The sequence below is a fragment of the Sorex araneus genome, chromosome 1, assembly GCF_027595985.1.
Source record: "Sorex araneus isolate mSorAra2 chromosome 1, mSorAra2.pri, whole genome shotgun sequence".
NCBI classification, from domain to species: Eukaryota; Metazoa; Chordata; class Mammalia; order Eulipotyphla; family Soricidae; genus Sorex; species Sorex araneus.
This window is the reverse complement of record NC_073302.1, coordinates 333,919,235-333,991,323: the sequence shown is the minus strand read 5'-3', so window position 1 is coordinate 333,991,323 and position 72,089 is coordinate 333,919,235. Positions and strand designations below refer to the sequence as shown.

The 72,089-nt window shown below is 41.1% G+C and overlaps 2 protein-coding genes across 3 annotated transcripts in view; one reads left to right on the top strand and one right to left on the bottom strand.

Annotated features, from left to right (window-relative positions):
- Positions 1-30,163: 30,163 nt before the first annotated feature.
- CHRNB3 (cholinergic receptor nicotinic beta 3 subunit) lies at positions 30,164-61,503 on the top strand. The gene is made up of 6 exons (XM_055124135.1): positions 30,164-30,337; positions 36,955-37,106; positions 38,054-38,098; positions 50,974-51,083; positions 51,536-52,409; positions 54,844-61,503. Exons 1-6 carry the CDS (start codon positions 30,283-30,285, stop codon positions 55,000-55,002), a joined length of 1,395 nt encoding a protein of 464 aa, XP_054980110.1. The 5' UTR covers positions 30,164-30,282; the 3' UTR covers positions 55,003-61,503.
- An 8,488-nt stretch (positions 61,504-69,991) lies between these two features.
- Positions 69,992-72,089, bottom strand: part of CHRNA6 (cholinergic receptor nicotinic alpha 6 subunit) — a 13,267-nt gene continuing 11,169 nt past the window's right edge. The window contains exons 6-7 of one of the 2 annotated variants that reach the window (XM_012932362.2): positions 71,618-72,089; positions 69,992-70,305 (exon numbers count right to left, since the gene is read on the bottom strand). The exon at positions 71,618-72,089 is cut by the window's right edge and continues 507 nt beyond it. In XM_012932362.2, coding sequence (XP_012787816.1) covers positions 70,174-70,305; positions 71,618-72,089 — 604 coding nt within the window. In that variant the 3' untranslated portion in view covers positions 69,992-70,173. Of the gene's footprint in view, positions 70,306-71,558 lie in introns of both variants that reach the window. The other variant, XM_055143799.1, reaches the window with a different exon arrangement.

Sequence of the window (72,089 nt, the reverse complement as noted above, 5' to 3'; positions counted from 1 at the left end):
ACCTTATGAAAATAAAATACAAAAAAAAGTGAGAACAAAAGTATGGTTTTGTTTTGTCTTGTTTTATACCCAGAAATGCTCTGAGGGCCACCAGTGACCAGGTGGGTGTGAATCTGGCAGTTGAACTCTGGCCTTCTGCATCCCTGGCATGACCTCCAGCCCTTTGAGTCACATTGTTAGCCCAGAAGAAATATGTTTTGATATTTGGATTTTGTTTTGTTTTGCTTTAGCCACCACAATTTACAGTTGGCAATACAGTCAATGGTAGAGTCCATGCATGCACTATTCCAGCACTAGGCCTTCCACATATTACCTGTTTCCTCCCCCCAGCTTGTACCCCTCCACTTGCCTCACCATTGAAAATGGAAAAACTGTAACTTGAGTGGTGGATTGAATGAAGAATGCGGAATAAAAAGAAATAGGATATAATAGGTACTATTAGATATTTGATAAATATCTAATTAAATAGATTAATCGATATCTAGTCAGGGCCCTGAGAGATAGCCTAGGGATTAAGGTATTTTCTTTATATCCCACTAACCCTTGTTCAAATCCTTAGTATTACATATGGACCCCCAAGCACTATTAGGTATCATCCCTGAGCACAGAGCCAGAAATAGCCTTTAAGCACTGTGGGGTGTGGCCCAAGCTCCTCTTCAAAATGGAAACTTATTTGATGAATGAGTCTTTTAAAACTGCTCTGAGTCTAGTTTTTCTTTGTTTTCTAGAGTCAGAAAGAAATAAAATGTGTGCAGTTATTGTGCAAAATCTTTTACTATCAGGTTGGATAATAGAAAATAGGCTTGGGTGAATAATATATAATCTTTGAATATTTGTGCAAGCTATTATTGGGACTGAGGAAAGGTGACCAAAAATGTTGTTAGGCATATTGAAATTTTATTTTATTTTATTTTATTTTATTTTTTTTTGCTTTTTGGGTCACACCTGGCGATGCACAAGGGTCACTCCTGGCTCTGCACTCAGGAATTACCCCTGGCGGTGCTCAGGGGACCATATGGGATGCTGGGAATCGAACCCGGGTCGGCCGCGTGCAAGGCAAACGCCCTACCCGCTGTGCTATCACTCCAGCCCAGGCATATTGAAATTTTAAATTAAATTTAAGTTATTTTAGAAACTGGAAAGGTAGTAGAGAAGTTAAGGCACTTGTCTTTCATATGGCTGACCTATTCAATCCCTGACAACACATTTGTTCCTCCACAGACTCCCCAGAGGCACTCCTGAGCACAGAGCCAGGAACAGAATTTTTTTTTATTGAATCACCGTGAGACACAGATACAAAAATTTCATGTTTGAATGTTTGATTTTCAGTCATACAATGATCGAACACCCATCCCTCCACCAGTGCACATTTCTACTACCAATGTCTCCAGTATCCCCCACCCCACCCAACCCTCCCCCTGCCTCAATGGCAGGCAATTTCCGCCATACTCTCTATCTCTATTTTTGGGTATTACAGTTTGCAATACAGATACTGAGAGGCTATCACGTTTGGTCCTTTATCTACTTTCAGCACACATCTCCCATCCAGAACAAACCCTCCCACCATAATTGACTTCGTGATCCTTTCTCTATCCCAGCTGCCTTCTCCCCCAGTTCATGAGACAGGTTTCCAACTATGGAGCAATATTCCTGTCTACTGTCCTTAAGTGTCAGTCTCATGTTATTTTATATTATACAAATGAGTGCAGTCATTCTGCATCTGTCTCTCTCTTTCTGACTCATTTCACTCAGCATGATACTCTCCATGACCATCCACTTATAAACAAATTTCACAACTTCATTTTTCCTAACAGCTTCGTAGTATCTCATTGTGTAGATATACCAAAGTTTCTTTACTAGTCGTTCGTTCTTAGGCACTTGGGTTTTTTCCCAAATTCTGACTATTGTGAACAATGCTGCAATGAACACACAGGTGTAGATGTCATTTCTATTGTGCTTTTTTGTACCCTCAGGAAATATTCCCAGAAGTAGTATTTCGAGGTCATATGGAAGCTCAATTTCTAGTTTTTGAGGAATGCCCATATTGTTTTCCAAAAAGGCTGGACCAGTCTGCATTCCCACAAACAAGGAAAGAGGGTCCCTTTCTCCCCACATACATGACAGCACTGGTTGTTCTTGTTCTTTGTGATGTATGCCAGTCTCTTTGGTGTGAGATGATATCTTACTGTGGTTTTGATTTGCATCCCCCTGATGATTAGCGATACGGAGCATTTTTTCATGTGCCTTTTGGCCTTTGTATTTCTTATTGAGGGAACTTCTGTTCATTTCTTCTCCCCATTTTTGATAGGGTTTAAGGTTTTTCCTTGTACAATTCTATTAGTGTCTTGCATATCCTGGATAGTAACCGCTTATCAGATGGGTATTGGGTAAATATCCTTTCCCATTCCGTAGGCTCTCTCTGTATTTTGGTCACTGTTTCTTTGAAGATGCAGAAGCTTCTTAGTTTAATATAGTCTCATTTTTTATGTTTGTTTCCACTTGCTTGGTGAGTGGTGTTTCATCCTTAAAGATGCTTTTAGCTTCAATGTCATGGAGGGTTCTGCCTACATTTTCCTCCATGTACCTTGTGGATTCAGGTCTGGTATTGAGGTCTATAATAATCCACTTTGATCTGACTTTTGTGCCTGGTGTTAGATAGAGGTCTGAGTCCATTTTTTTTTGCAGGTAGCTGTCCAGTTTTCCCAGCGCCACTTGTTGAAGAGGCTTTGCTTTTTCCACTTCACTTTTCTTGTTCCTTTGTCAAAGATTTAGTGGTCATATATATGGGCACCTGTGACAGAATATTCAACTCTTTTCCATTAGTCTATGGGTCTGTTTCTAGTCCAATATCATGCTGTTTTAATTACTACTGTTTTGTAGTATAGTTTGAAGTTGGGGAAGGTGATGCCACCCATCTTCTTTTTCCCAAAGTTTGCTTTAGCTATTCGTGGGTGTTTATTGTTCAGGAGTGTTTTGTCTATTTCTTTGAAGAATGTCATGGGTATCCTGATATGGGCTACATTAAATCTGTATAGTGCTTTGGGGAGTATTGCCATTTTGATAAAGTTAATCCTCCCTATCCATGAGCAGGGGATGTGCCTCTGTTTCCTAGTGTTCTGCTTTATTTCTTGAAGTAGTGTTTTGTAATTTTCTTTGTATAGGTCCTTCACCTCTTTAGTTAAGCTGATTCCAAAGTACTTGATTTTCTGAGATACTATTGTGAATGAAATTGCCATCTTTTTAAATTTATTTATTTATTTATTTTTTGGTACATATTTTTTATTAGTTTATTTTTAATTAGAGAGTCATCGTGAGGGTACAGTTACAGATCCATACATCTTTGTGCTCATGTTTCCCCCATACAAAGTTCGATAACCCATCCCTTCACCAGTGCCCATTCTCCACCACCAGTAAACCCAACATCCCTCCCCCCCTCCCCAGTCCCGTCTCCCCCCCCACCCCACCCTGCCACTATGGCAGGGTATTCCCTTTTGTTCTCTCTCTCTGATTAGGTGTTGTGTCTCCCCAGTCCCTCCCCAGTCCCGTCTCCCCCCACCCCACCCTGCCACTATGGCAGGGTATTCCCTTTTGTTCTCTCTCTCTGATTAGGTGTTGTGGTTTGCTGAAATTGCCATTTTTAAAATATCTCTTTCTTCTCTTTCATTAATTGTATATAGAAAGCCATGGACTTTTGGGTGTTGATTTTGTAGGTTGCCATTTTACTATGCAAACCTATTGTTTCTAGGAGCTTTTTGATAGAGTCTTTAGGATTTTCTAAGTATAGTAACATTTCACCTGCAAATAGTGATAGCTTGATCTCTTCCTTTCCTGTCTGTATGCCCTTGATATCTTTTGCTTGCCTATAAGAACTTTCAGTAGTATATTGAATAGGGGCAAGAGCAGGCAACCTTGTCTTGTCCCCGATCTTAGAGGGAAGACTTTTAGTTTCTCCCCATTGAGAATGATGCTTGCTGTGGGCTTTTGGTAGATGGCTTTGACAATATTAAGGAAAGTTCCTTCAATGCCTATTTTGCTTAGAGTTTTCAGCATAAACATGTGCTGGATCTTGTCAAAGGTTTTATCTGCAACTATTGATGTGATCATATGGTTTTTATCTTTTCTTTTATTGATATATGGATTATGTTGATTGACTTGCGAATGTTGAACCATCCTTGCATCCCTGGGATGAATCCTACTTGGTCATGGTGTATGATCTTTTTGATGAGTCGTTGGATTCTATTTGCTAGGATTTTGTTGAGGGTCTTTAGGTCTGTGTTCATCAGAGATATTGGTCTGTTTTCTCTTTCTTTGTGGTATCTTTCTCTGTCTGCTGTTAGTGATATTTGGTGATATTTTGGTGATATTTGCTTCATAGAAACTGTTTGGAAGTGTTTCTGGTTCAATTTCCTGGAAAAGCTTGAAAAGGATTGGGAGTAAGTCCTCTTTAAAGATTTGGAAGAATTCACTAGTGAATCCATCTGGGCCAGGACTTTTATGTTTGAAGAGACTTTTTAATTACCATTTCAATGTCCTCGATGGTGATAGGTCTGTTCAGGTACTCCAGGTCCTCTTGGTTCAGCCTTGGGAGACTATAGGAATCCAGGAATTGGATTGTTTTTTGGGTTTCCATCTTGTTAATTTCTGCCCTAAGTTTTATTATTTCCTTCCTCCTGCCTAGATTGGGCTTGGGCTCTTTTTGTTGGTTATTCTCCAAGTTCTTAAACTATGAGGCTAGGTTACTTATGTAGGCTTGCTCTTACTTACTGAGGAATGCTTGCAGAGCTATAAACTTTCCTCTTAACACAGCTTTTGCTGTGTCCCATAAGTTCTGGTAACTCATGTCTTCATTTTTGTTTGTTTCCAGAAATCTTTTTATTTTCTCTTTGATTTCCTTTCTAAGCTACTCGTTGTTCAGTAGTGAGCTGTTTAATTTCCAGGTGTTTGATTTGATTTTCTCTTTTCATGTGTGATTCACTTCTATTTTCAGCGCATCATGGTCTGAGAAGATCATTTATACAATTTCTATCTTCTTAATTTTATGGAGGTATGTTTTATGGCCCAGCATGTGGTCTATCTTGGAAAAAGGAACAGAAATTTTTTTTTTGTTGAGGTGCATCTAACGCCTTGGAAAAAAATATTTTCAACTCTTCTCTTTTCTAAGAAAATAAATAAGTCTCCTAGGTGCCCTCCATGTAGCTGGAGGGAGAGAGATGTCCTCACTTGCAGACACAGGGAATTCCCTGCAGACGCTGTTTGTACGAGGTCACATAGCTTGGGGTTCAACACTGAATGCCTGACTCATAGGCCACTGTTCTCACACCCCAATGCTTTTATACACAATAATTATTCACTAGTTACCTGCAATCAACACCTTCCACGGTGCTATTAATTAAGGCTCTTCCCCCAAACACTGTCTGGCCCTCAATAAAATGAATGTTGCTGCTTTTGCTCAGGGCTGAAATCAGGACTTTTCTTGCTCTCTTCCAACCTTTGTCCCCTGGCCTTGGCACTCTCCTGAGGAATTCATATTCTGCCCCTAGTCCTTGCTTGGCCAAAAGCAAACTTTACAAATGTAAATGTCTAACTAATTGGCTTTTTTAAAAGAGTTCATCCACTGGGGGAAATTTCTGCCAGAAAGCACAGCAGCCTGCAGCACACCTGACACTATCCAACAGAGTAATGGTCCAGCTGCACATCTCATCTTAGAAAAGAATGTGCAGCTGACAACTGGACAACCACATGCAAAAAAATGGGTTTAGACCTTGACCTGACACCATGCACAAAAGTCAGATCAAAATGGATTAAAGACCTCAACATTAGACCACAAACCATAAGGTACATTGAAGACAAGGTCGGCAAAACCCTCCACGATATTGAAGATAAACGTATCTTCAAAGGTGACACGGAACTAAGCAAACTAGTAAAAACAGAGATCAACAAATGGGACTACATTAAACTAAAAAGCTTCTGCACCGCAAGAGACACAGTGACCAGAATACAAAGACTATCCACAGAATGGGAAAGGATATTTACACAATACCCATCAGATAAGGGGTTGATATCAATGGTATATAAAGCACTGGTTGAACTCTACAAGAAGAAAACATCCAACCCCATCAAAAAATGGGGCGAAGAAATGAACAGAAACTTTACCAAGGAAGAAATACGAATGGCCAAAAGGCACATGAAAAAGTGCTCTGCATCACTAATCATCAGAGAGATGCAGATCAAAACAACCATGAGATACCACCTCACACCCAGAGATTAGCACACATCCAAAAGAACAAAAGCAACCGCTGTTGGAGAGGATGTGGGGAGAAAGGGACCCCTCTTCACTGCTGGTGGGAATGCCGACTGGTTCAGCCCTTCTGGAAAACAATTTGGACGATTCTCAAAAAATTAGATATTGAATTCCCATTTGACCCAGCAATACCACTGCTGGGAATATATCCCAGAGAGGCAAAAAAGTACAATCGAAACAACATCTGCACATGTATTTTCATCGCAGCACTGTTTACAATAGCCAGAATCTGGAAAAAACCCGAATGCCCCAAAACGGATGACTGGTTGAGGAAACTTTGGTACATCTATACAATGGAATACTATGCAGCTGTTAGAAAAAAGGAAGTCAAGAATTTTGTAGTTAAGTGGATGGGCATGAAAAGTTTCATGCTGAGTGAAATGAGTCAGAAAGAGAAAGACAGACATAGAAAGACTGCACTCATCTATGGTATATAGAATATCAGAGTGGGAGACTAATACCCAAGAACTGTAGAAATAAGTACCAGGAGGTTGACCCCATGGCTTCGAGGCTGGCCTCACGTTCCGGGGAAAGGGCAACTCAGAGAAGCGATCACCAACTACATTGTAGTCGAAGGCCATGTGGGGGAAGGGAGTTGCGGGCTGAATGAGGGCTAGAGACTGAGCACAGCGGCCACTCAACACCTTTATTGCAAACCACAACAGCTAATTAGAGAGAGAGAACAGAAGGGAATGCCCTGCCACAGTGGCAGGGTGGGTTGAGGGGGAGATGGGATTGGGGAGGGTGGGAGGGACGCTGGGTTTACGGGTGGTGGAGAATGGGCACTGGTGAAGGAATGGGTTCCCGAACTTTGTATGAGGGAAGTATAAGCACAAAAGTGTATAAATCTGTAACTGTACCCTCACGGTGATTCTCTAATTAAAAATAAATAAATTATTAAAAAAAAATAAAAATTAAAATTTAAAAAAAAAAAGAATGTGCAGCTGAATCTCTCCAGGTGGGACCAGTCTACAGGCTGAAAACTCTGGGGTATTCTTGGAATGGGGGTGAGCCAAATCCCCATACACACCCCCTACCACCACTGGAAAGCCCTCTAGCCCCACCATCTTGCCAGCAGAGAAAGAGCCCAGATCCAAAAGTAATCTCCAAAAGAACACAATGCAACCGAATCTTCCCTGGTCATCTGGTCCAGGCTGAAGGCTCTAGAGCCTTCTCAGAATGAGGGCTGGAAGAGTCCCACTTTTGCTTGAAGGCACAGCAGCCCGCAGCTACATTGACACCCCCCAACATATAAACAGTTCAACTGTACAAATGAACCTCATAAAACTGCCAAGCCACCCAATTGTTCCAGGTTGATAGCTCCTAACTACAGGACACCTTCAAATTCAGCCCAGTAGGATCACAGCAAATCTGATGGAAAACTATGTAGAGGACTACCATGCCACTGAGCCTAACATTAATGCAAAAAGTTCAACTGGCACTATAGCAGCCCAGCAGATTCTGAGATGATGATTTCAGTACATTATTGTGAGATATAGTTATCTCAAATATACTCTTATTGATCTAAGAGTCGATAATTCCATTTACCCTTCTGTTGTAACCAACAATCTGAAAGAAGTAAATCAGTGTCTACAAGGAAGCAGTCTGGGGTGCAGTTACAGAGTTTCGTGCCTGTGTTACAGTTATACAAGACTCAAGTACCCATCCCTCCACCAGTGCCCATTCTCCTCCATCGATGGCCCCAGGGTCCCTCCCTCCCCGCCTTGTGCTGTTCCCTCCCCGCTGGCTCCCCCCACCCCCGCCCGTGACAGGGAATTCCTTATTGTTCTCTTTCTCCTTTTGAGTGTTATGGTTTGAATGGAGATACTGGGTAGCTATCATGTTCAATCTATAGTCTGTTTTCAACCCGCCTCTCCCATCTGAGTGGATCCTCCTCTGCACTTTAGTTGGTGTTCCCTTCTCTATCTGAGCTGCCTTCTCCCCCAGCATGTGAGGTCAGCTTCCAAGCCGTGGAGCAGGCCTCCTGGTACTTATTGCTACTATTCTTGGGTGTTAGTCTCCCATTCTGTTGTTTTATATTCGACAAATGAGTGCAATTTTTCTGTGTCTGTCTCTTTTTTTCTGACTCATTTCACTTAGCATGATACTTTCCATCTTGATCCACTTATATGCAAAGTTCATGACTTCATCCTTTCTGACAGTTGCATAGTATTCCATTGTGTAGATGTACCAAAGTTTCTTTAACCAGTCATCTGTTCTCGGGCATTCGGGTTTTTTCCAGATTCTGGCTATTGTAAACAGTGCTGCGATGAACATACAGGTGCAGATGTCGTTTTAACTATACTTTTTTGCCTCTTCAGGATATATTCCCAGAAATGGTATTGCTGGGTCAAATGGGAGCTCAATTTCTAATTTTTTGAGAAGTGACCATATTGTTTTCCAAAAGGGCTGAACCAGTCAGCATTCCCACTAGCAGTGTAGGAGGGTTCCTTTCTCCCCACATCCACGCCAACAGTGGTTGCTTTTGTTTTTTTTTTTGGATGAGCCAGTCTCTGTGGTGTGAGGTGGTATCTCATAGTTGTTTTGATCTGCATCTCCCTGATGATTAGTGATGAAGAGCATTTTTTCATGTGCCTTTTAGCCATTCGTATTTCTTTCTTGAGAAAGTTTCTGTTCATTTCTTTGCCCCATTTTTTTAAGGGGTTGGATATTTTCTTTTTTGTAGAGGTCAACCAGTGCCTTGTATACCCTTGATATCAAGCCCTTATCAGATAGGTATTGGATGAATATACTTTCCCATTCTATAGATTGCCTTTGTATTCTGGCCACTGTATCTTTTGTGGTGCAGAAGCTTCTTAGTTTAATATAGTCCCATTTGTTTATCTCTGTTTCCACTTGGTTGGTCAGTTGTGTGTCATCTTTGAAGATACCGCTAGCTTCAGTATCATGGAGGGTTTTGCTGACCTTGTCTTCTATGTATCTTATGGATTGTGGTCTGATGTTGAGGTCTTTACTCCATTTTGATCTGACTTTTTTGCATGGTGTTAGGTCACGATCTAAGCCCATTTTTTTGTATGTGATTGTCCAGTTATGCCAGCACCATTTGTTGAAGAGGCTTTCCTTGCTCCACTTCACATTTATTAATAAATTAAAAGAAAAATTAAAGCTTATATGGGCAATATGATGTGAAATAAAGTTTCAGCAAAAGAAAATATTTCAGGAAAATGTCTCCTTTCTCAGAGAGCAGATTGATTGGTTTAAGATTGCACTTCCAGGAGAGGTTGGCAGTCCGAGTCAGTTTGGCACTAGGCACCCGGTCCCAGGTGTTCTCTCCAGTAAAAATGGCTCCATCTATTTTTTTCCATTTTTTAATGACAGGGTTGCCTTTGCCCCTATTTACAGATGTGATGTCAGCACTTTCTCCTCTCCTCAGTACATGGGCTGGGAGCACTGTGGTCACTCCCAAAGTCCAGGAACCAGCTCAGCAGCTGCCGCTTGGGTCAGCACCCACAACTCCAGAGTCTATTCTGCAGAACAAGCAAAATCCAGCACAATCTGTCACATTCTCTTATGTTTTTACCTTGGGTAAGACTGGCACTCTGACCACATGCTCCAAGCACCAAAGAAGCTCGTGACTGAAGAGGTGCAGTCGAATAACTGACCCAGGGAGGTTGAGTTAAAACCCTAAGGCCACCTCCATGTGCCAAGAGCCACACAGCCTCAACACTTTGGTCCCACAAGTGACCCTGTTACACCACCGCAGTTGCACCTGAGCAACTAAAGCATACAGCCTTCAGTAAGCACTAGAGTCAGGATGTGGGTGAGCATAGATTAAGAAGGGTTACCCCAGTGAGCACCTCCACAAGGTATGTGTCACCCCCAACCCCACCCCGCCCCGGTTGTCCTTAGGCCATCCACAGAGGAGAGGCATGGAAGGGGTTTCCCATTCTTCTACTTCCATTCTCTAAAGAACAGTGGGAAGCCCCTCTCAACCAGGGATCTCCAGGTGGGAATTGGCGCCCTCCCCAGCCCACCCCCAGACTCCAGATGTTTTCTAGAGCCTTCTGGGCTATGCGACCTTGGGACCATGGTGCCTTTGCTGGCCCTCCTCCTTGCTTTCAGTGGTTTCATGCGGTTTGTTCTTCTGTCATTGAGTATTTTCTTCTTGGTCTGTGGAAGCTTCACTTGCAAGAGGATACCAGTCCGTGGTCTGCAGTCTGTGGTCTGCGGTCTGTAAGCCTGACTCCTCTTCAAAACCACACAGTCCCCATTCCTGACCCACTGACCCCAAATCCCTAGGGAAAGCATCCAGAAAGTTGAGTTTCTCAGAGCTCCCAGAGGATCGTCCCACAGATCGGTTTGGAAACTGCCATGTGGGGCAAGTCTGGAGTCTTCTGTTGAGACCTCCTTTGGGAGGCAGCCTGGCCCAGTGGGCTTCCAGCTCTCTGACCACGGAGCTTCAGGGCAGTTGCGCGCACCGACTTTCTCACCTAGTAGGTTCTGAAGCACGTGCACCTGGCTTGCTCTCGTTTGCTTGACGGTTGTTTGGAATATTGTAACTGCAAGGTAATATTTTACTGCAAGAAAGCTGGAGGAGCCTCATTAACAAGTCAGCAGGCAGACTCACGTACAAGGAAACCACCCCGGCTTCGAGTTAGGGAGCGATTCTATAGGAAAGTTATGGGGGCGGTTCTGTAGTTACTGAACGATTCTATAGGAAAGTTATGGAGGGATTCCTCAGTAATGGAGCAATTCTATAGTTGCAGAGTGATTCTATAGGAAAGGAACCGGGAGGGCCAGAGACCCAGCACAGCAGCTAGGGGATTTGTCTTGAATGCGCCCCACCTGGGTTCAGTCCTCTGCACCCCATATGGTCCCTTGAACACCACCAGAAGCAATTCCTGAGCACAGAGCCAGACGGAAGACCTGAGCACCGAGGAGTCTGACCACCATCCCCAAACAAAACCAAAACAGCCTGAAGAATATTTTCAGGCAGGGCAGGCTGCAGATTGTTGTGATCTTATTCTCTGAGACATGAGCTGATGCATCTGTGACTCTAAGATTTATGATTATGGGCCTGCCGACATGCTGCCTTTCTTGTATAGAAATTTGGGGAAGGAACACGATAAGGGAAAACGGAATATATTCTTTACGTTCAAATTTAATAGCTCATGCCCAGAGAAGTTGGCTGGTTTTAGTTTTGAACCCAGTTCTTAATTTCTTTCGGGCTCATTTCAAAATATATGAACTGTTAGCCCAACAACACTTGGCCATCTGTCACTTAATTTATCCAAGCTGGGTTTGTCGTTTTCTAATTTAAAATTTAGCGAAGAATGTTGACAAAAATCTGTAGTATGGCTTACTGTCAGCAGGGGGCGCCCAAGTCCAATGTCCTGCCTTACTCGGTGCTCAGTCCTATTCTCTGCTACTGCTCATCATTGATTCACAGTGCTTTTCCAGGAGCACTTGGCTTTCTGGGTCTAAAGTCATGATTTTCAAATCTTGGCAAATAATAAGAATATTACTGTTGCAAGAATGTCTTACATGTGAACAATTCCTAGGAAAGGAAGAGTTTAGACTCTGGATTAGAGTGCCATCCCAGTTCACGGTGCTTGTCTCAATGGTGTGAGGAGGCATCTCAATGCTGTTCTAATTTTTATTGCCCTGATGATAAGTGATGCAGATACTTTTTTTTTCATATGCCTATTGGCCATCTGTATGTCTTCTTTAAGGAAGTCTCAGTTCATCTTTTCTCTCCAATTTTTGGATGGGGCTGCTTGCTTTTTTGTTGTTAAATTTCACAAGTGCTTAATTTTTAAAAAAAAAATTTAATTGAATCACTGTGAGATACAGTTACAAAGCTTGCATGATTTTCAGTCATAAAATTATCAAACCCCCATCTTTCCACCAGTGCCCATTTTCCACCACATTTTCCACCAGTATCCTTCCCCCCCACATCACACTCCCTGCCTCTGTGGCAGGCACCTTCCTTCTTTCTCTCTACTTTTGGACATTATGGTTTGCAATACAGATACCAAGAAGCCATCATGTTTGGTCTTTAGTCTACTTTCAGCACACATCTCCCATCCCGAGCAATCCCTCCAACCATAATTGACTTAGTGGTCCCTTTGCAAATGCTTTATATGTCTTAGATATAAACCCTTTGTCTTATGAGTAGTGAGAAAATACTCTTTCACAGTCAGTTAGGTGTCCTTTTATGTCATCATTTATATGTCATAATTTCTTTAGCAGTTCAGAGCTTCTTCATTTTGATGTAATTTCTTTTGATTATCTTTGCCTTTGTTTGCTTGACCAATGGCATGTCTCTAGATTTAAAGTCATGACAAATTTCACTTGTGTTTTCCTCAATATAATTTATGGATTCAGTTTGATACCTGGTCTTTAATCCATGTTGAACTAGAACTTATTTTGCACATGATATAAAATGGTGGTCTGAGTTAATTTTTTTTAAATGTCAATTTTCCCAGCACCTTATCGATGAGGCTCTCCTTGCGCCATTGCAGGGTCGAGAAAACACCAGCAAAGCAGAGCTAGTACTCTTGGCCGCCATTCAGTTCTGAGTAATTGAGTATCATATCTTTTAAATAAAGGAATTAATTAAATGAATACCTTGACATGATTGAATTCATCTAACTTTGTAAAAATATTTGTGTAGGAATAAAATCATAAGAGGGTGAGATCCCTTCAATATTTCTACCTTTGGGCTTGGAGGTCACTCTAGTGACTTCCTTTTGGAGTTATTGTGTAATTTGATTCTGCCAGGCATAGTGAGTGATAGTCGTACTGTTTGTGGTGGGAAGGACCTTGGAAATCAGGCCAATCCTCTTGTTTTATGTTACTTGAAAATTTGGTAAGCTTATCTTCCAGGCTTTGAAAGGGAGAAAAACATGTTCAATGTGTCCAAGCCACACTCCCCTGAGGGAGAGCAACACTAAAACCCTCTTGTTGATGTCTACTCACTGAAAAACTTGCTCAGCTAGTTCTGAGCCCACCTGATTGTACATCAAGTCTCCCACCATTATAAAATAATTTCTCAAAATTTCTTGTCTCAAAGTTGATGCTGAAACTCTCTTCCATATGGTACTGTTCTATGTTGTAAAAGAAGTCTTAGGATTGCATATATACTAGCCATACAATTACACGTATGTGTCTCTGAGTGTCTATGTATGAAAGTATAGGTAGTGTGTACTCTGGAAATGTTAAATATATATATACATATACATACATATATATCCAAAATGGAGTCATTCATACCAAGCTTCTCCAAGACTCAAAACTTAAGCTAGTTGTATTTTCAGCTGTCCCCCAAAGTGGAAATTTATTTATTTATTTGTGTGTTTATTGGAGGGCTTTGAGGCATGCCTCACAGCACTCATCACTTCAAGTCCTGAGATTATTTGGGGTGTGGCCACAGCACGCCAAATGCCTTAGGCCTGCAAGCCTCTCCAGCCTCTAAGTGGAAATTTGAACTAACCACACTGGAGTTTGTTTCTTTTTAATTTAATTCAATTTTTAGAAAGTAGTTAACAATATTTGATTACATTTAATATTCGAACACCAATCCCACCACCATAGTTTGGGTGTTTCCATCCCAAACCCAAAAAGAACCAAAATAATTTATTTTGCATTGTTTGTTATGAATAATCCACTGAAAATGATCCAAAAAAAAGTTTCTTAGAGTAAAGTGTGTGAGCCACTAAGCCCTCCTATAAGAGATCACTAACATGTTTTGAAGGTTGAGACTTGTGTGCATATATACATATATCTGTAAAAAAATGTTTCCCCCTAAGACTGGCTGTCTTCTACTTTAAACCTCATCATATATGGTACACTACTCTTGGAATATTCACAGTGGAGTATTTTGACTAGTAAACTAATCTAAGTCTCTCTCTCTCTCTCTCTCTCTCTCTCTCTCTCTCATGTGCTCTCTCTCTTTTTCTCATTCCTGCCTTTGCTTAATAAAAGATTGCTTTGTTTGAAACACTATTTTCCTAGTAATCTGACTTTCGCCACTGCTTCATCTCCTGGCCACAGTGAACTAGATCTCTAAATTGAACTAAATTGGATTTGCATTATTTATAGACAAAATCTTATGACTGTTAGATTGGAAATGTAGATTTTAAATGTTCTCTTTCTTAAAATATTTTTTAATGAAATCACCATGAGATACAGTTACAGACTTACAAATTTTTGTGATTACTTTTCAGTGATACAATGATCGAGTACCTATCCCTCCACCAGTGCCCATTCTCCACCACAAATGTTCTCAGTATCCCTCCCACCACCCACCCCCTGCTTCTGTGGCAGGAACATTCCCTTTAACTCTCTCTCTCTCTCTCTCTCTCTCTCTCTCTCTCTCTCTCTCTCCCCTCTCTTTCTCTCTCCCCTCACCTTTGGGTATTATGATTGCAATACAGGTAGTAAGTATACCTGTATTAAATTGCATTGGGTTACGGGCTGGAGCAATAGTATATCAGGTAGGGCATTTACCTTGCATGTAGCTGACCCAGCTTCAATCTCTGACACTCCATATTGTCACCTAAGCACTGCCAGGAGTGATCCCTGAGTGCAAAGTCAGGAGTAAGTCTGGAACACCTCTGAGTGTGGCCAAAAAAAAAAAACTACAACAAAATTTACTGGGTTACGATTATACTACTTTCACCAATTAAAAAGATAGTAATTGTAACTTTAAAAATCCCTATCAGATTTTTAAATCTTGTCTCACTCACATTCAGTCTCTTCCTCTTGCTCCCTAGAATTAGCTCAAGAATTACTGTGCTCTCAGTAGCATTTGGTAGCCAGCTCTCCTTCTTCCCCGGAGCACAGTTGGTCAGTAAATTTCGGGCAGGGATTGGCTCCAGCTGTAAACTCATCACCAGGGAACCCTCAATCTGGTGTGCCAGGTGTGCTGCCCTGCTAATATTCAAAAGTAGCCGTGACCAAGTGAGCAGTATACATGTACCAGCTCAGAAAGGGGAATTTCTTGAGAGAAGAATGGGGAGGGAGAAGGTGCGTATATTTCTTTCTACACTTTTCCAAAATAGGAGGTCTAAATAGGTCAAGATAGTAGCACAGAAACAGCTTAAATACCATCTGTTCTCCTGTTTGTTTGAAATCTGCACCAAAACGCTAGAGATCCTGAGATTACCTCCGGTTTCTAGAGCAGGATGCAGATTGAGTGGGGTTTTGTTTTGTTTTGTTTTGTTTTGTTTTGTTTTGTTTTGTTTTGTTTTGTTTTGTTTTGTTTTTGAGGCAGGAAGTTCTGTGTCTGGAGAGAGGTGAGAATCTCAGAGCCTCATTAAAGGACTGAGCTCCCACTGTTCACTGTTCACTCCAGCAGCCTGGACCCCACAGGTGTGCCTGGCAAAGTGGGTTGGGACCGTGTGAGGCTCAGATAGGTGGGCCTGTCAGCCAGATTGCCAGTCTTGGCAGAGTCCTAGACATCTAACAGGCGGGTGGTGAGGACAGCTATCTTCAGGGACAATATACTGTGTCCTTCACTTTGATCAATATGAACTGGAACTTCGAGGTTCTGTCTATGTTGGGCATCACAAAAGTCTGTCCCATCCTATTCTTCCCTGGTCAAGAGGACTGAGCTGTGGCAAATGACTAACTGAAATATTTGCTTGTTCAGTGGATTTGCTTTCATGCTTCATTTTCTTTGATTTGTTGAAAATGAAGAAAGGAGATACTTCCTGCCTGCTGGGGTTACTGGGTGATTTATTCCCGAGACAGAGTAAATTCTCAGCATGCCAGGAGCACAGTTCATGATGAGAGACAATCCAACTGATCTCTTCCTCCATTCCAGGAACATTCCATTTTTTAAATTGAGACATAATTAACATCTAATATTATATGGTTTCAAGTACACGACATAATGATTGTCTCTGTGTATGTATATTTATTGTGAAATCATAGCAAGTCTAGTCAACATCCATAACAAGAGTTATAATTTATTTCTTATGAGGGGAACTTTTAAAATCTCTCTCTAAGTCACTTTTTAATTCTAGGTTATATATATTTTTTACTTTTAAAATTAAGTTTCTGTGATTTCTAATATTGTTAATGAAGTTTTCCCATGTACATAATTCCAACATCACACCTTCACCAGTGTCCCCGTGTCCCTCAGCCAAGGACCCTTTTAACTCTCCCACTAACAAACTTGGTTGCATGGATCAGTTCTCTCATTGCATTGCCTTTAGCCTTTCAAACACATAATAGTGTATTATCAATTATAGTTACCATGATTAAAATATAAAAGCTCCAGGGCTTACTTATTTTCAGCAACTTTTGTTGGCAATGTTGTCTTTCAGTGTTCAATAAATGCTAGCTTATTTCTACCTGGTAACAATTTAATGTAGAGGTGCTTGGGTTAAAATTTTTGGATTTTACCATAAGGTACATAGAGGAAAATATAGGCAGAATCCTCCATGACATTGAAGCTAAAAGCATCTTTAAGGATGAAACACCACTGACCAAGCAAGTGGAAACAGACATAAACAAATGGGACTATATCAAACTAAGAAGCTTCTGCACTTCAAAAGAAACAGTGACCAAAATACAGAGAGAGCCCACAGAATGGGAAAGAATATTTACCCAATACCCATCTGATAAGGGATTAATATACGGTATATACAAGACACTAGTAGAATTATATAAGGAAAAAATCCTCCAAAAGGAGGGGAGAGGATAGCTGGAATAGAGAAGGGATCACTAAGAAAATGATGGTTGTAGGAATAAGTCGGGATGGGAGATGTGTGCCGAAAGTAGACAAAGGACCAAAACTCTCAGTATCTGCACTGCAAACCATAATGCCCAAAAGTAGAAAGAGAGTATGGGGAATATTGTCTTCCATGGAAGCAGGGGGAAGGTAGTAAAGGGGGGTATGCCGGATATTTTGGTGGTGGGGAATGTACACTGGTGGAGGGATGGGTGTTTGATCATTGTGAGATTGTAACCCAAACATGAAAGCTTATAACTATCTCACAGTGATTCAATCAAATTTTTTAAAAAGTAGAGTCATAGAGATATCTAAGTTGATAAATGAGTCTCTCACTAAAGGAACTAGCTGAAGCGATAGCACAGCGTGTAGGGCTTTTGCCTTGCATGCGGTCTACCCGGGTTTGATTCCTCCACTCCTCTCGGAGAGCCTGGCAAGCTACCGAGAGTATCCTGCCTGCATGGCAGAGCTTGGCAAGCTACCCGTGCATATTTATTATGCCAAAAACAGTAACAACAAGTCTCATAATGTAAAAGTTACTGGTGCCTACTTGAGCAAATTGATGAACAACCGGACAACAGTGCTACTAAAGGAACTAGGCTACGTAAACATAACCACATGCTCTAGTTGTTAGGTGCTCCCTAAGTTTTGAGCATCAGTTCTGCTGATTTTCCTGCTCTCAGACTTCCCCATGTTACACTGGATGTGATGGTTCAGTCACTCTTGTGACACAATGGTGATGCATTTCCTTGAAGCTGATCCAGCACCAGAGTTGGTCCTTCAATGCAAAACGTCTCCTGGGCTCTTTCATGGCAAAGGGATTTTTGTTCTGTTGCCAACTCATGGTAGGGTTTTACCCTTCTTCCCCAGCACCTCACAAGTTGTTTTCCCGTTGAAGTATGAGCATACCCTCACCCCCATGTTACTAATTGTTAACTCCCCTGTTCCTTGCAAGGTATCTTCCAGGAAGGATTTAAAATGAACCTTGGTCTTTGGTGAATATTAAGTAAACTGTGCATGTTTGTCTTCAGGTAGAAGTCCTGTTTTGCATTTTCTACCAGTGTGGAAACAAAGAACTTTAAAGTTCTGGGGCTTTCTGCTAGCCTCTATATGGTCTCTTGCAGTCTATTCAAAGTTATTGCAGAAGGAAGAAGCCTGAGAGTCCAATTCATGGCACCATAACCTCCACAAGACTCATGACCCTTTTTTGAGGACCATTGGTAATGACCCTCTCCTTCCTTTCCTGCTCCTCTTATCCTTCAACATCAGGGCATGAGCTGTAAGGGTCTGTCCCTGGAAGTTTCAGAGTATTCATGCCCATAGATGATCTTATATTCTCTGGATCTCCTCAATTTTATCCTAAACTGGTCCCTCTATTAGCACCAAAGCCATTGAACTTCTCCCTTTGGGGCATGTCTTTCTTTCAAAATATACCCAGCTCTCTAACAGATTTTTAAAATCAAAACTGCCATGATCTGGAAGCCAAGGGCAATGCTATTGTATAGATGATAGTAATTTTAGTAAACTTTAGTCTGAATACTGACACTGGCAATAGTGCCAAGAGTGTGAAGGATTTTAATATTGTTTTCTTTTGCTTCCAGCTCAATGAATTTCCCGTTTCTTGCCACTCTTTAAGTTCCTTATTCTGAGGTTATGAATCCTACGATAAAACGTTTCACTTTCTTACTGTGAGATGATTTTTGTGATTTGGCTAATCTTAAACTTTGTACTTTTCAGTGGCTTTGTAAGTCATTTCTCTGTGATGTCTTTTTATTCTCTGGTCACATTGGGGGTCAACGTTTTTGTGGCAGTTTACCACAATAAAGCCAACTGGGTTGGCATTTTTAACCTCTGTCCAGCAAAGTCAGTCACAAAAAAGAGACAGACGGACACTGTGGTGTGTCCAGCTTGTAGCTAGTATGGACATCTCTACACAAGGGCATTAGATGGCTGCTTATTGCACAATTGGTTTCCCCTCCCTGGCTCTCTGGTTCCAGACACATGGGCCACTGTTTCCAGTAACAGCTGGGATCTTCACATGGCTGTGCCCATACACAATCAGCTAGACCTTAAAAGTATATAGTACTAAGATATAAGCTCATTTACCAGCCTTATTCCAGAGACTCATAAATAAATCTCAAAAGAGATCAACCAGCTGCAATGATTTCCCAAACATCACTCCTGGCTAAGTCCTCCACAGTGATCTCAGAGGGGCAGGCTAGCTCCCACCCAAACAAAGCCCAGCAGCTGCTCCCACACCCCAAGGCCACCACCATGCCCTGGCCCAACTGCCTAATTAAGTGTCTGGATTGTCCAGACATCTCTAAACTCTACAAAGCTGACATCCCAGTGGAAACACACCAGCTCAGATGGGAACTAACACAAAATCCAATCAATCTCAACTAACAGAAACATTAACACAGAAGGCTTAGCTTGAAACAACAGCTTAGAAAACCCTCAGACAAAAACTTAATGTCCCCATGGTAAGATACAACAATTTTCACAAATTTTATTCTATAGAAATATTTTTTGATCATTCCATGAGCCATTTTGTGGTACCAAGCAGTATAACATAAATTATTGTGTGCCTGCTATGGGAGCAGGCTTGAGGGGTAGTTGGAAAACTGGAGACAATGGTGGGGGGAAGGTGACAGTGGTGGTGGCATTTCTGTTGGAATATTGAATGCCTGTAACAGATCACAAACAACTTTGCAAACCACATTGTTTAATCAAGTTGGGAGTGGGAGAAGAATATTGAAGTCATGGTAATTTCTTATTCTAGACTTCCTTGGGCATCTGTTTGCTGCCCTGATAGCTAAACCAGATGACATTGTTTTACCCAGGGAACAATTCTGCCTCTGAGGGTTTTGTTAGGGAGATAGTTTCCCACAAGAAGCGAGGTTGAACACTGTTTCCTGTGTCTGTGGGCCCTCTATGTCTTCTTTGGAAAGCGTCTATTCACCTCTTTCACTTGTTTCTCCTTCCATTGCCTCGTTGCAGTAGCTTCCCTCAGCAGGCGGAGGTGCTGCTCATGTTCACTGAGAGGCTCACACATGCTCACTGGAAATCACACTCCTGGTGTTAAGCCCGCGATTCTGGGTTCCCAAAGGGCGAGACGGACAGAAACACAAACTCGATAATGCAAAAGCAGTAGGAGTTTTATTCAGTATACTGGGTTCAACTATCTCACCCACAGAGGGGTCTCTTGATAGTGACCCTGACTTCAGGCAACAAGCAGTTCTTTATAGGGTTTGATACATGAGCAGGACATGCCTTATTATTACTTAACTACCAAACAAAGGTGCTTCGGCAAGTGTCCAGGGTAACAGTAGTCAGGCAATAGTTAAACAGTAGTTTCCACTAGCAGTTTATGGTTATATATGCTACTCATTCTTTTAGGGTTAATAAAAGGCAATTTCTGGGACACTGTGAGAATTGATTAATTGAGTCCACTTGCTGAGCTCAAGAACTTTCCCATTGGGTTCAGATTGGCTAGTTACACATTGTTTTATTGCTGGGAAACTGAATCTTGCTTCAGTTCCAGGAACTAAACCTGAGGCCTACTTGATTTTTCTCATTTCTGCCACCTGTCATGGCATCACTTTGTCCCTTACACTGGCCTTACTTACTCTTAGCATATCTGAAAATTGCCATGTTCAATGGGGGGGAGGGCAGGGCGGTGAACTTTTTTTTGAACTGTCACAATCACCTGAGTACTCTGTAAATCTCACACGCTGTACCCAGATACACAGGTACATAATGACCCCTGGGAGTGACCTTGTGTCACAGATGGCAAGATTGCCTTTCCTGAAGGGATACACCTAGTGTATGGGGAAAGGTGGAGATTTGATTGGGCAGGAATAAAGATGGTGTGAGGCCCAGAGCCTCATGGGAAAGCCTCGAGCCGTAGGTGGAGAGACAATGCAGCTTGACTAAACACTGGGAACATTTAGTCATTTCCCATCTAAGCACTAAACAGGCCTGGTCCTGTTTAGCTCCTTAGAGCAAATGAGATTGGGTGGGTGTTTGGGGTTGTAGGCCTGAGTCACTTGCTCCAGGACCACCCCTGTAACTCTGGCCCCAAACTCTCGCCCTAAGCACACCTCTGGGTTGGCTTCCCCAAGGTCCCTGTGGCTTGCGGCTTTGAGACCCAATTGGGGCCCTCCCTCCGCTCAGTTGTTCTTTGCCTCACTCTGCATGTGCATTGTCAGAGTGCCCAGAACTTGCAGCACACAACACAAGCTGGTCTCAGAGCAAGCACATAGCAATACAAGAACTCACCAGGAAACAAGATAAGGCCCAAGTAAATGACCTAAAATATCTTAATATATTTGTAAAAAGAACAATTGAAACTCAAAGGAAGTAGAAGGAAGGGAAAAACAAAACTTAGAGTGGAAATCAATGATACAGAAACCAAAAATGTGTTTTTTCAAAAAACACAACCAGTGAAATCAAGAGCTAGATTTTTTTTGGTTTTGGTTTGGTTTTGTGTTTTTTTTTCTTTTTGGGTCACACCTGGCAATTCACAGGGGTTCCTCCTGGCTCATGCACTCACGAATTACTCCTGGCAATGCTAGGGGACCATATGGGATGCTGGAAATCAAACCAGGGTCAGCCACATGCAAGGCTATGCTATCACTCCAGCCCTACAGAGAGCTAGGTTTTTAAAGATAAAAAAGATTCACAAAGAAAAAGAGAGAAAAAATGGTGATGACTCATATCAAAGAGAGAGAAAATTAAAACAGATTTAGAAATTGAAAAGATGGTACAAGATTACTAAGAACGTCCCCATGCCATGAAATTGGAGCACCTTGAAGAAATGGATACATTTAGAGAATCATAAAACCTCTCAAAACTGAATTTGGAGGAAGTGGAACACCTCAGCAGATCAATTACTAGCGTGAAACCAAAACTATAATAAAAGGTTTCCCCATAAACAAAAGTTAAGGCCCAGATAGTTTCACATCTAGTGAGTTGTTCCAAGCCTTCAAAGAATTTCTGTCTTTCTCAGTCTCTTCCAAAAAACTGAAGAAATAGAAATTTTCCTGAACAATTTTTATGAAGCCAATATTACCCTGATACTAAAGGAGACAGTAATATCACTAAAAAAAGAAAATGACAGATAAATATTCCTGATAAATAAAGATGCAAAGATCCTTAATAAAATGTGGACCAAACTCAACAGTATGTCAAAAGTGTTATACCCCATGATCATGTGGAATTTATACCAGGACAAAAGGATGGTTCAATATATGCAAGCTAATTAAAGTGATAAATGTTAATTCCAGAAAATATAAAAATCATATGATCTTATGAATACATGTAGATAAAATATTTAGCAAGATTCAGTACCTAATTTTGATAAAAAATAAAATCTGTCCACAAAATAAAGATAAAAAGAACTTTCCCCTTCCCCCCAAAAAAGAACTTTCCTCAATATAGTAAAAGCCATACACAAAAAACCCATAGTAACTTCATACTCAGTGGTGAAAACATAAAGACTTTTCTGCTAAAATCAGACACAAGACAAAGATGTCTATTTTCACTCTATTATTCAACATAGTATTGGAAATCCTTGCCTTATCAATTAGGTAAGAAAGTGAAATTGAATGGATTCAAATTGGAAAAGAAGTCAACCTATCACCATTTGCAGATGAAATGCATAGAAAACCTAAAGACTCAAAAAAAAAGCTTATAGAAACAAGTAACCTACAAGTGGTGCATTACAAAAAGAATACACAGAAACTGCTTTTTATTTGCATATCCTACATTGTGACTACTAAAACCTCCAATTGAGTAGAGTTCCACAAACCAAACTTGTGTGTGAGCATCTTTCTATGATTCAAGATGGTGGCATCAATGCTGTGCTTTTCTGCCCTTACCCCAATACCTACTTAATTGTCCTTATTCTCCTCTAAGCTGGAAAGCACAATTTAGCTCGAGCTATTTTTCTTTACTAATGCAATTATAAGTGGGATCATTTTCTTAATTTCCCTTTCCTCTAATTCACTGTCTATATATAGAAATTCAATAAGTTGTGTATAATGACTTTGTACACTGCCACTTTATTGAACTCATTAATTATTGCTAGAAATTTTATATACAAAAATCCAGTATATTTATAAAAACATGACAAAGAAGCAAGATGCATGACAAGTTTACTCTCTGTGTAGTCACTTTAATTGTGTGGTTTTATGAGTTTTACATTAGTATGAGTGAGAAGTAATTTAAAATACAAATTTAAGTTATTGATTATGTGAGATTATGTGAGGTTTTGAATTTGAAATCTTAGCATAACTGCCATGTGAAGATTTTTAATACTCAGGCTTTGGCCAGGTTAGTAGCACCAGACGTGGTTGCCTTCAGTTCTGGAAAAATTACTGAAAATCCAATTTCTCACATTCAATCTGTTTCTATAATGGGGCAGAAAATGCTCAGACTGAAACTCATCTTGTTGCTGGGGAGTTGCATATTTCCTGTGCTGCTGTTTCAGTCTCCCTCCTCACAGCCCCATCAGTTGCGGTTATGCCAGTCTTACTGGTCAAGGATAAAGTGACTCTGTCTACTGGAAGCATTGACATTAAAAGGACGTTTATGTTGGAGTGTCTGGAATATTGGGAATTTTATCAAGAACTACTGACTTTGTTGATTTAGGAACAACAGGCCTGTGTTGTCATTGTTTCACTTATACCCATGAAGAAATAGTTAAATATCATGGTCACCATCACAAAATCCCGTTGTTCGTCAATTTCTCGAGCAGGCTCAGTAACTTCTCCATTCGTCCTATCCCTGAAATTTTAGAAGCTCTCTCCATTTGGCCTTCTTAACGGTGCCACATTGGAGGCTCTTTCAGGGATCCGGCTTGTAACTGGCTTTAGCATATGAATACATCTAAAGTGTCCCATGTGGGCAGGAAACTTTGAGTAGCTAGGCTGTCCCATGTGGGCAGGAAACTTTGAGTAGCTTGCTACTTTCTCCCACAGGGAGAAGTAGGTTCTAACATATATATGGGACTTTTAAAGTCAGACTTGTACTTCGAGGCCGTGCACTTCTGAGAGCTTGCTTTTAAGTCTCTGGAGGTTGGCCGTTGATGGAATTACACACATCTGGGTTCCTCTGCCGGTAGAGAGTCTCTTGCCCGCACGCCTGGCTGTCTTCACCTGGGCCCCTTGGAAGGGATGGGCTCCAGCTTCCCTCCCGGCCTGAGCAGAGCTGCCGCTGGCCGAAGAACACCGCAACCTAGCCACAGCCATGCTCAAGGCCCCTCTCCACATATTCAGACAGGCCTCATGCATGAAGGTACCGGCAGAGGAACCTAGTTAAATATACTCCGTCTAATATATTCAAGTTAAATGCTTCTTAATCTTATTAACACTGGTGGAGGGATGGGTAAACGATCACTGTATGACTGAAATGCAAACACTTAAGTCCATTAAGTTTGTAACTGTACCTCACGGTGATTCACTAATAAAAAGTTTTAAAAAAATAAAAATGAACTCAGACTCTGTAACTTGTTGTATTTTAAATAAATCTTCAGAGAGTTTGTTATGCCATAGAAAAAATAAAGTGAAGCCTGATTTTAAAAACAAAAGAATTTTATATTAGGAAATGCCCTCTTCAACATTTAATTTCCAGTATTTCTATGTTCTCACAGATTACAATATTTAAATTCTGAGTGCCAGCCACAATTTCCACAGTTTTACTTTTGGCTAGTACTATAACTAAGTGGGTTAAAAAATTAAAATTTTGTTTGTAATATTTTACCATTTATCCAGTGTTTAGCTGAAGCTGCTCCTTTATTTTTTTTAAGATAAGGGATAGTAGGACTTATATTCCTAGATTTGTTGTAATGTTTTAATGAGCCAGTTGAATCTGAAATAGCTTCATTTCAAAGATTCATTTGAAAGATTCATTTCAAATGTGGTATGAAGTGAAAATACAAATTAACTGTAACCTCCAATAATGTATAATGTCTAGTGGAATAATTAATTGCTTCTTTAACCTTCAGAGGAGAAAATTGTTCAAGAAACAAATTAAGAATTAAAATATTCTTTTCTTTCAGAAAACTGAGACTTCAAACAAAAAGATATGTATAGAATGAATTTAGGGATGGGGTGTGGGTAGAGATAGTTTGAGCAATTTACTACAGAGCCTAGGCTGGAATGAAATGGAAATTGGGACTAGGAGAGCCTTCTCAAGCTGGAAGGAAATGAAAGAAGCGTAGGAAGGGTGATGAAACATAAAAAGACTTTTGGTTCCTTTTTGTTTACTAAATAGGAAAGTAAACTTAATGCTTGAGAAATGGGATGAGAGTGGAAGCATAAAAAATTCAAATTATTAAGAGCTATGGTTAGAAAATACAAGGCATCAGTAGGGTGATGACATAGCTCCTAAGGGCATGATCCTCAGTGTGGCCAAACCTGAGAATCAGTGATACTGAGAAAGAAAAGTCACCAAAAGGCTCCAGTTTGGATTGGTTTTGTTGTGGGTTTGATATTTTTAGGTGTAATAAAATAATTTTTGAGAGATGAAGATGCAGTCAAGTACCTGATTATTTAGTGACCCTGGAGCAGAGAGTAAACTATGAAGCAGAGTCCTATCATTTTCATTTTACAGGAAATGAAGCAGGAAGATGTTAAGTAATTTGCCTACAGTCATACAACTAATAACTGCCAGACGTCTAAATCCAGGAAACCTGTCTCTCAAGTCTGTGACCTAAACATTGATAGCCCTATTTCCAAGCAAGAGTGTGTGTGTGTGTGTGTGTGTGTGTGTCTGTGTGTCTGTGTGTCTGTGTCTGTGTCTCTGTGTGTGAGTGTGTGTGTGTGTGTGCATGGTGGGGGGGGCAGCTGTCCCTACTCTAAGAGAATAGGACCCTAAGTGTGGTGCAGGTGCTGAGTAACTGTTCCCTCGACACAGAGGTGCTGGCATGTTTGTCTGAGAGTGTGGAAGGAAGGAGCCTCCATTCCATAGCCACCCGCAATTCCCAAGTGTGGGGAGACTGACCTTAAAAAAATTCTTAAGCATTTCAAAAAAAGATATTTCATTAAAAGGTACGAAATAATGTATCCCTTGTTTTTCTAATCTGTCTCTAGTATCCCTTTGTTTTCCCAATATTGCTAATCTGCCGAGTAAAGGGCATCCAAGGTCAAATCCTACTCATTACATCAGTAATTTAAAATTTGGCTGGGGATACAGAAATAGACTGGATTCTATGCATCCCATTGTTACTTCAACTGCTCAAGCTACAAAGTCAAGAACTGAGATAAATACTACATCTTCCCCACTGTCACTGTCACTGTCATCCCATTGCTCATTGATTTGCTCGAGCGAGCACCTGTAACGTCTCCATTGTGAGACTTGTTGTTATTATTTTTGGCATATCGAATATGCTTGTCAGGCTCTACCATGTGGGCGAGATACTCTCGGTACCTTGCTGGGCTCTCTGAGAGGGGCGGAGGAATCAAACCCCAGGTCGGCCACGTGCAACGCAAGTGCCCTACTGCTGTGCTATCACTCCAGCCCCCAACATGTATACATCTTCCCCAGATAATAAAAGTTCCTCGTGGCAATTAAATGCTGCATTCTTCCAAATGGGGATGGATTGATTTTTAAGGGAAATTTTATTGAATAAGTTAGAGGAATTCAATCTCCCTCCCTTGCCCCCACAAATTTTATGGACTCCTGTTGATTATAACAATGCTCCGTACAATTCAAATGCCAGTATTATTTTATAGATCTCATGATTCATTCAAATATCATTGCTTGAAAGTGGAAGACTCCTAGGGAAGGATCACACACTCAGGCAAGTTGACAGTCAGCCCTTCACCTTGAGTAGCTCCTTCTAGAACTAATTCCCCCACCCTTCCTTGAGGTTGCTCCTATATACCTCTTTTTTGGGGGGTCACTAGTGGTCCTTAGTGGTCCTTGGGTGTCACAGAGCCACTTCTGAAATTACTTAGTCTGACATCGTGGGCCGATAGTTTGGTGTTCAAAGTACCACAAGACCACACGAGGTGGTGCTCGGGGTCTGGAGGTGAGGTGGAACCATGTGGTGTTGGAGATTGAACTCAGGACTCCTGCATGCAAGGCGTGTGTCTCAGTTCTTGTGCTATCACCCTATCCCCTGTACCTCATCTTTTGTGTTCCTAAATTCTACTCATGCTTCTAGTCTTGGTTTCCATACCACCTCTTCCAGAAAATTATTATTATTATTTCAACTCTAACTCATGTGACCCTTTTCCCCCAATATCTTCATCTAACACCTAATACACTGCCATTAGTACTGTTGAGGTTTTGAGACTAGGAGGATTGGATGCAGTAGTTGTGCTAAGCACCATCAGCTTTGCCTCTCCAAGCCCTGACAGAATCCAGAGACACTTAGGTTTTGTAAATAGGCTATAGAAGGTGCTTCCATTAAGAAAACCCCTTTCCCCCAAGAGTAGGAGAGACAAAAATCAGGAGGTCTGCTCCACAGCTTAGAAACCGGCCTCACATGCTGGAGAAAAAGGCAGCTCAGGTAGAGAAGGGAACACCAAGTAAAGGATGTTGGGAGGACCCATTCAGGTTGAAAGATGCGTGCCGAAAGTACTATAGACCGAACACGATGGCCACTCAATACCTCTATCGCAAACTACGACACCCAAAAGGAGAAAAAAAGGGAGTGCCCTGCAGCAGAAATGGAGCGTTGACCTGAGGGATGGGGTGGGGTTGGTGGGAAGGATATTGGGAACATTGGTGGAGGAGAATGGGCACTGGTGAAGGGATAGGTAAATGATCATTGTATGACTGAAATGCAAACACAAAAGTTTGTAAGTTTATAACTGTATAACTGTACTCCACCGTGATTTACTAATACAATTTTTTTTAAAAAAACACACCTTTCTTTAAAGAATGTACTAGCAGCGTCATGAAAACTGAAAGTTTGACAAATGATTCTTTTTACAATTGTTTCTGGTTTTTGATTCTGTGTGATATTGAGGGGTGATCTTCACATCTGAGACCTTATTTTGTTTTTTTTTAGGTCACAACCAGCTGTGCTCAGGGCTTTCTCCAGCTGGTTCTGTGCTTAGAACTTGCTCCGAGTGGGGCTCAGAAGACCATATTGGGTGCTGAAGATTGAATTCAGGTCAACCATATACCATCTCTCCAGCCCACAATAAAAAATGATTATTTAAGCAACATTTGGGGGGAGGGCAGGGTTTTAGACTCCACCTGACAGTGCTTAGGGCTGACTCTTGGCTCTGATTTCAGGGGATCACTTCTGATTGTGTTTAGGGGACCATATGTGGTGCTGGAGATATAATTGGAGTGAGCCACTAGCAAGGCAAGCACCTTAACCCTTATACTATCTCTCTAGCCTCTCAAGTAACATTCTTTTTTTTTAAAGTTGTTCATAATTTATTACATTCAATATTCCAACACCAATCCCACCACCACTGGACCTTCCCATTACTATCATTTCCAATCTTCCCAACCACCCTTCAAGCCTGCCCCTATAGCAAGCCTTTGTTAATTTATTTAATACTGCTTGTTAAAATTCACAAAAAAAATCAAAAAATATTTCCTTAGGAGAAAGGGTGTGGATATTGTTGTATTTCACATGGAGCCATTAACCCCTTGTAGAAGAGGTTACTGACATGTTGTTACAGGTTAATCCTGTGTGTTTATATTTTCTTAATCAAGATTGGTTGCCTTCTAATTTATATCCCATCCAATGTGGTGTGGTATGCCTGATTTTTCAGTAGTGTACAGTTTGAGATATCACTTAGCTGTGAATGCAGCCACACTCCAGGAATTCAAACGTTTTGAGTAGGGTGATACAGTTGGAGTTAAATTTTTACCTGGATGATGACTTTGGGGTTGGAAGCATCTCTGCAGCTTGTTGATTTATGAGTCTCTGGATCATGTCTAGTTAATGAGCTTATTTGATCTCAGAGGCAGTTCATGGGCATAACTGTCAGGCTTCTGGAGGAACAAGGAGGGGCAGGATGGGGGTAGGTAGTTCATCCCTGACTCAGTGACAGCCTAGAGATTTCAGTCACAAAACCCACAAACCTGAGTTTTTCAATAGATCAATCTCTGGACGAGGATGGTCAGGAGCAGTGGAGTCCAGTCCACAATTGCATGGTGGCAATTGTGGAGAGTGGAGATTTTCAGCTCTGGGGCTCTGTTTGGGCAGGTGGTGGGCTCACCCACCCCCCTCTGGGGTGTCCTGGATGACTCAGCCTGGATGAGGGGTAGGAAGTGTCTCTGCATCAAGTAACATTCTTAAGTTACAAAATAGGCACAAGAGTCACAGGGATGAGATGTATTTCACACCCTCAGGAATTTGTATGTAGTATAAGTGACAGGGTAAGTAGCCTGTAAACATGGGCAAGGAACTGATTCTCAGAGCCAGGAGCATCAAGGAGTAGGGATGAGGACGGGAGAGTTCCTTCCACGCCAAAACTCTTTCAACTGCCTGTTGGCACTTACCAAGCACTAATTGGGTCTGAAAGTTGTTGATGCACACTGTTGGGGCTTAATTTCTCTCCATGAAATTGAAAATTGGACATGGCCTCCCTTAGTGAAATGAGTCCATCCTGTCGCTCCGGTCCTCTGTCTCCTTCCCACTCTGCCCTCCTAGCCCCAGCATCCACTGAGCACTCACTGAAGCTGGTTCTCCACTTGAGTGTGGGCAGCACAAAGCAGACACAAATCCCATCAGATATGAATAAAATAAAGAAACAAAGGAGCGCTTGCCATTTCCAGGCCCCTGTGGCAGAGCAGAGCCACACGAACTTCCCTCTTTAGGAAGAACGGGAGTATTTGAAGTGACTCGGAAGCACAAAGGATGCTCTGACACTGCAAAGTCTGAGAACACAAGACAAAGAAACTGGGCCCCAGAAAGAAGATGAGGAAAACTGTGCACAAGAAACTTTCACTAACTGCCACGATGCAGGTTTAAAAAACAGTTTCCCTCCAACCATCAGAGAAACATCACAGGATCGCTTCCTCTCTTCTGCTGCCTGTCTGCTCTCTTGCAAGAGAGTAAATTAATCAGTCAGAATTTAGGACCCAGAGAGCATTTCAGAGGGCACTGGAGGCTGGAAATCGATGAAGTGTTCTTTCAAAAAACACCACGGAATCCACTGGAGAGTGCTTGAGACATCCTTCCTTCACATGTTCACTTTCCCCAGGGCTTCTACTTGGACTCTGTCCCCTGCATTTTCTCTTCAAAACCCCTTCCTAAAGGAAATAGTCTGCTGTATAAGGGGCTTCCCCAGCTGAAGCTGACATGATGGGTGCAGATTTTGTTTTGATATTCATCGCCCTTTGTACCACTCCAGCAGGTATGCTCAAGTTAAACTAAGCAAAACTTTTGACTTGTAGAATTATCTAAGCAAGGGGGCCTGGTGGGGGTGGGGAACTGTGTGTTGGTACCATTAGAATTATAATGTGTAATAGATAGGCATCTTTGTATATAGCCTTTCATGTATGGCTCTCATCTCTGAAAACTACTAACTAACTACTAAAGAAAACATCTCTGAATTCCACAATGTTTGTGCTTTTGCCTTCATTGTTTTACATTTATAGGAAGATGTAAAAGCAAGAAAAAAATGTTACTGAATGCCATCCCTCAGAATTGTCAAAATATTTGTCAAAGAAACATACCATTTTTTTATCCTATTTACTAATATTGTCCAGCATACCCCACATACCTTTATCAATATGGAAATGTGTGTATAGGTAAATTTAATGTGTTTGTATAGTACAACAAAATATATATATCAAATGTCTGTGAATGTTTTCTGTGATAATTATCTAATTGAAGCAAGATTTTTTTTCTCCAAAGGAAGGCACAAAAGGAGGGGTGGGGAGAGAGAAAAGAGAATACAGAGAAAACAGAGAAAATTACTGAGAAGTTGGGAGAAAATAGTCACTTGCACCTGACAATTTTCTAGCCTTGCAGTCATTTGCAGTTCTGTCACTTGAGAATAGAAACTCTGTTATTGCACCAGAAGCCACGGGGAGCCAGGAGTCAATTTTTTTCTAGTAAGAATCTGTGCTCCTTGTCAAGCTACTGTTTTTACCAATATGATTTTTGCTATTTTTAGTAGAGGTCAGAGATGCTAAGGCTGATACACCCAAGTGAGAAATAATCCCTAGATTCAAGTCATCAGAAGCATGCAGCCCCAAACATTATTATGTCTTTGAAGAACACTTTGCTCATATCAGAAACTCAAAATAATTATTTATTTGTGCTGCTAACAAAAATATCACTAAATATGGTCTCTGTCATGTCTTAAATGCCATTTGCCAATCATTAAAATAATAATCAGCACCTTATTTTAGCATGAAATTATGTGTCTAATTTTTCTGCCCTCATTTACTATTTGTGATGAAAGAATTTCTCCTCTTTACAATGGAAGAAACTGCGTACCATCCTTTCCCCCAGAGAAATGTCTCTGGTTTGCTGGGAATAGTGTAAACCTTTTGTTATCACTCTACAGCTTCTCTGTGCTCAGCATTGGGATCCTGAGACAGCTGCTGATCCTTATTTGGGCTGCAAGAGTTGGGAGATGTAAAATAGTAAGGCTGAAACCTCTAGTACCTCTCACACTCGTAAAGACTTCTAGATCCATCAGTGCCTATTTCTATTTCTCTTCCTTCTCTCAAAGTTCTTTAACTTTACAACTCCCAAGAGAAGTTTCTTGTTACACAAAACAGCACTCTCGAAATATACGTTTTTTTCTGACACTTTGCTGAACAGGATAACTGGATATATCTGCATGATCTTTATGTGTTGTCTGTTCTTGGGCAATGGGACAGCATAGTATTCATCTTCTTGCCCCTCTTGATGTGTATATTTAGTAAATATTTATTAAGGATCTATAGTATCCCACAAATGGTTCTAGGATAAGAGAATAAAACAAAGTGAAATTAAATGCTAATAAAATCTCATTCTACCATGAATTCACTAAATATTTGATTTGAAAGGTGTTGAGAGCAGAGGCTAGCCTGTTCATGGTATTTTATTTGTTTGTTAATTTTGGTGGGTTTTTTTTCTGAAAAAGTTATGGTAATGGAAGTCAACACCAAAAATATACCAACAGATATCAAAAATAAAAACTATATCCCTCCAAAGAAGACTTGTCAAGGTTTAAAATATTTCATTGTTACTCTCCTTCCCTGGCTGATAAAAAAAACAATGGCGTTTTCAGGGAAACCATGAATAGTCATGAGATGTTTCATTTTACTTAGTCTTAACAGCTTTTTGTATCTCGATATGAATTTGTTGAAAATCTGTGGCAAGTAGGTATAAAATACTCTAATCCAAAAGGAATTGTTCCTACAAAGGGATTGATTAGATTCAATCAGTGCTAGCTTTAGTTACTGGGAGGTTTTATTACACTGCAAGATACTGAGTGGGAAATGCTCCTCAATCGAATACACTTGTTGATTATCTATTTCCTTTGGAAGATCAAAGGCTTGGTGTTAATGTCACACTTTGTGACTGATCCATAGACATAAAAATCCTTAGGAGCCAGAAAGATAGTGCAAGTTAAGGTGCTTACCTTGTGTGTGGCAAATGCCAGTTCAGCCCCCAACACCACAGATGATGCTCTGAGCTCCGAGCCAGGACTAACCCCTGAGTATCATTAGGTATTACACGAAACCCAAACTAACAATAATAAAATCTCCTTAAAAGCACGGAATATGTGATTTTTAAGGACCCTTGGCAGTTGTTTACTCCTGTCTTCTTTAGGAAAGATTAAATATCTTGCTTATGATCACATGATTTGACATCAGGACTGTCAGGTCTCTGAATATGTGCCTAGTGACTCAATGTCAAAAAAATATTAAACTCTTGTTCTAACAAGTGACATGTTTAGTAAAGAACCCAGATTCCTGAGTCAGCAACAGTATGGTTGCCTAGAGCACTTTCCTGTTCAGCCTGAGTTACCAGTGGAGAAAGTCACTGGGGGTCAGGAGGGCTCTTCCTGAAACCCGGATGGTGCCCTCAAGTTCTCCCTTTTGCCCTCTGATGGCAGAAGTACTTCTTTCATCCTAGTGTAAATCTCTTGACCAAAAAAAAAAAAAAACTGAGCCCAAGATTAGTGGGGAAAGGGAGAGAAGAAAGGGCAGGATGGGGGTTGGGAGAGAAATAGAAGTTCTTTATCAAAAGAAATGGTGGGAAGCTTCAACAGCCAGCACCCATCCTGCTGCAGGATGGTTGGGGGCAGAAAAGGCCCGTAAATGAGGGGAGACCATGGTCAGGTCTGAAGCTGTCTTACTGTAAAGCGCTAAGTACTCACCTTCAGGACGGTGGCCCACCATGGGGACCATCAAAGAGGCCCCAGGGCATAGCAGCCTGTCCGGTGTCACCAAAGGAGAAAGGAAAAGTGCCACTTTTCTTTCTTTAATGAAGCTGCAATAATTTAAAAAGCTTTAATTTAGATACTGTGGTTTTCAAGTTGTCCATAACAAAGCTGTTATAGACTTTCCAATGATCCCACTAAGGCAGCAACCTTCCCTCTCTGTTTTCTTAAGCACTTCCCCCAGCCTGCCATCCTTGCAGGCACACAGTGATTTATTTATATTGCTTGTTACAACCAAATGACTAACAGAATTAGCAAAAATGCCTAAGTAAAAGAAAATTTGTGAAAATTGTTCTATGTCAGCATGGAGTTCTTGTCTGATGTTTAACTGGGCTGTTTGTTATCAACTGAGCCTTCTGTGCTCTTGTTCCTGTTTCTTGAGTTTCGTTGGCTTCCACTTTCCCATCCAATTAAATGTGCTCCTAATGGAGTATCAATATTGTAGCATTTGGAGAACTTCAAGATCTCTAGAACGGGGCCATGAGTTGACAGGCGCTGGCTACGGGCAGTGGGCGTGGCTGCCAGGGCTTCCAGAGGTCTGGGAGGGTTGGGCCAGACTGCTGTCCCCACTCCAAGAGGACCCCAGAGTTACTGGTCTGTAACCTGGAATGTTCGTGGTTTGGCGTCCACATGCTCAGAGTAGGCTCCATTCTTTCAGGCGCACAAGTGACAGTATAGTGCTTCCACCAGATCTGTTTATGGCTGTGCACACATGTAGCTCTGTGGTATGGCCAGAGATCTTTTGCAGCACCCAGGATGACATACTGTGGTGCGGCCGGAATCATTTTTGCACATGTGGTGACACCACAGATTTGAGTTTCAGGCCACACTTGTAAGGAAGATGCTCTAAGTTACTGCACTGTTCCTGCAGGGCCAGTGCATATGCAGCTGCTTCCTAACCCATTTCCCAGCCCTCACCCCTCATGTCTCAGGAAGCTGGTTCTGAGCTCATCTTTGGGGTAATTTCTTGACTGTTAGAATACTGACTGTTGGACTATGATCTTGTATAACACAAAATAAAAGCCAGCTTGCATAATTCTGACATACTGCTGTTAAAAAACTTATTTATTCCTTTAAACCCTGTGGGGCTGGGGAGGTGTCATGGGAGACAGAAGCTCATATTTTGCATGCATGGGACCCCACTTCAATCCCCAGCACCAGAGTCCATGAATACTACCCTGAAGCATGACCCTGGAGACCTTTGAGTGGCCCTCGGACATGGCCTAGTGGTCCCTGGAACCCTAGAGTTTCCTGAGAACTGTTTGGGAGCCCTCCCCAGACATCAGACCCCCTCTCCTGAATGTCACAAGCACAACTCTGAGTATGTTCTTTGTGGTAAGGAGCCTAGTTTCTGCCTGTCCTAAGAACCATTAAGAACATTTGTTCAACAAATAGCATCAAATATTTATCAAGGCCATGGCTTTGAAGAAGCAATGCCCTTCCTGGTAACATTCCACTGTACAAAGACAAACCAATTGCCCTGAATTGTGCACATACCAGCTCTGTCCCAAATAGCCACGGTGGGATTTAGGGTTTCCACGTGTGAATCTGAGGAGACACTAGTTCCCTCTGTAGTGCAGCGGGCTTTCTCTTTTTCATTTAGACAGCAGCTGGTCTCTGACATTGATGACGTGGGTTGACACTGGTCACTCCCTCAGAACCAACTATTCTCACAGAGAGCTCTGGGGTTGGCAAATGTAGAGGATTATCCAGGTCAGAACTTCAGAAGATCTCTTTTAAACTTCTGCAGCCAGGAAGTGGAGACGGAGCACGAAGGGCATGTGAAGCTGAGTCTGTCTTTCTTCCCCAATAATTGTTCCTAGAAACCTCTCCTGTGGCCTGAATTTGTTTTGGTAGGACATGGACATCATAATGTCATCTCCAGCTAAGAGAGTCCTGCAGTGGAATATTTTTAAGTTGATACCATGCAATACTGAATAAATGTAGTATTTGTTACCAAGGAGGAGGGGGCAAGTGGTTGTTGAATGGAGACCTAGAGGCCCCCCACAGTATTCCCACAAGGGAAATTCAAGTATTGGCCTGGAGGAGGCCTAAGGAGTGTCGCTGTGGACCCACTGCTTCTCTCTGCAGGCAAAATCTGGCCAAGCTCTCAAAACACCTCTCAGCCTTGGATCTGTGGTGACTACATGGATGAAGGCAGGAGTTGGTGAGAGAGACAGTACACAAATCAGCATATAATATGATCATATGTGTATATGTAATATGTAATATAATGATCACAATATAATATGATAAGAGGAAGCACTATCCATGGGAAGGGATTTTAAAGCAACCTGTAATAACCTCTTCTAGGGAAGATATCAAACAAAGATGGAGCATAGTGAAGGAAATATCTATAAATCTCTCAGGAGAACAGCATTCCAGGTTTGAAGGCCTCTGGTATTTCTGGAAAGAAAGGCCTGAGACCCTGGGGCAGAGGCTGAGAGGCCGGTGTGGGTCTGGGGAACATGGTAAGAGTTTGGATGTTTTCTGAATTTGACAGGAAACCATTTGGAGTGTCTGAGCTGGGTACTGCCAGTTTCTTCAACTGTTAAGAAATGGCTCTGGGTGCTGGGTAGGAAAGGGCTGCAAAGAGCAGGAGTGGCTGTGATCTCACAGACCTCAGGTCTGCGCTGTGTGAAGCATTCAGTTGGGACATACTTGGAAGGCAAGTAGCGCCTGGGCTAGGGAGGAAAAGATCTCAAGTTCGCCTGAGCAGGCCGACACGCCTTCCCTCAGAAGACTTAGGAAATGTCATTTCCCTCCTGCTTCCTCCATTCCCGTTAAGGGTTTAAGGACCCTAACAGAGTGCTGCCCTGGCAGCCACCCAGCTCATCTGCTGTTTGCTAAGAAGAACTGAAGCACCCGAGTTAGCAGACAGCTAGCTCTGGAAATAAACAGCTCGAGTCTAGGCCCATGCCCTGGCACTGCTTTGCTCTATAATATGTTTTCTGCAGGAAGGAGTCCCCCCCACCTACACCCACTGCGCTGTGGGAGCAGCTCAGAGTTCTGCTCCCAAGGGAAAGTGAAGGTCTCCTGTACAGATGGGAATGTGCCTCTTGCCTTCCTTCCTACTACTAGAGCGATAGCACCGCGGGTAGGGTGTTTGCCTTGCATGCAGCCCACCCAGGTTCGATTCCTCCGTCCCTCTCGAAGAGCCTGGCAAGCTACCGAGAGGATCCCACCTACACAGCAGAGCCTGGCAAGCTTCCCGTGGCGTATTCAATATGCCAAAAACAGTAACAAGTCTCACAATGGAGACATTACTGGTGCCCGCTTGAGCAAATCAATGAGCAACAGGATGACAGTCACTGTAACAGCCATGGGTTTTGACTGGATAAATTTGTGGTATATCTTGCTTGCCATCATTGTTCATTGTGTCTTAGTAGGAGGGAGAAAACAGTTTTCCATGGTACAGTATTCAGTGCAGAAGTTGTTTACAGGAAAAGTGAGGGTGGGCTAGAGAATGATTGTGCACAAAGTGGTCTTTGCTAACTAAATTGGTTAGGAATACAGAAAGGTCTGAGTTAGCGGCTGTGACCCACTCATGCTGTCTCATTAATTCAGGTCCCTTATGATTTTCACAGCCACTGCAAGACTTCATTCAATGGCTGAAAATGAAGATGCCCTCCTCAGACATTTATTTCAAGGGTATCAGAAATGGGTCCGCCCAGTATTAAATTCGAATGATACCATAAAAGTATATTTTGGACTGAAAATATCTCAGTTGGTAGATGTGGTAAGTAATCCCTGGCATGCTGCTCAAAGGAATATTCATTACTTAACCTGTCTAAGATTTAGCTATTTCTCTCTATATATATTTTTCATTTTTGGCCAGTGTCTGAATTTTTCATTTAAAAAATAATTTACTGTGAGAGAAAAGCCTGCACCATGAAGACAGTGAAATCACTGAGAACAGGAAAAGAAGTGTTGGGAAGAAAACTGTCACTGGAACAAGTGTTAGTTATGGGGCAACCTTTAAGCTGGGGTTGCTGAGATGCCCAGGACGATCCCCTCACTCCCCCATGAGAGGTGGGGAGAGGGGCTGAGAAGAGTTGCTCTGCTGTCTTCAGGTTGCCCAGGCTGTTAAAACACATGCAAGAAGGAAGAGCAGGGGATGATGACATGCCCACCTCTGGCCTGACTGACCCCACACCTCTTGTCTCCACAGCCCCCGCACCTTTTCCTGAACTCACACAGACCGTAACAGACTCTGCTAGTTTTCCTTTTAGGCTCACACGTCTGCCATGACTATATTCCTGGGAAACAACTCTGAGGACTTTTCCAACCCAAATGCCGCAAAATTGTCTTGCTGTGGTCTCAAGTCCCTGAATAACCCTTCCATTTCCCCTAATCCCCCACTCCACTCCAATCTCCTGTGCCTCGACCCCTCACAACAACTACCTCATGCAAAGTCCATCCCCAGTGAACTCATATTCTGCCCCACTTTGACTGGTGTCACGCCTTCTGAGTTATGAAACTTTATATAAATATTACTGCTACTTGCTTTAATTTTTCATTTTAAACAAAATATGCCTATTTCAGGATTCCATGGCATTTAACGATTCTTAAATTGAGAATTCTTTCAAGTGCCTCAGACTAAAAAATTGTCTTTCTGATGGGAAAAATGCCAAACACAACTTTATGGAATTTGGATTTATATGTTTTTCATTTTAATTTTATTAGGATGAAAAGAATCAGCTGATGACAACCAATGTGTGGCTTAAACAGGTAAATGTCAGTCCAGAACTGTTCTTTGTAAATCCAGTTGTTTTTCATTCTTTTCAATTTGTAAAAACTTCCCGGGAAGGCATTGGGAATGACTGGGAAGGTCTCTCTTTAGTGTTTCCTTTCCATTGCAAGTCTGAGAGCAGGTTCTATAAGCCCTGCCGCCTTGTTCTGGGTGGTTGCTCTGGGGGGAGAAGCCCACAGGGTGTGCTCAAGGAGGACCCCAAGAGTCAGACCTGCGCACACCCTGGGCTAGTTGGGGAGAAGGTTGAAAAGCTACAGGACACAACTTCCCATTTAGGACACTGGGACTAGACAAGAAAGTCAGAGCTTTTCAGTTCTCCCCATCCCCATTAGTCTTCTGTGGGAAGAATAGACCTCAAAACGTTTACCCAGAATGATACGGCAGGTAAAGATAGAAGATCACCTACCACTAACTCAGAATAAAGTGGAGCTCCCAAATAAATAATGAGTATAATTTTACTGATTGAACTAAGCAAGTCATCTACCAGCAGGCCCGCTGGGGGTGTAAAGGGGCCTTCCAAACAATGCTCAGGAAGCCTGGTGCCCCCAAATGTCCATTCTCCACAACATGCAAGACATGCTCCCTTTGACCCCTGTGCTATCTCTCTGGCCCTGTAACTACATTTCTTGAATGGTTTTCTGTTCTTTGTTTAATGACTGCTTTTAACTTCGTTGTGGCCTATTTCCCAGCACAGAGGGATCTGCTCAGAGCAACCCTTTCTAGTTTGTCAGGACATCATCAACTCTTCAGATTCCAGTTTTGCTTTTGTTATGAGAAAGGAGAAAGTAAGACATTTCCTTGAAAAGAGAAAAAAGTTAGATTTTAATTGCATGGTTTTGCTTTGTTTTTTACCAAGTACTTATTGTTAATGTCTATATATTATCTAATTTCATAGATTTAAAATCTGTAAGAATGCCTTAAATATATCTTCATTTTAGCAACTCCACATGATACTTTTCATTTGTTTGTATTAAATAAGGTATCCGTTTAGGTTAGTAGATTTTGTTTAGTCTTTTCTATCAATGATTTATAATGTACCTATAAAGAGACTAGCCATCAAATTTCCTTTACCACCATCAAATTTCTCCCACCTAAGAACCTCGATTAGAGAATCATTCTATCTCTTCTTCTGGTCCTTTAACTAGATACATTAGCAAGTTAGGAAGTGTCTGCATAAAATTTTACTTGCAAATAAAATATCTAAAAGAAAATAACAAACTAAAATGTAATATAAAAATGAAATGTAAGTATAAAATAAACTTATTTTTCTATTTACCACTCATTTCTCAGTGGATAACTCCACAGTTAGTATTTAGAAGCAGTGGAATTCAGATATATTTGACTTAATAAAAATCAGTAAGATGTCCTGTGCTGAATTTGCAGAAAAGGAACCTTTACTCTTCCCTACTTTCACCCTCACTCAGGACCTTTACCCTTAATATATACATTGACTTAAGAAGTTAATTCAGGCTTAAGGTTTAAGAAAATAAAACAAGTAGACCCTATTGCCTCCTTCACCAGTTGCTTCTTGAGATTAGCTTTTATTAATCTCTCACATAAGGAAATTTTGTGAACTGAGATTATTAGCCTTTAATATAGAAGCATTAGGGGCTTTTAATTTTTTTTGAGAATAAATAAATACTGTCTCACCCAAAACAAAACAAAAAAGCTACAATTCTTTGGGCCTTAACTATAACTTTGTAAAAAACACCCAGTAAAGTTACCCAGAATTATAGTGGCCTGGTGAGTACCTTGCCAGGTGGTGGAAAGAAACCAAATCTCATCATTTTCCAACACCCAAACAATGTGGGAGTGGGCAAAACTGTCACCTGAAAAAGCCAATCTGAGACTTAGATTCATGTAAGTAATGAGAATAACAGTTTTGTGTATCTTCTGCGATGGGTGATCTATGTCTAATTTATGTCCACCACTCTGAATTACCAAAGCCAGTATATAGTACTAGATAGAAGAGTCTAGTAACTTATACCACTGGAATCCAGTTTTCTCTGGCTGGATGTTCTCTGCCATATCTAACCACACATTGAGCTTCAAAACCAGACTTCTAAATCAAGTCAAAATAGAAATAGCTATAGAGAATATTGAAACTGTCCTCTGATTCACAGGGAGAACCATAATGAATATTGTCCAACGTACTTATCTCATCCAGATGGATTTGGAGTGGAAATGTGACAATAGATATTTGTTGATACGTGCTGTGTCAGCACAAAGTGAGAGCAAGCAGAAGAGGACAATAGGGAGCAAACTAAAGAGGAAATGAGGACGCAGACTAAAGACAGCGATGGAGAGCAAACTAAAGAGAAATTGTGAGGAACATGAACATTTCAGCTAGGTCATGATGATATTATACTTACTTTTTTCTTCGAATTTAAAAGAATTTATTCAAAATTAAAAGATAGAGAAAAATTCCTATTTTTATAACTATGACTGATTTTGCATAAAACTGTTCATAGACACTAAATACACGAGGTTTATACTGAGCACTTATTAGTGGCCTACTATGCTGAGGGTGTCATGGAAAATCACATTTTATTTTCATAGCCACGATATAAGGTAGGTTTTATTATTATTTTCAGTTTGCAGGTGAGAAGCTGAGGAATTAGAGAATCAAAGTGAATTATTTGGTTTTAAATGAAGTTAAACTTACATTAAGAAATCATTCTCTTGCTTCAGACTGGAAAGTGCTAATAGCAGATGTCCAGTTTGATGGCTTGATTCCTCAACCTCTGAGACATCTCATGGATTTTGTCTAGAACAATATCTTCAACCTGTGAATCCACTCCCTATACCAATGGTTGTAGAATGTTGGTTTAGTAAGATATTGATAGTGAAATAAGTATTCACTCCAATTTTCTATTACACAGGATTTATTGAGAATCTACCAGAACTTTTGTTGGATTTTTGAGATACAAAGAAACTGATTTCAAAGAGAAAGGATAGAATTAGTTGTGTGAAAAATCACTACTATAAAATGACAAGTGCCATAAAGAAAGTATACCTAAGTATTGTGTTGACAGTGAAACATGGAGACTCAGGGAAAGCTTGGATAAGCAGAAACTCTGCAAGTTAAAAAGGTGAAGTTGTGAACCAGTTGTATAGTATCTCAAGGCTTTCCAAAAGGTTTGCCACATTGGAAACTCTCCAGTCACCTCTGTGAGCTTCTTTCAAAATAAAGAAAAAACTGATAAAGATTTCTTTTCTGTTTTCCCTCCCAGATACTGAAAAATGCTCCCTGATTTATATCCACGGAGAGAATAAAGTTCTGTCCCTATTGAAGACTAGTACATCCATAGTAGCATAGATAACTGAGATACTTACTTTACCAATTCTGTTTTTTCCTCTCCTTTCATAGTTTTTTTTCCTGTTTTTTGCCCATACCTCTTCTGTCCTCTTAACTGAAGACATTTACCAAGTGGAAATTTTGTGACATCTGGAGAAAGCCCTCAGTTAAAACTATATCTAGAGCTATTTGTATTAATTTTTATTTTGTAAATGTATCTGTCTTTCTCCTTCATACTTTCAGAAAGTAATAAAAACACTATAAATTATAGGTTATTAGCAATAACTCACTAGAACTACTTAAGAATGTACTAACTGCCCTACCTTCTCAGGTACTTCATATTAAAGGCTAGGAAAAGTGTACTGTAAGCACCTGACAGATCACGGAAAACAAAACAAGCCTTTAATGACAAAAGAGTTGACCCTTTTGTTTAAATGTTACCATCTGAATATCCACTATGACAGCCCATGTCAAAGTTATTATACTAACTGGCATTTACTGAGCACCTACTGTGTGCTGGTACTATGTGAGGTTCTGGGCAAGGTATAAACAATAGGACAAAGATGCCAAGTGACCAGCTTTCACTGTAATTGAGAGCACTTTTCTCTCCTGTCCCTGGGGATATTAAAGTTGCCTGATGTCTGCCAAGGACCACATCTTAAACTACTATTGTTGTTCTAACAGCTGAGTCCTGTCGTAAATCAGCAAAAATCTTAGCACACATAATGATGATCTTATTAGGTAGAAACCTCAAACTGAAATTTGAGGAGACACAAGTCCCAAACCTGCTATGGAATGGTTAAGACTCAAGCAGATTGAGCCAGGATCTTCGTTTAAACTAGGCCGAGACACAACCTCTCTCTCTGATCTCAATCTTCTCTACCAGAAGGATGCCCTCCTCCCAATGCAATTGGAGAGTCAGTGAGATCCTGAGTGTGAATGTGGCTCATCCTTTATGTGGTACACTCGAGAACTCAATATGTGTCTTTTCCTGGTGTTGCCTTTGTAGATTTTCTGTCATTAATAATGCAACTCATGGATATAATAGGAATATAAGTAGATAATGTGCCATGTTGCTGTCTTTAAGATTAGAATGAATCATTAATTTCATTTGACTTACTAATGAAAGTCAAATTTACTTTGGAAAGTACCAGGACTATGCCAAAGACTGTAAATGGAGGCAATAGTGAGGAAACCATTCCATACCACCTTTTGGACTTATTATAAAATATTTATTTGAATAATTTACTTCTAGAAATAAAGTCATGGCTTATCATTTTAAAAAGTCAGAGTTTACGGGGCTGAAGTGAAATTTAGTTCTGAGTTGTTCTCATGACTCAGCATTTATGAGCGATATTACGGGCCATATATATATTTTTAAAAGACAATTTTTATGAAGTATGTTGATTGGAATCTTTGGAATTAAGAAACTGAGTCTTAGCGCTGGAGTGATAGTAGGGAGGTAGGGTGCCTGTCTTGCATGCATCCACCCCACCTTTGTCCCCCAGCACCCCCTATGTTCCCCTGAGCACACACAGCATGACCCCATAGCACAGAGCCAGGAGTAGTCTCTGAGTACCAAAGAAACTGAGTCTTGGAGTATTTTTTTGAGTTTTTCTTCAATATACATGAACTTTGTTTCTAGTCCTAATCTATACCTATTCCCCTGTTTCCTGCAAGAACAGGTCTTCAAGCTCCATGGTGCTACATGTAGAGTCAGTAAGCCAGTAAAGAGATTGTTAGTCTGGTTGAAACATGTTGCACAAACAACAGAGTATTGTTTTTACTTTCTTCCTTCAAGGAAGGATAGGCAGGGGCCAGAGAGATAGTATAGGAATTAAGTTAAAACCTTCCATGAGAAGGTTTGTTGATCCTGGTTTGATCCCTGGCACTGTACATGATCCCCTGAGTAGCACCAGGGGTCATTCCTGAGCACTGACAGGTGTGGCCCCAAAGTACTGAAAAATGTCCATGAAATCTCTTAAAAAACAAGGTGGAGGATTTGAAATCTGAATTGTTACTGTTGCATTAATGATCCAAATTTTTGTCATCATCTGGGGCACAAACCCCAGCCAGCACTGTGGTGGACAGATATCTCATGGGAATTTGGTGAGTCCCACTGAGTAGACATATCAGGGGAGCATCTCCAATTCCCCAGATCTAGCTCTGAAAGGCTAGAGAAGTTGTGCAGAATGTCTCTCACAACACTCAAAGGCATGCAGCCCCTAGAGGATAACCTTGGTGTGGAGCTCCAAGTGCCTGACTTCACTTCAGTACTTCTCCTTCCTGGGTACACCAAAGTAACCAGCACTGACTAAGTCCCATCTTACCCCTTTATTTACTGCTCAGAACTGTGACCTGAAGACCAGAGAGATAATCCAGGCTCAAGGTGCTTGTTCAACCCCCCAACACCGCATATGGTTCCCAAGCACTGTCAGGAGTGGACCCTGAGCAGAGTCAGATGTGGTCCCTTTCACCACCACACCTCTGCCTAAAAGTAAAGAAATGTGACCTCAGTCCATTACAGGTCTCACTACAACCTGCACTGGGACCCAAATGAATCATCCATTTACTCTGCACTCATAGGTTCTGCCTTTGTGTGTTTCCACCTTCTCTTCCCCCAATGCCACCACCCACCACTCCTCTGTCCACTTCTCTTCCTTGTGACAACGTTGTCTGATCCTTGAAACTCTCTGTGTGAATTCCACTGTCCTGTGCCCTTATTGCCATACTACCCCTCAGAACCTCAGAGATGGTTATTATTTATCTGTTGATGTACTGTTTTATTGCCTGAGCTAGCCTCAGGCTCTGTGCTGAGTGGAAGCCTTGCATAGTTTGGAAATGTTCTGATTTCCTAATTACAGTGAATCTCACAAACCACAGAGATGGTCATTATTTATCTGTTGACTTACTGCTTTATTGCTTGAGCTAGTCTCAGGCTCTGTGCTGAGTAGAAGCCTTGCATATTTGGGGAATGTGTTGATTTCTTGAAAATGGTGAGTTTCATAAAACCACTGTCCTCTATTATATGTGACTGAGTTGTTTCTCTCTCCATTGGAGGTCAGGCAAATACTTCCTACTGAAAAATCCCTCACCCTGCGATTTGCACTGGTTTACTTGGAACAATTATTAAAACCATTTGATTACTGGGTTTGCAACAGGTCAAATTTTCCGAATATTTGTAGTTTTCCTTTCTCCTTTATTTATTTATTTATTTACTTTTTTTCTTTTACTTTGGAATCACAGCCAGCGGTGCTCAGGGAGCCATTTAGACCAGAGATTGAAGCTGAGATTCCTACATGCCAAGCTCCAGCCCACTGTGCTATCTTCCCAGCCCCTCTCTTCTCCCTTTTAAAATAGCTCAAGACTTGGGTGAGGTGTGGCTAGGCCTAGAAAAAAGCAAACTAAATCCAATTCAGGAATTTCATTTGCAGTACACTTCACGTTCTAAAGAGGGGGACTTGAGCTTGACCTCCTGGGCCAGGGAGATGTGCTGGCTAACATTGCTTTTCAAGCCCCACCTGCAGTGACAGAGCACCAGGCCTAGTCACAGAAGAGCTGAGATATTTCAGTTGCAGAGGACAGAAAGCCCAAAGCAGCTGACATAAGCAATGGGAGAAACTAATGGCCTTCATGATGAAAAGTCCTGGAACAAGAGAGCTCTTCATACAGCTTGATCTGAGTGAGTCAAGAAACAGTCCCAAAGCCTAGTGTTCCGTCTGGGTGTGCCTGGGTAACTCCACCCTCTTTCAGGCCTTCCCCTGGCAATATTGGGATGGCTCTAGCAAGGCCACCCTCAAAATACCTCTTATATTCAAGATTATCGCAAGAGAGTGGCTGGCCTCTTTCAGGAGACCCTGGAAGTCATAAGGCATCTTAGGTCTCCAGCGTGGTTTACTGCCATCTTTGAAGTCATGGGGGGCAGATCTGAGGGTAGGCCCACTCCTGGAGTAAAAGGAAGAGTCAACTCTGCCCTTGGCAGCTAGATAGCAGTAGCATGGAATGATTTCCTCAGAGGAAGCCAGGTACCTTGAGAGAGAAGGACAGGGAATTTAAGGTATTTAATTCATGCCCACTTTGTTTTCTATTTTTTTTAGGTTTATTTTTTTTTCTTTTATTGAATCACCATGTGGAAAGTAACGAAGATTTCAGGTTTAAGTCTCAGTCATACAATGCTCGAACACCCATCCCTTCACCAGTGTACATATTCCACCACCAAGAATCACAGTATACCTCCCCCCTCCCCCCCACCTACCCAGCCCCCAACCCTGCCTGTGTAACTGATAAATTTCACTTTACTTTCACTTTACTTTGATTACATTCAATATTTCAACAAAAAACTCACTATTATTGTTTGGAGTTTCTCCCCCCTAAAGTCAGACCTGCTGAAAAGGAAGCATTTGATAATTTGTTTTCCATTTCATGCCCACTTTGTTTCCTAATCTATTTTCTTTCTGTAAAAATCTCTTGGCATGCCAACTTCACAGGGCCTTGACTAAATGGAATCCAAGTCTTGTCATTATTGTTCACCTTCATCTATCCTTTGTATCTCATTGTTCATCTCTAAATTTGAACATAGTGTGGCATGCTTATTTATATAATACCCCAATTTTGATCAGATATTTAAATATTGAAACAAACAAGTTTTTATTGTTCTTGTTTCTATGAAAGGCAAAAAGTTCTGCCACTATTTTAGATTGGGTATGTAGTCAATTGACTTTAGATCTGTCAGTATAAAAAAAAAAAGTAGCCTTGAGTGCACACCCATAGGAAGCTTGATGAAACAAATGAAGCTATAAAGAATTTTCCTGCCATAAAGCAGTAGGGAAGGGAAAAGTGGTTGCAAGATATGGCTTTAGATGCACCTTAGCTTGAATAGGGGAGCCATTCTGGTCATGTAGTCAGTGGAATGTACCTCTTGGAGGTGTGACTGACAGCTCACTTCAGACTCGATACTGCAGTTTTGTTTTGTTTTGTTGTAGTATAATAGGTCTATTCAATATTTTCTTCTTTTTAAATTTTTATTAAAGAACTGTAATTTACAAAGTTATTGATAGTTGAGTTTTAGACATATAATATTTCTACACCAGTTCCATCACCACTGACAACTTCCCTCCATCCTGGTTTTTATAAGTCTGTGACCTTAAGCAAGGTACTGGAACTCTCTGAGCCACATTTGCCTCATCTAATATAACACTAACAATAAAAAGCTTCTAGGTTATTGGGCGGTAGAGCATAGATAAGTATAAAGCTCTTAGGCCAGTGTTTGGCAAAATATTTGACATTTCACTAAAGAATATATATGGATGGAAATTAAGAATATGAAAAATTCTCAGATCATTAGTCATTAGGAATTGCATATTTTAAATGCACGTTATACTATAGTAAAACTTTTTAATGTGACAGCATTGAGTGGTAGAGAATTCTCAAAACAACTAGCACCCTCATGCCCTGCTAATTGACATATAAAATAATATAGTCAGGGCTGGAGGGATAGTATAGCAGGTAGAGCATTTGTCTTGCACGCTGCCAAGCCAGGTTCAATCCCCAGCATCCCATATGGTACCCTGAGCACTGCAAGGAGCAATTCCTGAGCGCAAAGCCAGGAAAAACTCCTAGGCATTGCCGGATGTGACCCAAAGGGGGGAAAAAAGATATAGTCACTTCTGGAAAAAAGTTTGGTAGTTTCATATAAAGTGAAAGAATCACAAGGGCCAGAGTAATAGTACAGCAGGTAAAAAGCTTGCCTTGCTCGCAGTTGATTAGGGTTTGATACCGAGAATTCCATATGGTTTCCTGAGCTTCACCAGGAGTGATCCCTGAATGCAGAACCAGGAGTCACCCTTGAAAATCACCAAATGCCCAAAACTCAAAAAACAATAACAACAAACTGTCAGGCACAGATTTGTATATAATTCACAAGTCCACTCCTAGATGATTACCCATATTTACTCAGATATTTTCTCAAAACACTGAAAAAACACATCCAGAATTTCTATTTATTTATAATTATTAAAAACTGAAAAAAATAGAAGTATCTTACGTGGGGAATGCTGCAAAAAATTTACAAAGGCGGCGCACGCGTGGGTGGGGGAGACGCAATGATGTGTCATGTTGTTCTGTTGTCCGAGGGCTCTCGGGGCAGTTCTCTCTCGCCCGCGGCGCCACTCCAGTTCGGTGTTCTTGAGCTACTGTGTATGGACCGGATCAGGCCGGCTCCTCCTTGTGCTCTGCTTCTGTGTGTGCCACTGTGCTCTCTTCTGTCTGTCTCTCTGTCTCTGTCTCTGTAGTCTCTCCTCTCGTATCTTCCGACCTCTCTCTGTCTCTGCTTCTGTATCTTCTTCTGTCTGTGTTGTCTCCTTTGCTTCTGTGTCTTCTCCGTGTGTCGTCTTCTTCTTCTGTCTCCCTTGTCTTCATCTTCTGTCTCAGTTTATATAGCAAATTACATAAGGCGGTAACACAAAGGTGGGTTGAACATTAACAAATCAACAAAGAAGGGTAATACCATTTCTCGAGGAGATTAACAAAATCTCATCTAAAGAGATTACTAGGAGATCCTTTCAATAGTGGGGTCCAAACAAGGGTGTGTCCCTTTCTTCCTTCCTCAGCTAGTAATTCGCTTAAATAGTTATAGTAAATTTACTTCTAATATTTCTAGCAATGCCATTCTGTATGAGCACAGTAAGAGATATATCAGATTTAAAGTTTGGTTCTTCCTGAGGACATTCAATATATATTCCAGACCACAGTCCTCAGGCCAGGTTAGTCTTCCTAACCCTGGCTGGGTCCTAGTCTCGTCATTACTTTTGGATCATGACAGCATTTGTCTATGACCATGCTCTGAACTTACAGTTGAGTATTGTGGCACTTTGGTCTGGCCCATTTCGATGCCAGGGTAGCTCACAGATTGCCCTGGGTCCATTCCGTCCCTCTTTGGGACCCTACTTTTGGGGTGCTAGGAACTAAAGGCAACTGAGTGGAGAAAGCAGATGCCCGGGAGTAAATATTATTGGAGTCGATCAGCTCCCAAGTTACAAAGCATAACATTAACTGTTTTCCTGTGTCCATACAGAAGGGACATTGCTTTAAGGTAAACTAAGTTTCCTGCGACAAGGCTAAAAGGACAAACCCCGTGTTATCCTACAGAATATGGATAGCAACACAGAAGAATATGATACATTATGGTAGCTAAAAAATAGTAGGATAAAAAACTACACATGATATGATTCTATTTATATGGTATTATGGAAGACACAAATTTGGGGGAAGCCAAAACAGATCAATGGTTTCCAGTGGTCAGTAATATGGATTCGGTCACACTTTGAGGGAAAATTGGGGGCTGCAGCTATTTTGGGATTTATGGTGTTAATGATCATGTTTATGTATAGAACCCAATATAACACGAGTGGATTTCATTTTTAAAATGTTAAGTTGAATGAAGCAAAAATAAAACCAAACCAAAGAAAATACTACTATTGAGTTTGCGCCAACCTTTCTGAGATTCAGATCTGATGATTCTACAGTTCTCCTTAGCAGGAGACAAATTATTCATAGAAAGCAAATTACATTTGCTTTTCAAAATGGAGAGCGAAGGGGGGAAAGACTGTGAGTACCAAGTAAACACTGTAAGTACTTTATTAGCTTGGGCTTTTAAACTATCAATCTTCACATATTTTTTTCCTTAAATTGTCCTGCAATGTTTTGTGCTTCAGAGTCTAGTTTTCTTTTTTTAAACCTTTTTTAAATGCTTCTGTGTATATAATTTAAATGCTTCTGAGTATATAGTTCCATAATTTTTCAGACATCATGCATATTTCAGTATTTTAACATCAGGTGGAGTCATCCATCTGCAGACTCCTGATTTTTTTATGACAAAGTTGTTGGCCTTACAGGGCTCCAGGAAGCCTCGCAGTGGGAGCAACTTTCTAACTTTTTGAAATGTCATTTAACATTATTTGTACCATCACTCAGCACACAAGGGACAGTAGAACAGAAGGATTTAATTTTCAGGTCAGATTCATGATATTCTGGATCCAAAATCATTTTAATCCACTTCTGCTATAATTAGGTGATACAAACATCATCCTCTTGATGAGATGATTACCACTCAACTAAACATACTAATTAATAAAGAGCATCCAGCTGTCTCTATAAAACATGCTAAATTACTCTATTCCACTATGAGAAAAAATATTAAGCATCTGGAAGCTAACCGTGTTAGTAATAGTAATATCAACTAAAACCAACTTGCTTCTCACAAAATAAATTCAGAAGAAACTAAAAGGAAATTGCCTAAACATTTTTTATTGAATAGAAGTTTTGTTACCAAGAATGGTCAACAGATAATGAATGCTTCACATAAACATATTGGGTAAATCTTTGTCTAAGACAAGTAATATTCAAAATAGTTCGGGCTGGGATATGACTCAAAGGACTTGAGTACATAATTTACATGCAGGAGCACCAAGTTAAATCACCAGCACCCCAAGAGCCCAAGCTCTGGAGAACCTTCAGGGTGTGCCTCACCCCTCTGCCCCATCCCCCACACACCACCACCAAGCAAATGCAAAAAGTAAAATATCTTTGTTTTCTTTTTTCACTTCTTTGGATTATACTTGGCAGTGTTGGGGTTTTGTGCTCAGGAAGGACTTCTGACTGGGCTTAAGGGACCGTATGTGGAGCTGGGGTGGAAATTTGGGTCAGCCATGTGTAAGGCAAGTGCTTAAATCCCTTTACAATGTCTCCAGCCCCTGTGAAATAGTTTTTACTCATGAAATTAAGATATCACTGGGATAACTTTATTAGATTAAACTGAATTAGAACAGAGAAAATAGGGCTGGGGATGTAGGTCATCTGAAGAACAGTACAACAGTTGCTTTGCACATGTGATGCATGTATAAGACCCTGGTTTCCAGCTTAGGTCCCCTAAAGAGAGACAGACAAACACAGGGAGGGCAGAGGGAAAGGGGAGGAGATGGGAGGGGAAGAGAGAGGGAGAGAAGGGGCTAAGGAAGGAAGGGGAGAGGAAGAAAAGGGAGGGGAGCAGAAGGAAAAGGAAGGGGAAGGGAGAGGAGGAGGAAGGGGAAGAGAAGGAAGGGGAGAAGCTGAATAAACAGATCACAGTTATGGCATTTGTTACTGAGTCTCTATTGTAAAGAAATATTGCAATTTGGAGAATCTCGGCCAGAACTGGTGACTAGGTCTGGGCAAGGTGGGAGAACAGCATGACTCAGGCAGTATCCCACCAAAGTCATGATCTGAGTCACGGTCAGAAGATCTAAAACAGAAGAATTTTTTTAATAAAAGGGCCAGAGTAGGTAGTACAGGATTCTAGCTTTGTACATGTCTACCCAGGTTTGATCACTGGAACTACATGTAGTCCCAGGAGTCCTGCCAGAAGTGGTCCCTGAACACAGAGCCAGTAGTAATCCCTGAGCACCACTGGATCTGGGTCCCAAAACAAAGACAAAACAAACCCAACAATTTAGAAAACGCTCAATTAGTGAATTAACATAAACTTGATGATTCCAATGTTTGTATATTAATTTTGTGCAGGAATGGACAGACCACAAATTGCGTTGGAATCCTGATGAATATGGTGGCATTCATTCCATCAAAGTTCCATCAGAATCTCTTTGGCTTCCTGACATAGTTCTCTTTGAAAAGTAAGTATCACGAAAGAGAAGTGCACTGATCCAAGTAGCACTTGGTTTTGGCAAGAAAATTAGAAAAACAAAACTTTAAGCAAAGTTTTCTTTAAAAGATAATCAGGACATTGGTAGTGGAAAATGTACACTGGTGGAGGGACGGGTGTTCGATCATTGTATGACTGAAAGTCAAACACGAAAGTTTTGTAACTATAGCTCACTGTGATTCAATAAAATAAAATAAATAAAAAGATAGTGCATTGGGAAAGGAATACAATAAAAACAAAAAAGTATAGTAACAGGGCAGGCAAACCTCACCATCACCAGCACACACACACACACACACACACACACACACATGCATGCACGTGCACACATGCGCACACACGCGCACGCAGGCACACACCTTCACACATGCACACACTCACCTCGCAGGGGCACTGACCTGACCGTGGGCCCCGTATCCGCAGCGCCGACGGCCGCTTCGAGGGCTCGCTCATGACCAAGGTGATGGTCAGCTGGAACGGCTCCGTGGTCTGGAACCCGCCTGCCAGCTACCGAAGCTCCTGCACCATGGACGTCACCTTCTTCCCCTTCGACCGGCAGAACTGCTCCATGAGGTTCGGGTCCTGGACCTACGACGGCACCAAGGTGGACCTCGTGCCGCTCAGCGAGAGCGTGGACAGGAAGGACTTTTTCGACAACGGCGAGTGGGAGATCGTGGGCGCGCGCGGGGCGCGGGGCGAACGCTCCGACGGGCCCCTGCGCTACCCCTTGGTGGCCTACTCACTGGTGCTGCGCCGCCTGCCGCTCTTCTACACACTCTTCCTGCTCGTGCCCTGCCTCGGCCTGGCCTTCCTCACTGTCCTCGTCTTCTACCTGCCCTCCGACGAGGGCGAGAAGCTCTCCCTGTCCACCTCCGTACTCGTGTCGCTGACCGTCTTCTTGCTGGTCATCGAGGAGATCATCCCGTCCTCGTCCAAGGTCGTCCCGCTCATCGGGGAGTACCTCCTCTTTATCATGGTCTTCGTCACGCTGTCCATCATCGTCACCGTCTTCGTCATCAACGTCCACCACCGCTCCTCGTCCACGCATCGCCCGCCGGCCCCTTGGCTGAAGAGGCTGTTCCTGCAGACGCTGCCCCGCGTGCTGGGCATGAAGGGCCGCGGGGAGCACCAGGCCCCTGCTGCGGGCGGGCCAGCCCCGAGAGGGACAGCCCTCGGGAGAAAGCGGCAGGCACAGAGCAGCAGCGCGGAGGACAGCCTGCTTGCCTTCCTGGAAGGGGCCGCGGACTCCATCAGGTACATTTCTCAGCACGTGGGCAGAGAGCATCTTGTCCGCCAGGTGAGTGGACGGGTTGGCTGGCGATGCTGCCACTCTGGGGCCAAAGACTGACGTTTGACCCCAGTTTACAACAAAAGGCTATCACTTTTTAAAAGCTATTTTTATTGAAGTACAGGGATTTGCAGTATTGTTACTCGTACTGTTGTAAATGCATCATCCCACCACCACACCGACCAGCAGAGACCCCTTCTCCTTCCATCCTCCCCACCCCCCTGCTAACCACCCGCCACGACCTACACCTAGTTCTACAGACAAAAGCTTTAGTTTTGGTTTCTTTGACCTTTTACTGTTCCCTTACCATGTTTCTTTCTTTTTTAAACTCATAAAGGATGCTATTATTTAAAATATGGCACTTGCTTTCTTAAAATATAAAACAAACCCTGACATAAAATAGAAATGTCAGTGTACATTTTTGGGAAGAAGTTTAGGGAAAAAATCACCACAAACCAAAGGAAATCTATTAAGCACTGCATTTTATGTTTCTAAATTGTTTTTTAAATAAGCCACTTGTACATTTTAAGTTGGTTACTCTGGTCTAGGCCATTTTTCTTTCATTATTCATGCCATATTTCTATAAATAGGATTTAGAGGGAAAGGAGCAAAAAGAATCTTGTTTTTTAATTCAGAACTATTCAATAAATGCCCATCTTTTCAGCTTCTATTCTTCTAAATAATCCTCCTCAGTGGAATAAAATATTTTTCGACATACAACATTTAGCATTAAGAAACTGGTCTATTGCTTAAATCGTTATATTTCTATCAATTGAATAGCTTTATTGAATTTATTGAGTAGCCCAAAACAGTAATGATAGGTCTCATTCTCCTGACCCTGAAAGAACCTCCAATCGCTAGGAAAGATGAGTAAGGAGAGGCTGCTAAAGTCTCATGGCTGGGAGGACTAGAGACGTTACTGGTGCCCGCTTGAATAAATCGACGAATGACGGGATGACAGTGATAGTGATATAGAAAAATTATATATAACATATATAAATAAGATTCAGTCACTTTATTTTAAAGTCAATGAAATTAGTGCCAATAACCTGATTACATAGACATATTTATAAAAAGATATTGTTTGAAACTCACCTTTTACATTATATTTTGTCTAGTGTACACTACCTAGCACATCCTCTTTTACAATGTCTTTCATCCACTGAAAAATTGTAAAACTCTAAGAAAAAAGATTGCTGCTTTAGGACATTTAAAACTATCCTTAAGGGACTTTTGTGTTGCTATAAATTTTTTTTAACTAATATAATTTAAATAACTTTTTTAAGTGGTATTAGGGTAGAAGACTTGGAAAATACAGAAAGTGCAAAATATATAAATTCATCAATAATCCCACCACCTATAGTTGATAGGTTAGATATTTCCATCTATTTTGCATCCCTTCTTTTCTTCAGGTTTCATTTCTAAACCTCTAAACTTAAGTTTAGAAATATTCACACCTATGTCACATCTACATGACATATTCACACTTATGTCACACCTAGAATTTAAGCCTCCTATTCTAGCTCATCTTTACAAAATCCAGAATAGAAAGAGGATGTTTATATTCTCTTTAAAGAAGATGGTAAACTCTGAGACTTCTCCAGCCTGAAAGCTGGAGCTTGTTCCTTCTCTGACCCACTTCTCCAGACTTGCTGCCCGTGACCCCCAGCCTCCCTCCCTCAGAAGAACTGTCTCTGCTCTCCCTGCTGGCTTCCTGCTTTCTCCAGGTTTCCTTGACAGTGGCCATTATTCCAAAACTACAACAGCAAAATTCATGGAAACAGAAGAACAGAAGTATGTGACAAGAAAATTCGTAATTTATAAATCTTTGGGTAGAGCGATAGCACAGCGGGTAGGGTGTTTGCCTTGCACACAGCCTACCCGGGTTCGATTCCTCCTCCCCTTTCAGAGAGCCTGGCAAGCTACCGAGAGTATCCCTCCCGCATGGCAGAGCCTGGCAAGCGACCCGTGGCATATTCGATATGCTAAGAACAGTAACAACAAGTCTCACAATGGAGACATTACTGGTGCCTGCTCGAGCAAATCGATGAACAACAGGATGATAAGTGCTAAATCTATAATCAGTTTCCTAGGTAATATCAGAGAACATCAATTAAGAGATACTAGTTTTCATTTGTGTAAAAATCAGAGATTCTCCATTTTGATCAGTGGTGTTTACAAATGAATTACAATGTTTACAAATGAAATGATTCTGCTGTTTCTGTCTTACATTAAAATGTCCCCATAAACTAACTCAACCTTTGGGTTGCTTTTTTTGAGCAGATATCTGAGTGTGTATTAGGAGAGCCTGCATTGGGAAGAATCTCAGCCTACATAAGGAGAAATTATATCAGAAGCAATTTGCAAACTTCAGTGCTGTTCATTTGACTCCCAAAATAGTTGTCAGCACTTGAATAAGATGCCTTTGTTTTCTCTTTTGCAGGTAGTGCAAGACTGGAAATTCGTAGCTCAGGTTCTTGATCGAATCTTCCTGTGTCTGTTCCTTATAGCATCAGTCACAGGCTCAATTCTGATTTTTACTCCCGTTTTGAAGATGTGGCTGCATAGTTACTACCAAGACAGAGTATCTGGATCAATCTAAAATACATCACATAAAGATAAAATTAAGCCTAAAACTGATTTCCAGCTAGTATACATGTGCTATTCAAGTACACCTGCTCATTCAAAGGACCCATATTGTCCTGGAGGAAATTGAACTGGGTAGCTGGGTTTGTTCATAGTTCATTCAGGGGGCCATGAGAGTAAGTCATGATACCCCTACAGTCTCTGCCCTGATTTACACAGATGTTCAGGCAAAGTGACAAGTCCAGACCTGAAGTGACAGGCCAAGAGACACTAGAGCTGTTGCTTATTGGTGTTCTAATGCTTCCAGAAGCTGGAGACCAAAACTAATTAAGAGGACTACAAATAATTCAAGGAGGTCTTTGTTTTTATTTTGTTGTTGTTATTGTTGTGGTTTGGTTTGGGGCTACACAGTGATTCTCAGGGAGTACTCCCAGCTCTGCTAAGGGCTGCTCCCGGCATGTGAAGCATGCTTGCCAGGCTTTTGCACCTACTAAACCAGCTCCCTAATTTATTTGTGCTTTCTCTCTTCCTTCCTTTTCTTTCTTTCCTCCTTTTTAACCTTCTTTATTTCCTCTTTTCTTTTCTTTCTTCCCTTATCTCACATAAGTAATATCACACAGTCTATCTTTATCTGGCATATTTCACTTAGAATAATGTCTCCGGTTTGGGGAAGAGACTGAAGTGTGAGTCCCTAGCCTGGATCTGAAGCACTGTAAGAATTATAACCATCATCATAATAGTATTTTTTAAAACATAATATCCCTTTCCAGGATTTGAAATCAAAGTAATGTCTTTCAGGCTTATCCATGTCGTCCCAAATGACAGGTTTTCCTTAGAAAAGCTGACTATCATATCACCCTGTGGCGATTGTGGGGGAGTTTTGTGGGGCGATGTATGTATGTGTCATATGTGGGGTGTGTGTGTGTGTGTGTGTGTGTGTGTGTGTATGTGTGTGTGTGTGTAAAATCATGCATCACTTAACCGGGATGTACTTTGAGAAATGTATCATTATTTTTCCCTTGTAGAAATATCCTGGATTATAATAGAAAAACAAGCCTACAACTAAGACTGTATAGACTATTAGGACACTGCCATAAATGAGATCCATTGTTAAGTCTAACACCATTAAGAGTTGCATAAACATATGCCACAATTTCTGTGTCCATTTATCAGTCAGTGGATGTTTAACATGGTTTCCATGCTTTGACTATTGTACATAATGCTGCAACAAACATGAAATTATGACTGTCGTTTTGAGGGAATGATTTTATTTTCTTTGGCTAGATACCTAAAAATGAGATTGTAGGATAATGTGCAGTTTTATTTTCATTAATTGTTCCAACACCAGTTCCACCTCCAGAGTAACTGTCCCTCTACGATTGTCCCCATATTCCCAACCACCGTGCAAGTCTGCCCTCTTAGAAGGCACACAATTACTTATATATTGCTTATTACAACTAAATGACTAATTGGATTATCAAAATACTTCAGGGCCAGAGCAGTGGTACAATGGGGAGGGCATTTGCCTTGCACATAGCTGGCATGGATTAGATCCCTGGCATCCCCTGAGCACCGCCAGGAGTAATTCCTGAGTGCAGAGCCAGGAGCAACCCCTGAGCACTTCCAAGTGTGATCCAAAAAGACATAAAAAAAACTTTAGCAAAAGAAAATTTATGAAAATTGTTCTATCTCACCACGTGATCATTAAACCCTTGCCTGTGGATTTACTGTTTGTTGCTAGTTGACTTTTATGTGTTATTGGGGTTTTTTTAAATTCTTTTTTATTGAATCACCAAGAAATACAGTTACAAAGCTTTCATGTTTGAGTTTCAGTTATACAATGATCGAACACCCATCCCTCCACCAGTGCACATTTTCCACCACCAATGTCCCCAGTATAACCCCTCCTTCCCAACCCTCCCCCTGCCACTATGGCAGACAATTTCCCCTTCTCTCTACTTTTGGGCATTATGGTTTGCAATATAGATACTTAGAAGCTATCACATTTGGTCCTTTACCCACTTTCAGCACACATCTTCCATTCAGAATAAACCCTCCAACCATCATTGACTTAGTGATCTCTTCTCTATTCCAGCTACTTTCTCCATCAGCTCATGAGACAGGCTTCCAACTATGGAGCAATATTCCTGGCCCTTGTGTCTACTGTCCTTGGGTGTCAGTCTCATGTTATTTTATATTCCACAAATGAGTACAGTCATTCTATGTCTGTCCCTCTCTTTCTGACTCATTTCACTCAGCATGATACTCTCCATGACCATTCATTTATAAGCAAATTTCATAACTTCATCTTTCCTAACAACAGCATAGTATTTCATTGTGTAGATGTACCAAAGTTTCTTTAATCAATTGTCTGTTCTAGGGCACTCAGATTGTTTCCATATTCTGGCTATTGTGAACAATACTGCAATGAACATACAGGTGCAGATGTCATTTATACTGTGCTGTTTTGCACCCTAGAGATATATTCCCAGAAGTGGTATAGCGGGGTCATATGGAAGCTCAATTTCTAGTTTTTGAAGGAATGCCTATATTGGTTATTTTTTTGGTTGAGTTTAGCTGGATTAAATGTTACTAGTTTGGTGTGCTCCTACTGGGATGTCAGTATTGTGAAAATTGGAGGTGTTGTGTGGTGGTCTAGAATCTTCAGGATCTGTAGAAGGGGTGAATTGACATGTCTCAGCTGTAGAATGTGGGTTTTGTCTTTCCAAAGTAAGAGAAGGTTGGGGAGAGTTGCCTGCCCCCACTCCAAGAAGACCCCATAGTTCTCAGCCTGAACACCAGTGCACCTGGAATTATCGCACTGGTATCTTTAGATATTAGTTTGGTATCTGCAGAGATTAATCATGAGACAGTGGAACTGGACCATTAGCATGTCAGCAGCTAGGATGTGAGTGCAGCTGTCAGGGCTTCAGTAGGTCTTGGCCTGCATACCTCCTGAGGCAGCCAGAGTTTCAGCAGAGAGACTGATGTAGCCATGAATTTTAGTGGCTTGGCTTGTTTCTCCTTGGAGATTTAGTTGTGACTAAATAGAGCAGGGCTTGCTGGTAAGTCAACATGGCAGCATCTGTGGGATGTGGGCATCGCTCCTGGAGTTTCCAGAAGTATGAGGAGCTTAGGGAGGCAGAGTTCTCAGCCCCAATACCAGTATACCTGCAATTTTCAGTTTCCTGGTTTTGCAGAGATTGGTTGTGGAAACAGTGGGGTTGGTGCAGCAGCAGCTGTGAGGTGTGAGGTGTGACTGCTGGGGCTTCAGTGGGGTGGGACTTGGCCCTCTCTGCTCCCAAGGACACTTTAGTTTTCAGCTGGGAGACCTGTGTATGCATGAATTTAGCATCTTGTATTGTTCTAAGAGAATTCAAGAAACTTAGCTGTGAATCTAAGAGATTTAATTTTGAATCAAGCAATAATTGTGTGCTAAATATTTCTCTAAATCCAGTTGCTATAATCTGTATATGAAACTGAAACACTAAATATATCAACAGTGGTGGTACCATATCACAAAATGTGTAGATATATATTCTATTTAATGACTATGAGTAATCTTGGTTTTTCAGATTGTTGGATTCTTGGACACATTTGAACATTAGAAAGATGATGAATCACAGTAAATCCACCATTGGCAATAAAATTGCTAGTGTATGTTGGTAACCAAACAAAAATAGGTGAGTTTTGGAGTTAATACTAGCCTGTGTTCAGCTTAGGGGAATAGAGCCATTGTAAGATGGTGGGAATTCTTCATAGCTAGCTGTTTGCCAACCTCTAGACTTTTGCAATAGTCATTGTTCACTTTTCCTGCTTCTGGGTAGATACCTATCCCGATGATGCCAGTTGTCACTTCTTTCTTCCTCTTGTGCCCTGATCTCTTCTCTTGGAAAGTGTTCCTTTAATTAACCTCCTTATCTGTAGGACACCCTTTCCTAGTGCCCACATTTATTCTTAAAATAAACCAGAACCATTACTAATAGAAATAAACTTTAAAGTAGTCTGAGCTGTTCTGTTGGCATTTCTTGACATTCAAATCACCTTCAAAGTAGTTCTAAGTTTCAAAAATGAAATCATTTGTATATATTTTAAATTTTTAAGTGATGTAATCAGTGTATTTAGTTTAAATAGCTACCAGTTTTGTATCATAGAACTGTATTCATATGCGCCATGTGCACACATTATGGAACCTTGGGTCTATTAATACCCCTAAATTTGTAGTTCATCCTCTTGTCTGAACTATATATCCATTTATTTTCTCCACATTTTGACTACATTTATCCAAGGAAAGCAACATAGTAAAATGAAAACCATAGCAATAGGTTCTAAAGCAGTTCTAACCAAACCTTGGGAGCTGTGGGATGTCAGAAAAGTCACTTGCTCTCTTGGGACTTCAGTTTCCTGTCAATAACAAGAGATCATAACACATGACCTTCCAAAGCTTGCTTCTGCTCTAACATTTTGGTTGGCATTAGAATTATGTGCATAATTATGTGCATAAAATCCATTATTAATAGCATTTTAAAACAAAATCTCAGTCAAAATTTTTAATTCTATATTGTAGAGAACTATAAAGAACTTTCACAAAACTTCTAAGTATAACTATATTCCTTTGAGGGAATGTAATCTGCTCTATCAATACAGTAGAACTGGATTTGCAGGAATACATTGTGATGAAAATCAAGAATGGATTTCCTGACTTGAATCCCTGGTGGGATTGTGTATTCAAAGGGCAAATCACTGCTCTGCCTTTTATTGAGAGCACTGTTGACTTTAACTCATTACTTAACTTCACTTGACTCATTAGTTTGCTAGGTAAATGGCAGTACTAATCTTATAAAAGATGTTTTAGATCTAATTCTGTTTTAAATTTTGAAAAACACCCCATGAAATGCTTGCAAGCCTCTTTCTGACCAGTCACAAACACAGCAAAGGTCAAACATTTACATGTGCAGCTTAAATCTCCTTGCAGCTAAATGGGAGGCAATGATAAGTTTAACACATGAAAAAAGATATTATACATCACAATAATCTGAAGGGCAGTAACCACAAAAGATAGCTAAAGTAAATTTGTTTTTATTTCAAACTCATAGCAAGAAAAATCTGTGGGCAAAACCTGCCAGCTAACCCAGCTAACTCCAACACATGCACATGACAAGACCCATGTCAAGTGCATGAACAGGTGGAAAATACACGTGTACAGGCACATAGAGATGCCCTTCCTGTCCTTCGGATCTCTAATCACCTTGACCTGAAGACTTTACAGAACACTTGGCCCCACTGTGCACCTTGCTTCTCAAAGTCAATTGGGATTCCAGTCTGCTATATGGGTCAGAATGAAATTGTTCTCTAGAATTTTATTAAGTTAATCTTATTTCCTTAACTATAGACTCTGTTATTTTCTCAATTGCTTCTAATAGGGGTGAGTATATAATAAGGCTTGATTAATATTTGGTAGCTAATTAATCTATCGCTCAAACTTCAGATTGAGTTATTTGCGTAAAATGAGGACAAATTTGTATAGTGTCAGCATCTTCTATTATTTCCAGTTCTCTTCATGTGTAGGTATGTGTGATTTTCAATATGCTCCTTGATTTTTCAGCTATTTCTAATTTAATTGGAAAAGTCAATAATTCCATACTAAAGTTTCACTATCTCAAGAATAGTCTATATCCAGATAGCTAGCTTGTTTAAGACAAAATTTAGCCTATGGCATTATGCTTCTTAAATTTATTTTAGTCTCTTTCTTGATATTGGTTTCTTAAAAGGACTGTGTCCTTTGTTTCCCCTCAATACAAGTTTTCACATTCTCCAAAGAATGTTTTCCTTCAGGACATTATCTCTGGTTCCTTACTTCTGGTATCATTTAACCTGCTGTAGTTTCCTGTATTTCCTATAAATTAGAAGTTATACCTACATTTCTAGTTCAGTCATTTGGCAGGATACATCATGACCAAATAGATGAACTCTCTGCTGTCTCCTCATCAGTGTTATGCCCTAGATTAAAGTGACCACAGCCTCCTCTCTCCCTACCAATGATAAACTTAGTATTAGCTATTCCCCTCAAAACATAGCAAAGTTATAAAAAAAATTATACCTAAAAATCTTCCTTTATTATTTAGTGAAGCTAAATCATTCTACTGAAAATAATTTAGGGACTTATGAGGAGAGAGAAAGATATAGAGATTTAGACAGATCAATAGAAGTTCAAGAGAAACATGGGTTTCTCCAGTGTAGAAAAGCAGAAAATGGTTTTTAGAAGAAAGTTGTATACTATTTCTTTGAACTGTCTTGGCCTGGATATAACTGTTTCTTAAAAGATTATCTCTATCCAGCTGTGCTAGAATACTGTCATTTCCAAAGAGTGACGTTTTTATGCTGGGTTATGTCTTTTGATTATACTTTGATTCTTTCTGAGAAGCACAGACTGATATACTAATTACACCCATGGTGACTACCATTTGTGTTTAATTCAACCTGTATTCCTTTTTGTGTTATGGTTTTCTGTTTAGTATCGCAATAAAACTATAAAAAAATTAAAGTAACAACATTTCTTTGGTTCATGGACATAATCCTCTGCTGAGAAAGCTACCCAAGAATAGACATGACCCCTGAACATTGGGAGGGAGATCCCAGCTTTGGGAAACAAGATATTGAGCCAGACCAGAAAAACGCAGTATCACAGTATCCAAAGGGAATTCTGAGAAAGAAGACAAATTGAGAAGATGAACTCAGGCAACCTCCACAACAGCCTGAGAGAGAGGCATGGCACCATACCTGTTCATAGGTGAATATCTATGATTTTTGTATAAAATTTTCTACTCTCTGGATGAAAAAGAATGGAGAAGGAAAAGGTCTCCTGTTTTTCCAGCAGGAAGGATGCTTCTGCCACCATGAGTCATCTTTCTGAGAATATGTGTCAGCAAGTCCTGTTGTTAGAACATGCCTTCATGGGCCTGTGCATCAATGAACCCCATCAAGAGAGCTCTCACTGTGCATAGGAGACCTCAGAGGCATGTCATCAGGGAAAACTCAACACTGGCTTGACCCACAGATTTAGCATCCCTAGTCTCCTGGTCTTAAGTAACAAGAGCATCCATAATCATTGTGACAATGAAAAATACCTTCTTAGACATTTTCCAGTGGAAATTGTGTGTGAGTATGTATGTGTGTGAAAGAGGTGACCAGCATATTCAACTGAGAAGAGCTGGTATAACTGGCTGAAAATTCCAAAAGCTCCAAAGTTAGAAGTAGAAACAAAAGCAATTATGTATTCAAATAGTAAACAGGATTATTGTGGAGCTGTTTTGAGGGAGGAGGTTTTGGGGTGGAGGGAGGGTGGAGCCAACACAGTAAAAGGCAGATTGCATTCTGGTGAGACCTTTGTAATTATTTAAACCTCATCTTACAGGACCAGCTACTTGCTCCACGAGAAGTGGGTGGACAAGGCGTGTTGGGCCTGGAGTTTGCTCATTTGCACCTTGTGGAAATTCTCAAGCCTCCTTCTCTCATTTAAATATAGCTCTGAATATTAATGTTCTTGGGGGACAAAGACATAAGCAAGGGGAGATGCTCAGATATTGTACTCCTGTGTCACTACCCAGGATCTTCATTCCACTAATGAGGCCTAGGGAGAATTGAGTCTAGTTGGGGAATCCCAAGAAGCTGCCCCCTCTGTTCTCAGATGGTGCCTGCATGTTCCGGGATCTGTCTCTTCCCTCTCTGCTCTTCTGCTTCCTTCCACTCTGCCTTTGCTACCCTTTGCATGACCTTAACCAATAAAAACAAACCAAGCTCCCAATTGTCTAGTGATAAACTGCAAACTCATAGCCCTGCATTTAGACTTCATTTGATTAACAGTGTGGAATCAATCTCTGCAAAATGGAAAGATAGGTCTTTAATCAAAGAATAAAATTTTTATGCAAATTTGTCCCCCTTTCCTTCCCATTAAAACTGAGTCAGATTCCATAGAAAATTACACACACACACACACACACACACACACACACACACACACACACATACACACTGGCTAGAGGTTCCTGTTTAGACTTTTTGAGGATTCCTTCCTTGAAGCAGTCACATTATATTATTTTGACTTTAATTGGGTCAATTCAGAATCTCCCTCCACACACACATATTTTATTTTTTTCTGTTTGTTTGATTTGGGGCCATATTCAGAGATGCTTGGGGATCATGCAATGCGAGGGATCAAACCCGAGCTTCCAGTTAGCCTCACCCCAAATGCTTTTGCACTGATAAGAACCCTAGGTCTCTGGCTGGCAAAGCTAACCAGTGGAGACTGCATAATGGAACCCCACTTAGACTATTTCCTCATTATCACATGAAAAACAGGTTTCCAATGATGTTTCTCCACAATTTTATTTTTATGCAAAGTATGATCATATTACAAATACCCAGGCCCTTTGGTACTTGAGAAATAGAAATTTGTCTGAGGCCAGAACTCTCTTTGCTGACAGCTAATTAGGGAAGGAGCCTGTAAACATCTGGAAGCTTATGCCTGAGAGCACAATAGAGGCAACACGGGGCAAACCACCACGGCTGACTCCTGGAAGGGAGAATGATCAGACTTTTAAGCTCCTGCATGTGGGACTCAAAAGAAAGCTTCTATTCAGACCAACAACTCCCTTGTCTGTTGCCAGGAAACATTCACCTCAGTTGCAGGGACAGTATGTGTCCTGCTCATCTGCTGGTGTCTAACTGGGGTCTGCAAATTGCCCATAGCATTTGTTCAGCCATACCTTGTAATTGATTTTGTTGTGTACATGAAATACCTTCGATTGAAAAGCTTGGTGTAAGTATTGCCTTCACCATGTGACCCTTACATGTTTAACCTATGAAACTTAAAATTCTATACTTGACTGGCAGTCAAAGAACTTAATTTTTAGAATAGTGTTGGTCTGTATAGTTACTTGTGTTAAATGAGATTCTTGTGATGCTTCTGCATTCATTCTCTTCCTCAGCTGCTTCTTGATGGCAGAATATATAATTGACTCCTCTCAATTATATTGATCCTCTGTGGCATCAATGACAGAACAGAACCTTTCTAAAAAAGGGGTTTGTATTGATGCTGCTTCTTAACGGCTTGCACTTGTAGAATTGCACTTCCTTGTGCTGTGCTATCTTTTTCCCCTTTAGTATATATAAAATACAGACTTGGTTACATTCTCCCCTCTTGACCATGATAAGCCTCATTAGTGACTTCTGGTTCAGAATTTACTTAATGTGACAAAAACTTTACATGAAGAAGTATTTGCATGTATAAAATAAAAAGGCATTTTTAGATATATTACAGGCTTACTATACACCATCTAACTGTGCTCCAAAGTAGCATAATGTTGGTAGTACAGCAAATTATTATGAGCAAATTATGATTATCTGTTTAAGTCATGTTCACCAGCTTAAATCTGGAGATCAGAATTTAAGCAATTCTTGAAATGTATGAATGCCTCCTTAATATACTGATTATAAAGTACTTCCAATGTGTGTCATTATAGGCTTTTTTACCCTCCCAGATTAAAGCCCTGATTTTTACTATGATAGGGAATTTTTTCATTTATTTAGTTAAAATGAATGAAAATGTCAAAAGTAGGAAATTTTTTAATTGAATCACTGTGAGCTACAGTTATAAAACTTTCATGTTTGAGCTTCAGTCATACAATGATCAAACACCCGTCCTTCCACCAGTGTACATTTTCCACTACTAATGTCCCCAGTATCCCTCCCTGCCCCCTGTCCCACCCATCCCCCAGCCTCTGTGGCAGACAATTTCTGTCTTACTCTCTCTCTGCTTACAAGCATTATGGTTTGCAATATAGTTAGTGTGGGGCCATCATGTTTAGTCCTTTATCTACTTTCAGCACACATCTTCCACCCCGAGCAATCCCTCCAACCACATTGACTTAGTGATCCCTTCTCTATCCCAGCTGCCTTCTCCCCCAGCTCATAAGGGGAAAAAAAAGAAAAGAAAGAATTTTTTTTTGGGGGGGACTGGATCGATAGCACAGCGGGTAGGGCGTTTGCCTTGCACGCAGCCGACCCGGATTTTATTCCCAGCCTCCCTTATGGTCCCCTGAGCACCATCAGGAGTAATTCCTGAGTGCAAAGCCAGGAGTAACCCTTGAGCATCGCCGGGTGTGACCCAAAAAAGCCAAAAAAAAAAAAAGAATTGTTTTTGATTGGTGTTGGATTACAGTTCTAAGCATTTTAGGTTTAACATTGGGTTGCCCTTGTTCCTCCTGCAGGGAGCTTAGGTTTACTGAGTTACACCCACCACAATGCTCCAAAGGTACACCCAATTCCATCAGGCACTCCCAATCCTCTGTATTATTATTTAACTTCTCCTTTGTGCTCTTCTTCCCCTATCACATACCTTGTAGCTTATAACAAGTCAAATTCTTCTGAGGACTCTAGATTTTGTGTATGTAAGTGAAATATTGCTTTTCTCCTTCCTTTATGTCCTTTTCATAGCTTATTTTAGAGAAATGTGCTTTCTGTACAGACAGAAGAATACAGTTAATGCTGTGCTTTTGTATCTTGGGAGTTAATTGACTTCAAATATTTTTCCTGGGTATCTGTCATATTTACTTGACTTAAGCCTCAAGGTTGCCCTTATTTCCTAGCACCCCCAACGTGGGGTACTGGCAAGGAACAAGGATGGACCCAGGGCAAGCCATAAGATACCCTGGCATGGAAGAGGAATAGGCTAAGTGCCACAAGAAGGTAATAAATTAAGAGCATGGTCATGGAACAAACTGACATGACCCAAAAAAGAAGTGACTGAATAAGGACCCTGTTGGGGTTAGGAAAGACTAACATGGCCTGAGGACTGTAGACTGGGATATATAGTGAAACATCCCCAGGAAGAGCCACCCTTTAAGCGTGGTATATCTCTTACTGTGTTTACACAAAATGACTAGAACTATTATAAAACAGTAACTTTAATGATTATTTAAATGGATTACTAACAAAGAAAAGGAGAAAGCAATAAGCTCTTAGATGGAATTTCACCATTGGGTAGATCTCCTGGAGGGAATCTAGAGTGCTAGAGTCCCAAGATGATATTCTGTCCTTGAGTTGACCTCCTAGAAAAACTTCCCCTGAAGAAAGGGGTTTATATCTGTTCACTGTCTATGATAATGTTCAACCATACCTATAGGTAATTGCTCCCTTCAACCCTTCATATTTCTCTATAACTAAGGCTGTGAGATTTGAATAAACAGTCACTGATTACCAACTAGCCTGTGGCCCCCATTCCTTTATTTGTCAGTTGTCAGTCAGCAGGGAGGCAGTGATTCAGCCCCCACGCACCAAGGGACCCTCAGGTCACCGCAGGCTGGTGACATCCCGAAATAGCAACAGTTGGAGTCTGCTGTGGCCCAATGGCAGTCACACTAGGAAGTGCATGCCTGACAGACACCAGTGGACTAAGCTGGCAGAGTGGCTCATGCTGCCTTCCTCAGAGGCTGGACTCACAAGCTTATTAATTCTCCAAGCACCAGATCTGAGAGTTCCTACTCACTCTGGCATGGGGAACTAATGTTAGCTGATGATACGTGGGCCTCAGAAGAAACTGTCACCATTACTTGAAGAATACAGATTCGTAGATTTAGGGTCATCCAAAGCTTCTTATTCAAGAAACCTATCAGAAAAGCAGTGTTGGACAGGTGAAGTTTCTTCCTTGTAATTAACATCTCCCCTGTTTTCCCTGATCCCTTAGCAAAGATCATTTCTTCTGGGTCTGCCCCCACTTTACATTAGCATTTACTACTTTTACCAGAGAGTCAGTCTTGGGGAGGCTGCAGGGAGTAAAGGGGACCCAGTGCTCTGCTTTGCTCCTCCCTTCCTGAACAGACCAATGCCAGGCTACACTCCAATCCAATGACTCCGCACACCCTCCCGGCTTGTCCCTGCCATGCTAGGTCTTTTCCCAACTGGAGGAGAGAAATGAGAAGCCTTGCTCAGGACACCAGCTTTTTCATCTTCTTGGGAAAAAGAATTCAAGGGTAAGAGAAAGTTCATACAGACCAAATAAGTCTTTCTGAGAGCACAGTCTTGAAGTTTGGGTGCAGAAGTCTCGGGGAAGCCGATGGAGCACATCTACTTGCTGTGCATGTGTGAGGCCCTGGGCTCAGTGCTGACGCACTGACTCTTAGCACCACCAAACAAAACCCAAAACAAAGCATCCAACAAATATCTTTAACACTGCACTCCCTTCATTACTCCTTTATGATCTTTTTTATCCTGGTTTACCTTTGTTCTGAGCAAGAATTTTTTTTTTCCTTGATGGCGGGGGGATGATGTGTGTTGGCTGGGATTGGTCTGTAGTGCTCAGGGCTCATTCCTAACAACACTCAAGGATTACTCCTAGTGGGCTCAGGGGACCATATTCAGTGCCGGGAATTAAACTCACATTGGCCATATGCACGATAAGTGTCCTACCTACTCTGGCTCCCTGAACAATAACTTCTGAACAATACCTTTATATTCAAAAGCTTATTTCAGTTCTTTTTGGATGAATGTTCTAGTTGTTTACTCATGAATTCAGAGTCCTCTCTCCCCTAGGCATCACTAAGCAACTTCTGGAGAACTGGCTAGGAAGTGTGAATCATATGTATGTAAAACAAATTTGTTGGACTGGGTCAAGGATGTGGCTCAACTGGTAACACATGTTCAGGACCTGGGTTTAACCTTCAGCACCTGCCCCGCGTGGCTTCCCCATCCACAACTCCTTCTTCCCCCACCCTTCTAATTCTGCCAAGGGCTGTGGCCCCACAGCAATGACTGCAGCACACACAAGAAGTCAGGGTCATGGGCTCCTTGTTCCTTGATGGAGCAATTTCCTTCCATCCTCTATTTTCTCACTTTGCAGTTCTTAGATGTATTTTCTTTCTTTCTTTCTTTCTTTCTTTCTTTCTTTCTTTCTTTCTTTCTTTCTTTCTTTCTTTCTTTCTTTCTTTCTTTCTTTCTTTCTTTCTTTCTTTCTTTCTTTCTTTCTTTCCTTCTCTTCCTTTTTCTTTTTTCCGAAGGGCAAGGGTTGTTGGGGCCACACCAAGTGGTGCTTAGGACTTACTCCTGGGTTTGTGCTCAGGGGTCACTCCTGGTGGTGCTTGGGGGACCATACGCAACATCAGGTGGAATTGAACCAGGTTCAGTGATGTGCAAGGCAAGAGCCTTAACTTCTACACATCTCTCCAGTCATTTAAATGCCTTGTTTTTGTACCTGACAAGAGGTTAATATCCAGAAATGTTTTGTTTTCTTTTTAAAAACCTCCTACAAGGCTGGAGAAGTAGTACAGGAAGTAAAGCACTTGTCTTGCATATAAGCTATATCAGTTGCAACCCTGATTCAAATCCCCAGCACCACATGCAGTTGTTTGAGCAAAGCCGGGGGTTATTCCTGAGCACAGAATGAAAAATGGCCCTTGAGTACCACTGAGTATCCCCTCTCCCCCATAAGTTGGTTAAAATACATGACCCCCAAAACCTCCTACAACTCAACAATAACAAACAACTAAGCAAAACAGTATTGATTTTCAGAAAAGATAAAAACCCCTAAATTAGAAGAAAGTATTTGGAACTATTATCCAGGTGTAAGTTTAGGACATGTGTTCCCTATCTGAGATACAAGTCTTTTTCTCTCAGAGTGAAAGATGAGGTTATTTCCCAAGTGTAAGGTGAAATCTCCTCCTCTCTTCTTGATGCCTCATGGCTACAACCATGTAAAACTTCTCCACATGTAAGTTATCAAATTGACTTTTTCTTTGCTGATTCTTCTGAGGCTGGTTTGATTTCTCATACAGCCCATGAAGAATCCAGAGAGACAGAAGATTTTCCCTGTACCCTAAAAATGTATGCCCTGTCAATTTCAAATTTAAAAAACAAACTACATATTAACAAAAATGAGTTCCTTCAGGAATAGCCAGAGGAATTACTGTTAAAGAAATGCATGCTATTAAGATAAGCCCCTAAATAGGACATTCCAGAAAGCCATAATATCAAACCATGTTTGGAGAAATATAATTCTAAGGCACCAATCCTCCCCCCCTACTCAGGACAAAGGTTGGACCCAACAGAGATAAACAAACAGCCTGGTAAAACTGAAAGAATAAAAAGACCATCAAAGTACAGAGCCCTTTTCTTGACAATTTCCCAGCAACTTTTTTATCTATGAAGAGCCCGCTAAAACCCTCATATAATAAGCTACCCAAAAAAAACCCATGGCACCCCATCTTAGAGACTTTCTTAGATGTGTGCTCACTGCCTTTTATAAAACTTGCTAAAGATCTGTTTGTTTTTGCCTTAAATTCTTCCTCTGTGTGTATAAAATATTAATTTATTTATTCATCAAAAAGTCATATAGAGAAATATCTCACCTGAAGTACTTTCTAAGAAAGGTAAATATAAAATTTTCTATCATTTTTGATTGATTGACTCTGGGGGCCATCTCAGAAGTGCTCAGGGAGATAAGGACCATGTGGTGCAGGGACCGAACTTATGTCAGGGACAAGCAGTGCATGTGCCTAACTCCTGTATGTCTCCCCAGCTCCCAGTCTTACCAGTCTCATTCTTCCAGAGAGACGCCCTACTGGGGCCTCTATGGAGAACCTTGGACAGATCTGGTGAATGGAAGAGGAGCCTGCCTATATAGAGGAAAGGGCAAGGAGCTACTCTAAATAAGAGTTCACTGGAAGAAAGGGAGCTTTTACATTGGTGATGGCCTCTCATTCATTGGACTGGACTGCAGTGCTTCTCATTAGCAGAATGGTTGCTGGACAGGATAAATTTTTCCTGACATCATTTCTTCCTTGGAAATATAAGATTACCACACTAACTATTGGAACCTACAATGAAGACAAGTACATGACAGTGAAGGGAAATGTTGCTGTATAAGGACTTTCTTACAGGCCCTCCTTGACTCCAATTTAGATGCCTTTTATTTTTTGTATTCTATTTTATTTGAGGCAATGTGGTTCACAATACTGTTAATCACAGGATTTCATGCATGCAACATTGCAACACCATACCCTCCACCAAAGTGTCCTCTTCCTCTACTTTGTCTCAGTGTCTTCCCCTCAATCCACCTCCAACACTCTAACTTTATGATAGGGAACAGAGAACCAGTATTCTGTCTGTAAGTTTCTGAACATAAAGAAAAATAGTCTTAAGATTTTGCTGTGTTCCCCAGTAGTGGCTGTAGAAATAACCCTGCAGTCCCAAATACACAGACAGTTATAAATATCCACAGAAAGACTCTATCCACCACCATGGCCACATATTTCCAATCATCTTCTACCTAAAAGACAAAACAAAAGGTAAAATCCATTTTTTAAAAAATGAAAACAATAGAAAATATACTATTTAATAAATAAGCTGCTTTCTTTTTTCAAAGACTATTTCAGGAAAATATTGGTATTATTCTATTATCCCATATCTCCTACACAGTATATAAACTTCTGTTATCCATTACTATGTGCCTTTAAGCAGCTATTTACAGAATCCATTGGATTTCTTGGAACTTTCCTGAGTGCAAGAGAGAAACTCTCCCAAAAAAAGAGCTGTTCGGATAACTCAACTCTTGTCATTGGAACCAGGATATTCTAACCCATAGTCAAGTCTGAGAACAGTTTTGGATGAGGGATAAGGTCAGGAGTGTAGAATGTGGGGTAAAATAGAGTACTTTCTGGTCAATGATGGGCTCCCCCAGACACCTGCAAGTCATCAATAAGGTGTGGAGAGTTTGCTGGATGTCTCACATCCTTCAACTTCCTGACCAGCAATTTTATCTTCATTGCATATTGAGAGCCCTGCCTGGAGGTGAGCCATTACAGCACTTGGCTATATTTTAGGAAAATGACACTCTGTAATGAGTCCTGGTCTCACTTGTCCTATGAAGCATCCCCCTTTCCCTGTGTATAACATACAGACACAGGCTCTTTCCCCTACCAGTAAGGAGGGTAAAGGTAAGGTGGGCCTCACAATACTCTTCATCAAGAGACAAAGACACTATGAGTTGCAATGAGACCAAGCCCAGACGCACGCAGTTTCAGATGCCCTCAATTGTTCACCTTAGTAGCATAGAAAACTGAGCTCTCTTTGGAAAATGGAATAAGTCCATGTTGCTATAGTTAGACTCTGGGTAGACATAGAATGTGTCGATATTCTAAAAATATCTATGAGACTCATTCAACCAGCACCCTAATGCCTCACAAAAAGAATCAGTGGAGTGGAAGCTAAGGCTCACCCCTCACACCTCCCAGTTCACTCCTTTCAGCTGCTCTGCCACCTCTTCCCTCCCTGCAGGACCAGTGCTCTCATTTCACCTCTGGTCTGTGGTGTTTCTTATGCTAAGCCCTTGGTTTTATTGGCCATAATTGCTCTGACTGTTGTTTAAGTCAGAATTCACTTGCATTTACATTTCTGGAGGTGAAAATTTTACCTTGGGTTGTACTCTACCCCACTCCCAAGCCTGTCTTCCCATAATAACAGAGCTTCGGCTTAGAGTAATATCCTTATTGTAATACAGAGGTTGGAAGAAGCTCTGAGCACCTTTAAAGGTGTCTCTGGGTGTGCTGTCAGTGTTTAAACCAGAGGACACATGCATTTACCTCCTTTGTCTCATTTTGGCTTTTCATATTTCCTGCAATGAATTGAACACTATTAATCACATCTTCAACTTCAGGTGAGTGCTCTGAATTTTCAATCATCCATTGTAAAGGCTGATCACTTAATCTTCTCTTGCTGGTGGCAAGTTTACTTGATTTATGACAGTGGCAGCGTTCTTTCAGAAGTCTGGGCTCTCTGCCATTTTCAAACTTCACTTTGGCTGCCTTATGGGAAATGTCCTTGGGGGGGTTATCAGAACCTGTGTCCCTCTGCTTGTCTAGAGACCTCTTCATCATGAGTATCTGGGGTAGTTTCTGGAGGAAAGTTATCTTCACCCAATTGGGCATGGTATGTGTTGTGGGACTTCGATAGTGTATGTTCAACACAAACACAGTCACTACAATGGAAAGAGTAACAAAGATCATGGTAAACAACAGGTATTCCCCAACCAGTGGGATTGCAAGGGATGTGGAA

Excerpts from the sequence above, each read along its gene's own strand:
- CHRNB3 (XM_055124135.1), top strand. The coding sequence starts at position 30,283 with ATGATGGGTGCAGATTTTGTTTTGATATTCATCGCCCTTTGTACCACT. Across the intron at positions 51,084-51,535 it reads GACATAGTTCTCTTTGAAAA|CGCCGACGGCCGCTTCGAGG; the intron begins GTAAGTATCACG and ends CCGTATCCGCAG. Across the intron at positions 52,410-54,843 it reads GAGAGCATCTTGTCCGCCAG|GTAGTGCAAGACTGGAAATT; the intron begins GTGAGTGGACGG and ends TCTCTTTTGCAG.